The following is a 72089-nucleotide window of genomic DNA, read 5'->3' as shown; positions in this document are numbered from 1 at the left end:
ACCGTGCCTTGCGTTGGCCTTGCCGTGCCTTTACCTATATAATTGTTCAAGAATAATAGTAACCACAAGAAGCTAGTGCTCAAGAATAAACTTCAAAGTATCAAGATGCAAAAGAATGACACAATTCCACAGTATCTGAGCAAGTTCACAAAATTTCATGATTAACTTGGAGGGCTTAGTGTTAATGTCCGTGAAGAAGAATTGGTAAGCCTATCCCTTCTGGGCCTTCCCAAGAGTTGGCATAGCTATCAATATTCGGTGAAAGGGAGGGTGAAACTAATTAATTTCGAACACTTATTTTCTTATTTGGTACAAGAGGAGATAAGGCAAAATACCAGAGATGGAACATCATCTAAAGAAGAGGAACTTTTCTCTAGTGAGCGAAGGAATGAAGGCTAAGGGAAAGAAGTACCAAGGTGAGGTTGTATCCAGACAAGAGGGAAAGAAGAAAGACTTATCCAAAATGAAATGCTTCAATTGTCATGAATTGAGTCACTATGCTACTAAGTGTCCACATAAAACCTCTAGCAAGAAGGAGCCTGCACGAGGAGTAGCAGGCAAAAGTTTTGGCTTCATAATTTGAGCTTGAATTCACCCTTATCACATGCATGGAAAACATCGTGATGATGAGTGTGTGGTAATTGGACTATAGTGCCTCGTTCCACATGACATGGTGTAGAGATTTTTTTACTGACCCAGAGGAGAAACAACTCTGAATGAATATTGAGTTTGTAGATGAGGGAAGGTACAAAGCAACTGGGATTGGTACAATCACCTTTCAAAGGGAGTCGAGCTCCCCCCTCAAGCTCCAGGATGTCATTTTCTTTATGTTCATAAAGAAAAATCTCATCTCTGTTTCATTTTTGGAATACAGTGGTTATGGTGTGATCTTCAGCAAATGAAAGGAATTCGTGAGACACATAGCCACAGGATAGGTGAAGTAGATCAAGGTTCGAGTCAAGAACCTATATGCAGTTGAGGTATAATATGCATGCACAACCTTGAGTAGAAAGGCACAAATTAGAGATATGGTGGTTGAGAGGGAGTATGATAGACCTCTCAAAATGGACCCTCAGAAGGAGCCTTAGGAAATTGTGGAGTAGTCATAAATGGAGAGGTAGAGAGGAAGAAAAGTGGAGACATCCACTCAAGTAGAAACCTCCACTAAGAGAAGAGTTTGAGCTAAGTTGGAAGAGGAAGCACATGAACCCATATCTCCAGGTGTGAGGTGGGCGATGTAGATCCCAAGTCCCAGGAATATAAAAATTTGAGCTAGGGTCCATTGAGGTGTTCTCCTCACAGATCATTACCTTGCTATGAGGGCCCATAATATCCTATAGTAGGAGGATTAGTGTTATTCAGATACTAAGGAGTGTGGAGGAGTGTTAATAGTAGAGTAGGAGGCTTAGTAGTAGAGTCAGCAACAACAAAGTTTTCCTAATAGATAGTTGCAGACACAGTTGATTCATTTTTTTTTTATGCTTCTTGGTTGTAGTAGTTGCAATAGCAGCAACAAAAGTGAGAAGTGTTGCTACAATACATTCCAATAGAGGAACACAATGCTAGAATTTTGAAAAAGGCCTTGTCAAGAGGGAAGTGCAAGTTCCACAAGTGTAGGATAGGGGTGCTTGATAATCCCTTTGCTGAGAAGAAGTGTTGAAAAATGCAAGAAGAAATTCTCAATCTTATTTTACCTTGATTAAATTGAAAAAAATCGAATTTCCACATCAATAGACAACTTGGATGCAGTTACTTGTGTGACATGGCCTTTGTCACCCAGTTTACTTAGTAAATTCGAGTTGGAGGTGTTAGAATTCAATTAAGCATGTGTGATTGCTAATTTGTAATAACCAAGGTCAGTTATCTAATGTTGTTTTTAGTTAAACTAGTTCCAACTATTTGTGGAACTAGTGGAAGGTCAGTTATACAGTGGGACTTTAGTCTAACTTAGTGATCATCCATTTAACTAATCAATCAACCCAAAATACCTAGTGCATGCAGTGAATTCAAGTTCCCTAAATGTGGTGGCTATTCCAAGGCAATGTAACATCAATTGTAGACTAGTCTTGAGTCTACAGGTGTTGCATGCAACCTAATGATAAACCATGGGAATTGTGTAATCAATTGGACGAAAATTACTAAAAAAATAGGGGATAATTCTCCAGAAATTACGCAAGGAAGTAGGGGCTCAAGAAAAGGAAGAAATTGACCAAGTGTGCGTCAGAGCTTCTCATTGAGCATAGCGATAGGTTATTCACTTGCAGGATGAGCTCAAACTGAGCTAGAAATTTTAATACGTCTCTATTCATTTTATTAATGCAAAGAGGCTTGAGGGGTTTTCCTAGTTGGGTCCCCATAGAGAAAAAATATGTGCATGTGTTTTATTTCTTGTTGCATGTTTGAGATTTTTGTTCTAAATTGTGAATCGAATTCCACATATTAATAGATTACAATTGTATCTATTGATTTAGATTAAAATTTCTTGAGCAGTTGCGATTCTATCACCAAATATCTACAAAGGATGCCAATATCAAGGAAGAAGTAATAATTTGAGTTTTTGGCCTCTTTACTTCTTACACTTGCAAGATTAAGATTTTTGGGATGGTTCTCTAGGGACCGAACCTTTCAAAATTACTATAAGTCTGAAATTTTTTTATTGGGGGCCGAAAATTTGAGTTTGAAGTAGATTTGAAGGGTTGTACTTAACCTCACTTTGACTCATTGTAGAAGCATTTCTTGAAGGGATGAATTGGTGCTTAGTGGAGGTCTTAACTTTTATCTTTGGGTCTTGGATTTCACATTTTATTTGATTCCATAATAAGATAATATATTCTTTTTGGGTTTTCCTCTTGGATGGGCTTTCCCTTGCTTGAAGCCTATATTTTGTGTCCATTCTCTTGAATTATCTTCTTGGTTTATTCTCTTTATAATTTTTTTATGAAAATAATTTAACTAATAATCTCATAAGCTAACATCAGTTCACAATATTTTATCAACGATAAGGAGAATTGTTTAAATAGTTTCCTTACTAGATTCTCAACAATGTTGGACGTATTTCTCTCAATGTTTATGGGCTATACAAGTCTTTCTCTCTGCACCTCTCAGAACTATGCTTATTATATCTCTTCTCAGGCATTACTCTGCCACTCTACTCTCTCTACATAATACGCTCTATTCTACTTATCCATATCACTAGAATTTATAAACTTATCACTATAATTTCAATCCTAGGAGAAATTATTCACTTTCCTACCATCTTCAAGTACCAATACTATCGATGCTATACTCATTTTCGAAAAACTTGAAGAATTGTTTTGAAGGGAGTATTAGATATCGAAACTATTCATTTTGGGAGGTCGTGTGTGTGCTGAAATATTCCATATTTGGTAGCCATTAATATTCTCCAATGCATGAAATTAAATATTTTTGCTGCTTGCCATCTCAAATAAGGATTTGAAGTGTCAATTCATATTCTCACATACAAAGGGTTGAAAAGCTAGTGCATCTATCATAATGAAAGTGTTGTTAAGTCTATTCTAGTGCATTGGAGGTTGGAAGTTCATTCTTGTGTTGAATCATCATTGAAGGTTAGTGTATTATATTTGTGTTTTATTTAGAGTCATGTAAATTCCCTGCAAATAAACTTGTGGCCAAGGAAGGACATGAAGAGTGGCAAGTTCACATCATAAATCATTTTTACGCTCCAAAAGTTTGTTCACCATTTGGAAATGATACATTGAGTTAGTATTACAACTGACATAGCTTACATAGCCAATGTAGAATATTTACATTTCCGCACTACACATTACTAGCTTGCCCTTGTCCTATTCTCTGTCAATCTTAAAAATTTCAATCCCATGTGCGAAAATAATCTCTTCCTTATTACATTTATTTTGATTCATAAGAGCGTGAGTGGATGACCATAAGGATTCCTTTTAGTTTTTACGATTGGAAGGTAGCTTCTTGTTTCCAAACTTTGAATTCAGCAACCTTGGTTCAAGCCACATAGTTGACTCTATCACCATTATGTTTGTCCTTTTAGAATGGAACATAAATTATTTATTTGTTGAAAGAAGAATTGACACAAATGAAATTTGTGGTGCATGCACTAAGCATGACAACTAGAATGTTTATTTGTTCATTTATTTCCTATGGTTTGGATGAATGCAAAGACACTGTTAAACTGAGCCTAAGTTGAGCCCTCCAAATATTTCCACTGACCAACACGTAACCTAAGTCGACAAGGAGGTTTGGAATTAGTTGAAGTACCTCACTTTTATTTCACAAGTTGGGTCATTTCCCCTTAGGGTAAAGATGTTTGGAAAAAAAAAAACATGAGACAAAGAACCAAGATATTTATTTCTCAGGCAAAAGTCTGAATTCTCATGTTGGGTCAAAACACTATGGGTTCCCTAAAATGTTGTAAATGTGAAGTAGAACATGTGGTATATCACTCCTTGGATAACGTTTTTGTTGTGGTGATATTATATTGTGGATGGGTGTTATTTCTTCTTCATTGGTTCATATTTGTGATCAATTTTTAAAGTGTAAGTTTCACAATGAAGAAAATAACCAAAGTTGATGAAGTATTAGAATTACTTAACACTCTCATACTCTCTACAATGGATGATACAATAAACATTATCCAGGACACTCTTTTCGACATTAGAATTTGTTTGCAAAATGCACATGACAAGATACATTTTTTGAAGCTAGAATCTCAGTTCCAATGAGATTAGCTTCATCATAAGAGTTTCATTATGAAATAGTTTTTGTTTAGAAGAATCTTCCATTTGAGTTTGATCTAGACTCCTGTAAACAATAAGAAACTAATCAAATCAATGAGGTTGAGGTGGACTCAGTGCCTAGTGCAAAATAAATATTGCATAAAGATGAAGAAGTTCTAGTTGCACTTCACAAGCCCATCATCAGACCTTGGGAAGAGCTTGTCAACAATAGAAACATAACTATTCTTGGATATGACAAGGATGTGTCCTTTCATATTCTAGACTACTCTAATCCCGTCCAATTTCATAGTGCTAGATTTATTGAGCATGATCCATCTTCACATGTTCTCGATTATTCTCCTCTTCCAAAACAATGGCATATTTCGAGATACCAACATTGTGAGAAGATCGACCATGTGAAAGATCTTTTTTTATCTCCACCTCTGTGAGAATTGTGGTAAGCACACTCATCATTAAAACAAATGCTTCAAAAACAAATCTTTTGCAACAACGAAGTTTCACCTTGGATGGATTGCTTCTTGGAAATATGGTTCAATAACCAATTAGAAGATATTCAATTCATACCACATAATGTGTTCTCGAGTATTGACATATCTTGCAGTTGATATTTCTTCATCTTCTCACATTGTATCTGACAGGGGGGAATTGATGGTCATCTACAAGCTTCAATGTTAGGTCAAGTGAGCCTAAGCCATAGCCTGAAAGTACTTCCTGAGCCTAGAGCCAAAGTCAACCATACATATATTCAGAGTTATAACTAGAGATAGAGCGATGCCTCGTGAGCATGCCTTTGGTTGGTGTACTTCCCAAAACCACCACAGGTTGAGACCTCGATGATATACCTTTCCACCACATTAGGGAGCACATCCTCTAAAAGAAGACTTCATTTTCTAGCCACATTTGGAACTGTTCTAGCTCCTGCATCAAGATTTCCAGGTTGACATCTCAATGGTCTCCCTTTTCACAATATTAGGGAGAAATTTCTCTAGCAGAAGATTTTAGTTTCTAGTCAGATTTGGAACTATTCCAAGAACTGCATTGAACATTCCAATGTTGGTGGTTAGCCTTAAACCACCACTAGTTGAGACCTTGAGTTATCCAACCTTATACCATCATTTTAGAGAGTGCATTCAGTCAATTGTCGCCATACATTTTTGCATTTTTGTATTTAAACTCTCTTCTTGAACTGGATTTGGGGGGGGGGGTGTTGTTGGACACCTAATCCGTTAAGGGTTATAGTGTGGAATATGAACAACAATTGGAGTTCAAGATACCATTTGGAATATGAAAACTAAGGGTCATAAGACATTATATAAATATGTATATCAAGGTGAATAAAATGCATACATTTATCTTAATATTGTCTATCATTTTATGAGTATTTAACAATTATAGACATTAAAAAAGTTTTCAGTAAATTTTAGATGTGTATATTAAAATGGAAAATTTAAAATTTATATAGGCTATATGTGTGAAATTTTTTTTTCTAATTCCAAATCATTAATAAATTAAAAATAAATTTCAAATAATAGAAAATAATTATCTCCTATTTCAACAAACCATTGAATTTCACAAATTTTATAAGTTGGTGATATCTATTATAACCAAAACAAACCATTGTAATCGAATAGATAAAATATAAATATTTTATAAGTTGATTATATCTATTATTTCCAAAATTACCAGAATATTATATGTTTTTTTATTTTTATTTTTATTGTTATTGCATAATTAACCAGAACCATGTGGTGGCAATGTCACCGCTCTTGCTTTTTTTCACATTGCCACTAGATGACTTTGCAAGAATGACATAGACCTATATGTGAAAATACTATTCTCATATATTTTTCCAGTGGAAAAATCGGTAACCTTTTATTTAAAAAATGAAAAGTTACACTAGCAGATGCATTGAAGCATTTCCATAAGTTGCCCCATTGGGCTCGAGTGCTTTCGCACCCCACGCAACGTTACAAAACTAATGTGCAATTAGAAGAAGAAGAAAGGAAAAGAGAGGAAAAAAAGGAGGAGGCAAAAATACTGGGATCCGGAAGTGAGTAAATACTCACACTTCAAGTTTTTCTCCCCTTTTTCTTTTCGACCTTGCGCCACAATACTATTCTCATATATATATATATATATATATATAGAATAACGTTTTGAATTTTTTAATATATATATATATAAATTATATTAATTTTGTATTTAATATAAATATTTAATTTTTCTCTCAAGAGAGAATTTGATTTAGAAGTATTTGTTGTTTATAAGTTAAAATGAACATATAAGAAACACTTAAGACAAGAATAACCAACCATTAAATAGCAATTTACTAAAAAAAATGCCCCATTCCAATGTAAGAGCTCAATGTATTATTCAATAAGACATTACAATACATTTAAATAACTCACTCTCAATGCAAATGATTTGAATCAAGAATTCACCATTGTCATAAAATACATGCACTCAACATATGAGCATAACTCCATGGATCATTTTGAATCAAGAATTCACCATTGTCATAAAATACATGCACTCAACATATGAGCATAACTCCATGGATCAATTGTTTCTCTTGCAATACACATTGTATCCAATGATTATCTACATAATTCCATTGAGAAGGTTGCATGTATGCATACATACATTGAGTAGGCCACATACATGCCCACGTGCATTCATTGAGTGTGTTACATACATGCCTAATTTGAGTAAATATACCAAGTTTCCACAATCATTAAATGAATATGTTGTGTTCATATGCATCCCAACATGCTTGAATCTCATGTTCACGGTGTATGAGAGACCTTTGTTAGGATTAAAATTAATATTCTAGATCATAACTTTAACTCAGAATATCAAAATTATATTTTAGTGGAGACACAATATTGTGCCAATAAAAGAAAATTCTTATAAAATTTATTATAAAAAAAATATATATTTTATATAATATGATGAAGAAATCTTAAAAATACTTAACATATAGATCTTTAAAATCTCATTTAAAAATATTTAAAATATTCATAATGTGTAATGGGATGAAAATTAGTTAAAATTCAAGACTTTTATCCTCATATTTTTTTCATAATATTTCAAATTAAATTAATAAATCATATATTTATTTTCTTCAAACGCTTTATAACGAAAAAGTAATGGAAATGATAGGATCTCATATTATTATCATGAGATGGAAAATCTATCGAAAGAAAAGAGAAAATTTTTAATTGAATTGATATTTTTCTAAAGTATTTGCAAATTTAAATTGGTTATTATCTACTAAAAGTTTTGCTTAGAAAAATAAGTACTTCCCTTACTTTAAAAGAGAAAATATGGACTAATTATTTCATTTTCATTTCTATAGTTAAAACCTCTTTATGGATCTTTTAGAAGAAGTCTTTCTTCTAAGGAAGTATTGATGAGTTTAATAACATGGCAATATCATTTACCTTTTGTTGACTTGATAGTTACTATTGTTCTCAAATATTGTTTAACAATAAAGTTGCATGGATGATTACTAAAGCATTTTTTTTCATCACCCTTTTAAAATTGCCATGACAAACATTCATTCCTTGTTATTTTTAGTAATGGGTTTGTTGTATATGTTTTTCGAAGGAAATTTTTGGCTGTGAAACTTTGTCAAGAAACCAACTCGACTAGTCTTTAGGTTCAAGTTAGCCCTTGAACGAGAGGGGGCTACCTCAATATTACAAGGCTTTTAAACTTTTTTCATAGTCACTGGACAACATCCTATGAAGCATAATGGTCCGATCTATTATTTGTTGTAGGTGGTTGATGATGAGTATTCAATCTCTGCTAAGAAATAAAGCCTTGTCTTGTCGAAACTTGATCAAAGTGCCAACACCTAGCTTTGACAAAATAACATAACTTTAGAGATTTTCGTAGAATAATATAAGAGAATACATGATAATTAAACATTCATATGGAATACTTAATCAACCGGATATAATAGATGTTTGTAGAAGAATTCAACACCCAAATAAATATACATTCAAGAGATGATAGAAGACAACAATTAAATAATGTAGAGGAGCTCATTTAAACATATTGTTCAATTAGTTAATCTCAGTGTAGATGATAAATTTGCGGTGGGCTATCAGGGAAGTTAATACTTAACTTAGCTTCACCCAAACTCCTATGTTACTTTGAATATATTAAGAAATATATTATGAATCACAAGGAAAGACATACATGAGAAACAAATTATATCATGAAACTAAAACCAGAATAATTCAATTAAAAATTCTGTAATAGAAGTCTTTACAAAAATTCTAGGGTATTGACATCAGAAGCCAACCCTTGCTTATTACAAATGAAGTAATATATAGAAAAACAAACCTTACAACTGTTATCTAACCTCTAGGAACCAAATCCTTGAAAATACACAAAAAAAAATAAAATAATCATTAGCTTGTTATAGAAAATTTGGTAAAATCTCATTGAAATTAGGATTTAATTACATTGTTGACTAATCTCACTCCTTCAAATTTGGAGCAGAACTTTAATTTATGATATTGTGCCCAAATCTGCTAAAGTTCCCATCTCATCATTGTGTGCATTTAAATTTGAAATGGATTGCACAATTTATGCCTTGTAATTTAGGGTAATTTTTTATTGCCTCATGTGTTAGTCAACAATGTCATTTATATTTGCAAATCCTATCTTTGTCAAATGTTAATCTTGCTCTTCTTGATCACAATTTCCCTAAAATCTGGAAATTCCCTTTATCCAACAATTCTCTACCTGTAAATGTTGAAAGGGAGTGTCATTGAATACTGGAGTTGTAACTTAAAATACAAAATATTTGGTTGTTGAATTTATGTCATGAAATTACCAGATTACTGTCTTTTAATCTCTAAGAGATTATGAAATATTTCCTTTAAATATGAAGGTAAAACTTTTATTCCATGAAAAATTGGAGAGTTTCTATTTTCTGAAAACCTGTTAACTGCTCAATAGACGTGGTCAATTTTTTCTACGTTTCCTCCAGTTGACCTTGTTGACACCTAATCCTCTGCGATTGGGTGAATGTGGAATGTGAACAGTCATCAAGAAGATGAACTGATCAGTCACATTCATGTATATAACAATAGCTACCTAATGAAATAAACGAATCAGTTTTTCTGCCAAGTCTAGAGTTACTCCTAGTCTGACATGGTATCAGAGCCAGTCCTAAGAATAGTCGTAACTCCCTTCATCTCTGCCACTGCCTCTGTCCAGAAATGATGATGCACTGCACTACTCTGCCTCTGTAGCTGCCCAGAGATGTGTTGGACCCAACGCTCATTGAGGCACAATGTAACATCCTCCCATCGTCGATGCACCAAGTTGAATCGGATTTTGCATCACACAACAATTCATAGCACGACTCGCATGCCGCCCCTTCCTTGAACATAATGCTGCTCACTGCCGTGTTGCTTACCCCATACCCAGCTGCGTAGATATCATCATATCTGCATGCTCCTCCTGCAATATCTTCCAACATGAACCAAATTATTAAAACTAGAAGGACTGTACATGGACGCACCAGCTTGTCTCTATCAACCCAAATCAAGAAAATAATATAGGAGATTCGGCCTTAATCAGATTATGTTGACGTGACACAGCTTACCCATTGTTGATATGCCATTAGTGTCTCCATAACTAGTTGCTTGAACTTTAATTACATTTTTTTTGAGCCGCATTTTCATTTCCATTTGTGGACTCCTCCCTTCGGCTCGGTGCGTGTTACGTTGAGCGTTGGCTTGTGAGACGGTAGCTGGTTGTTGCCTGGACTTTAACGGGATTTAAGGTTTCGTCTGCGTGATTGGAGCTCTTTTTTTCGTGCACAAATGGGCTGCATACTTGCAGCAGACTTTAGCCCTCGACAAGGTAGAGACTCCACATGAAAAGGCTTCGCATTTGTCTTCTGCGAGGAGGTATAATGTGTCCCTTAAGCTTGAGAATGCCGATAAATAACAAGAGCGTTGATTCCAGTGTATATTTATGATGGCGGTTCTGGTATAGTGTTGCGCAGTTGATTTTGATTCCAGTGTGTATTTATGATGGCGGTTCTGGTATAGTGTTGCGCAGTTGATTTTAATTCCAGTGTATATTTATGATGGCGGTTCTGGTATAGTGTTGCGCAGTTGATTTTAATTCCAGTGTATATTTATGATGGCGGTTCTGGTATAGTGTTGCGCAGTTGATTTTAATTCCAGTGTATATTTATGATGGCAGTTTTGGTATAGTGTTGAGCAGTTGAGTCAAAGTGTATATCATTCAAAACATTTGTTGAATTCATATCATTCAAAGCGTTTATATATCATTCAAAGTATTGCGCTGTTTTCAAAGTGGTTTATATATCAAAGCATTTGTGGTATTGCGCGTTCTATATATCATTCAAAACATAGTAGTATTGCACAGTTTTTTTTTTCATTTGAATGGTAAAAAAAAAAGGCATTAAAGTGATATATTGAAGTGATATGTACAATGAAATGCTGATGCTTCTATCAAACATTAGAGGGATTTGAAGAAAATATAGTGCATAAGGCTGTAACGTAAGGAATTTTTTTTCAACAGAAGTATTTTTTACAGAATGCATTCAATCATCTCTATGGTAGGAATAGTTCTCACTGGCAAGGAGAACTATCCTGAATGGTCCCGGATGATAAAACACACCCTCATCTTCAATGAGTTGTGGAAGGGAGTGTGTGTCGGAGAAGGAGACAATGACCCAGTACAACCTACATCAGACAAAGAGCTCGTCATTTGGGATAACAAGAACAACAAAGCATATGCATTAATCGCAGCATCTGTAAATGAAGAAGTAAGTCGCCATATTTCATCATATTCAACTGCCTTTGAAGCTTTACAAAAGCTCAAAGAACTCTATGACTCACATTCTGCACTTGAAGTTGTTCAGCTCATGATTAAACTCTTCACTCTTGAACTGAAAAATAATGATCCTCTTGCTCTTGCATCTGAAGTAAAATCCATAATGCATGATATCAAATCCACTAAGGTTGAGCTGGATATCCCTCTTATTACTTTTCTCAAGGCACTCTATCCTACTTACTCCAATTATCTTGAGTCTTTACAAGCAAATGGAAATCTTAAAGATATAACCTTTGACTCTCTTGTGAAAAAGTTTGCTGAAAGAGAGAAAGCCTTTAGAAAGAAGACAGTCCCTGAATCTTCTTAAGAGACTGTTTGCCTTGCTCATAAAGAAAAGCATCCTGCTCAAGATTCTACAAGAGGAAGAGGTGGACGAAGAGGAAGAGGAAGATACTTCAGAGGCAGGGGGGGCAGACATTCTCAAGGAGAAAAAGCAGATCTGCATTGCATTCGCTGCAAACGAAATGGATCACATGATGCTTCTACATGCAAGCTACCATGGGACAAGATTGAGCAAAAAAGAAACCAGCAGAAAGGTAAAACTGATGATACAGACAAAGGTAAAGCACCTGAATCCGCTCACTATATTGAGGCATAATGTAACATTGGAGTAAATGAAGATTTGTTTAATGCTTCACTTGCTTCTTCGAAAAATGATTGGTTGCTTGATTCAGGAGCAACCTGTCATATGACTCATAGGAAAGATTTTTTTGAAGATTTCACTAACAATGTTGATGGAGCAGTATACTTTGCAGATCAGTCAAAAATCAAGCCATCAGGGCTTGGCACAATCAGGCTTAAACTGCCTGGTCTTCCAGACTTTCTTCTGGATCATGTTCTATATCTCCCACAGCTCAAGAGAAACTTGCTGTCCTTGGTCCACATCAGCCAGCAAGGTCACTCCATTCATATGTTTGATGGCAAGCTTGAGGTAAGAAAAGCATCTGACCACTCACTTGTCATGAGGGGATTAGAAGAAGAAAGGCTTCTCAAACTACAAGGAACCTCTGCTCATGCACATCATTTCTCATATATTTCTCATCATGAAGAAGGTACACTTCCATCAAGTTTATTATGGCATGCTAGATTTGGACATTTAAACTATGACAGTCTCCGCTTATTGAAGAAAAATGGTGTTGCTGGTTTGCCTACAATTCCTAGGAAACATAAGAAATGTGATGCTTGCATTATAGGAAAGCATACCAAACAGTCTTTTCATGATTCACATTCAAAAGCACATAGGAAGCTTGAACTCATTCATTCAGATTTATGTGGTCCAATGCCTGTTCCTTCTGCAAATGGAAATAAACATATCATGACATTTATTGATGATTACACCAGAATGTGTTGGGTTTATTTATTGAAGAACAAATCTGATGCTTTTCAAACATTCAATAATTTTCATAAATGGATTGAAAATGATGCACAATCTCATATTGGGTCTATTCGCACTGATAATGGAAAAGAATATACATCAAATGAATTTGAACACTATCTTCGCCAACATGGGATTAAACATCAAACAACTGTGCCTTATAATCCTCAACAGAATGGTGTAGCTGAAAGAATGAATAGAACAATCTTGAATATGGTACGATCCATGCTCTTTTTCAAAAATCTAAAGATAATGTTTTGGGCTGATGCTGTTCTATGTGCTGCATATATAAAGAATAGAAGTCCATCTAATGCTATAAGAAACAAGACTCCTTATGAATTGTGGTATGGACATGTTCCTTCGGTAAAACATCTCAGGATCTTTGGTTCCACCTGTTATGCTTTGATACCAAAGGTACATAGAAACAAACTTGGTGCTAGAAGTCGTAAGTGTATCTTCCTGGGGTATTCAAACACCTCTAAAGCATACCGCCTCTATGATGAAGTAAATAAAAAGTTTGTTGTATCTAGAGATGTCATTTTTCTGGAATCATCCAAATCTGACAATGTTATTGAGCGGCAACTTGATCGCTTGGATAGATTTGCAAAAACAAAATCATTTCAAGAATTTGTAATCAGATTCCACATCTTGAAGGGGGGATTCCTATACTAGATCAACATGTGGAATCTTCTTCTGAAGAACAATCTCCCCTGCATGAAACTCCAACAACGGATGATGCTTTAAGTGATGTAATTGATAGAATTGGGAGACTCAATCTTGATTCAGTCCCAACTCAATCAACAGAGCAGCCTGGACCATCTCAGAAAGGTCCCCCAAAGTGGCTGACAAAGACACTTGAAAGTGTTCATCCTGATGAAATTGGAAAAACAGGAACCAGAAATTCAAACCGACAAAATGGAGGTGATGTAGATGACTCTAATTCACCTATTGATATGGATGTTACTTATGATTGTGAATTGAACTTGTCTACAGATTTTGAACCAACTTCCTTCAAAGAAGCTGCTTCTCATGATGAATGGAAAGAAGCGATGAAAAAGGAGTATGATGCCCTCATAAAGAATGGCACTTGGAAGCTGGTTGATCCTCCATTTGGAACCAAACCAATTGGCTGCAAGTGGGTCTACAAGAACAAGTACAAAGCTGATGGCTCACTTGACAAGCACAAAGCTAGGCTTGTGGCAAAAGGCTTTGCACAGAAGGAAGGGGTCGATTATGAGGAAACTTTTTCCCCCACAGCAAACTGGGCCACCATCCGGACACTCTTTGCACTAGCTGCTCAGAACGGTTGGAAAGTCCATCAAATGGATGTAAAAGCTGCATTCTTGAATGGAGATCTAAAAGAGAATGTTTTTATGTCCCAGCCTGAAGGATTTGTTGTGAAAGGACATGAACATAAAGTATGCAAACTTGTGAAGTCCTTGTATGGCCTCAAACAAGCACCACGAGCCTGGTATGAAAAACTAACTGAGCATCTTCTGAAACTCAACTTCAATCATTTTGATCTTGATGATGCAACTTTATTTGTCAAGAAAGTTGGCAAAACAGTTGTATATCTTGTGGTATATGTAGATGATCTTTTAATGACAGGGAACAATGAAAGCTATATTGCATCCATAAAGAAAGAATTAGGAAAAAGTTTTGAAATGACTGATTTGGGCTATGTTCATTACTATCTTGGCATTGAAGTAACCCAACATCCAAAATCCATATTTCTTTCTCAAAAGAAATACATTGGAGATTTGTTAAACAGATTTGGCATGACAGAGTGCAATCCTCTTTCTACTCCAATGGAACAAAACTTAAAGCTCACATCTATTGAAGGAAAGGAATTTGAGGATGCAACAAAGTATAGACAGCTTGTAGGAAGTCTCATCTACCTCACTACTAACAGACCAGACATTTCATTTACTGTTGGAATCCTCTCCAGGTTCATGCAAAAGCCTTGTGAGGGACATTGGTCTGCTGCAAAAAGAGTTCTAAGGTACTTGAAGGGAACTCAAGACCTTGGAATCAAGTATACACAGGTGGACGACTTCAGCTTGATTGGATACTCTGATTCAGACTTCGATGGAGACAAAGAAACTGGAGTATCTACTTCAGGATATGCTATGAGTCTTGGATCAGGAGCTGTCTCTTGGAGATCACGCAAACAATCAATTCCAGCAGATTCCACAACAGAAGTAGAATACGTGGCAGCAGCTGAAGCAACGAAAGAAATTGTGTGGCTCAGGAAAATTCTTGAAGATTTGCAGGTAAAACAAGTACAATCAACTCCACTCATGATTGACAACACCTCTCCAATAAAGTTGGCCAAGAACCCAAAGTTCCATGATCGTACAAAGCACATCAATACTAAATATCATCTGATCCGACATCATGTTGAGGCCAAAACAATCCATCTTCGTCATTGTTCCACAAATGAGCAAATTGCAGACATCTTCACCAAAGCGCTTGGAAGAGAAAAGCTTGAAAGATTAAGAACGATGCTTGGACTCACCAACATCCCTTCAGATTAAGGGGGGGAATGTTGACACCTAATCCTCTGCGATTGGGTGAATGTGGAATGTGAACAATCATCAAGAAGATGAACTGATCAGTCACATTCATGTATATAACAATAGCTACCTAATGAAATAAACGAATCAGTTTTTCTGCCAAGTCTAGAGTTACTCCTGGTCTGACAGACCTTTTAATTTCCACTAATTATATGCAGACAAGTGTCTTGTTGATAGAAGTCAGAGGCATGATATTATCATCATAATGTAACAAAATTGTAATATTGTAGGTTCTTTTGGATCCAGAGCACTAGATCCCTGAAACACTTAATCCAAATCAAATACCCATTTCCTTCTCTTAAATTGATCTAGCATACTCTCTCTACGTTTTGTGCAAAGTTATGAGCTCAATCTCTTCTTCCTCATAGTGACATTGATGGGAAATTGTTACCAAATTTTCTCTCTTTTTCTCATTTTCCATATCCTTGACTTGTGTGGAGTTTTTTTGAATGAAATAAAGTATACCTCCTAGTTTTCCCCTTTTACTAAATGAGAAACTTTCTTGACTTGTGTGGAGTTTTTTTGAATGAAATAAAGTATACCTCCTACTTTTCCCCTTTTACTAAATGAGAAACTTTTGTCGATCTTGCCTTTGACGATGCCTTGTCACAGTTGCAATGTGCTATGAGTTCTTTTGGAAAAAGATGCACATAATTCACTAATACATTACCTTTCTTGAGAATATGGGGAAGTTTTAAATGTTTTCTTTCTTTAGTATTATATCTACCATTAACATAATACAAAACCTATTTTGTAACCTTGACCATAATAGATGATGTTGGTGGCATTTTAGCGCCAAACTACTTGAGATTGAAGTAAAGGGCGTTCTGAAGAGCATTACCTCCCAAAAGTAATGGTGTTGTTATTGTTAGCTCTGCTACAGTTTGCAGCATTTGAGGGATTAAATCAGAATTAAACAGTGCTGGTTTGTGTTGCAGTGGGTTGGCAGTTGTTTATTTTATCATTTCCCTTCACGTGCCTTATTCCCCTTACTCCGTTACTTCTGTTTCCTCATTCCTCGTAAATTTCCCTTATTTCCCTTTAAACCCCTTTTACCCCTGTTTTTGCATCAAAACCCTCATAATCTGTTTATAACCCATTTGAAACCCCGCCTGAACCCCTTATTTTATTCACCCCGGGCATTTTGTGTTTTAAAATCATTAAAACCCATAACCCTAAGCTTTAATAAGCCCGAGCCCGCTCCTCGCCTGTCACATCAAACTCCAAACACGCGTTGAGCTCCGGCCGTCCGATGATCCCGCCCGTTGATCCAACATTGTATGCAAACCCTGCTCCGTCAACCTGCACGTTATATAATCCGTGGGAAAGTGGTATTCCGCCAGCCACGTGCCTCAATCTTATTGTATCGCGCTTCCCCTGTACGTAAACCGTCGTTGCACAAAGGTGGTGCGGGAAAACCACTTCCTGCCATCGTACCATTTCCCCAGCTCGTTAAACATCGCCTTCTTCTGCCACCCGATTGCCGTCGACTCTTCCCGACCACGATCCGACGGCCCTCATTCACCCTGTTCATCCGCCTCCCGATAGTTCACTCTAGCATGATCTCCACCATCCATTTCTCTAATCTAACGGCTCATATTCAAATTGCGCCTTTGTGCCTTCCCATTGCCCTCCGTCAGCATATCTTGATCGTCCATGCAATCCATCCGACGGCCAGTGTTTCATCTCGGCCCCTGTTCGATTTCAAAGTATTTTTAGTGTATTCTTCAGTGTTTTTTCAGGCCTGTTCTGCGCGCGCAAAGGAGAAAGCAAGCCATCAACTCCCTGTACTCTGTGCGTTAAATTCTCAGCTACCTGCATTCAACACAGCACGGCCAAGGACGAGGAGAATGATCCTTGAGCAGATCAATGACAGCAGCAGTGATTGAAAATTATAAAGATAATATTTCACCTGTTCAAAAAGTACATCAAAGTACAGAAAGAGCCATTTTGTTCATTAAAACATTCAAATCTTATCAGAAGCCCATAATAGTTTGTAAATGCGGTTGGTGGTCAATTAAGACACCTCCACGCATACCCTAGCAGAGATTTTTGTAAACTGATTCTATATATACCCAGAAAAACGATGTAATAGGTTGATGAGTGTTAGATGAATGTTATTGTGTTGTAAGCTTCAACTTCTGGAGACTGTAACTACTGTGAGACCTGCAGTGTCTGGTCTTCATTTCCAACTAATACAAGCTTCTTTTGTTGTCATTTGCTCACTTTTCACTTCTTCTATGTTCCAGGCTGTGCCTGTTTTGCATTTATTCATGTGTTGTGAATGTTTAGCATCAGAGGGGCTGTCATCCCAACTCTGTGTTAGAATTTAGTTGTTTCATTGAAATTGCTTGCAGGTTTCTGTTGTTTTAATACCAGAAGAGCTGTCATCCTCTCTGAGTATCAGATAACAGATTTACAGACCTCTTTACTAGTTGCAGCTGGCCATCACAGGGTCCTGTGTATCTGCTGGTGTAGTCAGTCTTCTCCATCATCACATTTTGTTTAAACTGTGAGTAATTGGTGGTTAAAAGCCTTGTAGTCTGGGGGTGTTCACCCATGCCTGGGGTCAAGCATAGTAGGAGTGGTCATCTGGCTTGAATATACAACATTTCTTTCATTCATCCATCATTTTATCCAACATTTTTGTTGAGTTTATAATGTTCCCGAGCATCACTGATATACAACCTAGGTGAGTTTCTTGGGGTGATAACAGTTACAATGATATCTATTAAAAAACAAATGGAAATAAGACAAGTTGCGCAGCATCCAATTTTGACTATGACTTTATACAAAACAAGTAACATGATATTCCTAGCAAACTTTCCATCCATCAAGGATTGAGCACGAAATGAGTAATATGGAATGTGTAGTTTTGAACAACACTAAAACTTAGCAATTCATTCAATATCTTTCAATCTCATTTTTTTAATGTCTCCACCAGAAAAGAACAGTACCATGCTTCTATGTTTATGTTTACGAATTTTTGGACATTTTCAACAGTCTTCAAATATATCTCCAAGTATTCCATGAGCTGCAAACCGGCTGTGTTTTATTGATACAAATCAACTTGGTTGAACCATTTTCATATTGAAATTTCACACTAGTCAATTTGTTTCCAAATATTCTAGGTGAAGCCTTAGGATGTTGATTGGAAAAAATACTTATTATACCCATTAGCTCATCTATCATTAATACATAATTCAACAACTTTATATTTTAGAAATATGGCTGATGCAACAACAAACTAAACCCTCCTCTGTGTTGTAAATAAGAAGTGGTTTTCAAAAGCAGAATGTGGGGGGGTCTTTGTGGAGCTAAGCAGTTTCAAGCCCTAGGGGATCCACAATTCTGTACAGAGTGCCACGTTAGCAAAAGTGGTTTGGAGAAACAACCCATTGGGGACCCCCCTCCTTGATAAATCTCTATCACACCTGGGGTCTGCAATCCATTCTAGACTGTTGATTTAATAACATCAACACCATTCGTTGAAAAATGCAAACCTATCCCTATATGCTTCTTTGTCCTGCAATGCTTTTTGCATTGAAAAATATTCCTTTTGTTTGATTTACACTACAAGTCTTCATCTATGAAATATTCATTTAGAATAATATTCACTTTAACATACCGATAGAGTAATGAATACAGAGAAAACGTTCCATCTTTTCTGTTATCATCTTCCCTCATGACCATGAAGACATAATTCAGAAGAGGAATTAGTGTAAAATTATATATGATCAATGAAAAATCCCTCCATTGCATCTTAACGATCATGAACATGATCAAGAAATCCATTGTTTAAAATATATAGAGGGGTTATGTCCAAGTCTCTCAAATGTTCGGCATGTGTGACTTCAATGGGCTGATCTAATTTCTGATTCAAAGACCACATGTTCCATTTGCCACCATGTGTGGAGCGCAACACACAATCTATTAACTTCTCTCTTCATGCACTTGGAGACTTGATGCATTGGCTTGATCTTTCAATTGGTAAGCTTTATGTGTTTTCCATTATAAAGCTTGTGGATTTCTTCCTTCTATGCACACCCCTTTATGCTATGTTCTTTGTCCTCCAGATTCCTTTGACACTTGAACCTTCACAATCGCTACCTCTGCTCTATGGGAATGCACCATTCGCAGAACAAGACATTTAATTATAACCTTTGTTGCTTATTTTTTGACCTTGGCATTCAAGAATATCCCACATTGGTCAATTATATAACATATTGTGTTTATATATGTCAATTATCCCAAAACTTGCCGGTCTGATGTGCTCTATCTAAGCTCGTCTGTAACGTGACCTATTGCTTGTATTCTGTGTTGCCATGGTTTCATTCTTCATGATATTTGGTGTGTTTAATTCGTAGTTGAGGTTTGGTGACATAATTTGGCAGCGAACGAAATTAATGATTTTTTATAAAATTAAAACAAACTTGTAACTTTTTTTGAGACAAGAAATAGAAATTGGAAAATTTCTAAAAGAAAATTGTAACATTTTTTGAGACAAGAAATAGTTACAACAAGGTCTATTTGTAAAAAGGATATTGGTTGCTTAGTAAAGCCATGTTTTTCATGGAAACAAAATTGTAACCTTTTTTGAGACAAGAAATAGTTACAACAAGGTCTATCTGTAAAAAGGACATTGGTTGCTTAGTCAGGCCATGTTTTTCTGGACCTTTGGATCCATGTCAAACATGTTGTTAACATCTTAAAAGAGATTTAAAGATGTTTAAAACATGTGGATTTCATAAGCTTAGCTTGCATGATAAATTTTTAAAGATGTTCAAAACATGTGGGTTTCATAAGCTTAGTTTACATAATAAGACTCTATATTGCACGTCTTTGGACAAATTTCATTCTTAAATACATATATCAAAAACATTAATTTTCACTTTTCAATGTGATAAAAATTAGAATAACATTTAGTGAATCAGTCTGGGATAATTATATTATAAATTTATATATGATAATATTTTTAAGCTAACACATGGACGCTTAATAACCCTAGTAACCTAGAAAAACATAACATTAGGTTGGGAATAGTAATTAAGTGGTAGGACTTCCACATCTTAAATGAAATACTGCGATAAACTCCTCTAAAAATCAATGATGGTGGTTGGATGGGGAAGCATGAAATTCACTTTCTCACAGTTGTGCATGTTGGCTACCAATTAATTTCAATTTGAAACCCTGGATAGCTGCTAGGCTAAGCTAGTTACCTGGCAACCCGGAAGAACAATTTTGGATTTGGTAACAAAAAACCTGAAGTAGTCAAGCTAGGTTCTTAGACTAGGCCCCGCCCAAAACACTCCCGTGTATTACTGAGAAATATAGGGATAAGAAGAACATAGACATAACAACGAATATCCCTACAAAGGTGTAGCTGTAAATTTTATAAGCCTGGGCAGATATTCTTTGAAAATTAATTTAAAGATAAAAACTAAAACATAATGTATGTAGTGTATATATCAATATTAACTTTCCAACCATTTAATAAACTTTGGAAAGAATCACACACAATGAATCCAATACAATACCAATAAGGGGACGTCATTTTTCTTGAGGGTACTCTCATCCAATTTACGACTCTTATAAAAATGTACTTTCAATTCCCCTTTCAATTCCTTTCCTAGAAAATGCAGGCTGCAAGCAAGGTTGAACATGCAGCTGTGATATTGCTGTCACCTGAGCTTAGAATTAGTCTTTAGAGAGCCCAAAAAAAAAAGAAAATACCTAAAATAATTAATGAATCAAAATCACTTAATTTAAGTAATAGATGAAATGATTTTTTTTTAGCATTTTATTTAGTAAATTTTGATAGTCTAGTAAAAGTGTATAAGAACCATAAATAAATGTAAGTTATTTAATTTGAAAAAGTTAATTGCAAGTTTGTAAAAGCGAAGTACATTTTAAACAACAAAAAATCACAATCTCACTAGAAATTGTATTTTCTAATTCCAAAAGAAAAAAATTAAGAAATAAGGTATGATTGCTAGAGGAAAAATAATCTCTTAACTTTAAGAACAATTTAAACAAGTTTAATAAATTAAGAAATAAGTCATGATTTCTAGAGGAAAAAAACCACTTAACATTAAGAACAATTTAAACAAGTGTAATATGCAGTGTTGCTACTTAATATCTGCTTCTTATGTAAAGAGTAATTAATAACAACTTTAGATTAATTTAAATGTTTATATAGTTAAAAACCTCGAAAACGATGTATATATAAAGTATGATACATAGTAATCATAAATCCCAATTTAAGATAGCCTTACATATAATATCTATATTTTTATCTCTTAAAGTTAAATTATTGTTATTATTATGATATAAAAAATTGTACTAAAAAAATATAAATATATAAATTTTGAAATACAACATCAATATTTTTCATAATAAAAACATAAAAAATTAAATAAATTAAAAATTATCTAAATAAATAAACTATATTTAAAAATAAATCTGAATAGTTTATGCAAATAAATAAATTTAATTGAATATTGTAACTAAAAAACATGTTATTTATTTTAGGAGTTGTCTATAATGCGACTTTTTGAGATTCCGGTGACGGAATCCGGCGGAAGAAATTGAGATGAAATCATGATTTTTTGCAGTTAAAATGGTTTTTTAACTGCATATTCGGATTCAGCACCCTGGAAAACCCCTGGGAAGCTTTCATTGTGCAGAAATTAGCTATCAAACTTGGATTCCGATAAATCACTGCCGGATTTTCACCGGAAAAAATCGCCAGAAAGGCTTTCAAAAAGTCGCGTTAAAGACTACGTTTTTATTTTATATTAAATTCATTATCCAATTATTAATTAAAAAAATTAAAAACTGTCAAATTAAAAATAATATAATATAATATATGAATGACTATATTTATTGTCTTGTATATTTTTATTATTAAAACTATATAGTAAAAATAAATATTAAAATAGATTTAATAAGTGTACTCTTTATTAAATGTTATTGACACTTGGTTTGGTACTTCATACAATGACAATGTATTTTCATAAATATTAAGATTTGACAAGTGTACCCGTTATTAAATGTTATGAGACTTAGTTGGATATAAGAATTTTTTTTTTTACTATTTTTTTTCTTCTAAAAATTCAATTTTAAACGCCATGAAATTAGTCATTTCATGTAAATGAACCATTCAAAAAATAGAAATCCTAATTTTAAAAAGTTCAAAATTTATTTTTGATTTGCAAAATATTTACTTTAATATTTATTTTTTTCAAAAGTTTAATGAAATTTATAAAATCTATTTAGAATTTTCAAAACTAATTGAAAGAAATAAAACCAAAAATAATTTAACCTACTTTCAGTCGATATAATAATTCCAACCACATTAATGTATTGAAAGATGATCCTAGTTGGTAAACGGTATACATTCAATCAAAGGCAGTGATGTAAGTCAAGATACATTGAATGTGGTTATGGGTAAAATGAAATACTAACAAAGACCTCCATCCCATAGACATCACCATCCAATGAACGAGTTCTACCCTATATATCTAGCACCCTCCTTTCAATCTACTTATCAATACCAACTTATAATTTTTGTTTCAGGTCAAGCATCTATACATAAATTAAGAGCTTTGGACCTCTATAATCCTCCAACTCGCAGGGATGTGACAAAAAATATTAACGGCAAGGAAAGCAATAATAATTGGAATCACTCGCAAGATAATATTATATTGCAAAGCTAAGAGAGGTGTTGTAACAATATATCTGATTTGGTGTGAAATTGTTGTGCAGATGGGCGATACTTATAGTTGGAAGGAAGAGACACTAGCATGCATTGGTTGCAAGAACCAGAAAAAGAAATGTATAGAAAAATGCATGTTTGCGCTTTATTTCCCTTAGAACGATCCCTAAAAATTCTTCTTTGTACACAAAGTGTTCGGAAAGGGGAATGTGATCAAATTACTAGAGGTTTTTCAATGCACAACTTTGCATATTTGAAATGAAAAAATATTGTTTAGACTAATCTCAATTCCCTAAAGTTAAAAAATCTCCCACCTTGTTGCAAGCTATGAAATAAATTAATATACTCCACCGAAATGATAAACGCATCGAGATCAAGTTAGCAATTTTTACCTTTCTTTTCCTATGATGTTCCATCTTTAAAATCAGACGTACAAAGTGGTGACTTGTTGACTGTGTGAATTTTGGATAGGATCTTTCGGCCGAGAAAAGAGGTGATGCAGTAAGAAGCATGGTATATGAAAGCAGAAGAAAGAATCTGAGATCATGTCCATGGATGTGTAGGAATGATCAAAGATGTGAAAAGTAAATTAGCAGAGTTGAAATTGCAATTGGAGTCCAGACAAGTGCTAACACTAGTTTCGAACACGGAAATCTCTTAACAATGTGTTGATTGTGTTGGACTTGCCAACATTCAAGGGGATCTCCCCGGTAAGAAGTCCCAACTAGACTTCAAACCGTTTGGAGTAGGAGTCCCAATAGTGAATGGTAATGTAGTGCCTTAACCATGGTAGCACGAAGAGATAAGTATGATGAATTTGGTTGGAAGCAAGTGTGTGACCTTGCAGTAAGTCAAGTGAGATGCATGGGAGTTCTAACACATGGAGGGGAAAAGGAAGCGTGCCCCTTAGATTCCTGTAATGGTATGCAACCTGAAAGGAACACACGAGCAGAATGACCTTATAAGTTGGAAAGCAGAATAGTCCACAAACCAAACTAACGGGTCAATCCAACAATACACATTCAATAAGATTCATAGAAATGCATACAAATTGTTTCATAAGAAAATTCATAAGTTAAACAACATACATTGTTAAAGCAACTAGAATAGTTCGACTAGAATAACAACATATGCATGAAAGTGTTCTGGCTTAGTTATTATTTTTATAAGTGAAAGTTCCATCCATACATACACCATTGGCAACCACTAGCCCCAATAGTGGAACATTACAGTCAAGAACAATTGCTCCTCCAAAGAAGTATACTCACTCTACAATGTGGAGAATCCAAGGCTCGTAAAAATACTCTGAAACCTTCTCTAAGCCTAAGCCTCTCCTAAATGCCCATTCTATGAGTTATGAGGTTCTATTTATAACAAAGGGTGGGGTGAACCTGGCATTCCCCTTTGTGACTCTTTGAGTACCCTCATGACTCTTCAACTTCTCTATAAATAACTAATTACATTACATAGTGATTGGTCACATTCCACTAGTGATACTTGGAATTTCACTTACAACATATTTACCATTACTATACATTTTCCACATGTACCCATGTGAGACAAAATAGGCACAGTTTGCATCAAGAAAATACGCGGAAATGTAGAATCTCACTTGCTCATCCTTGGGTGGATTTCGAGCGTTAGTCACATGGATTTTCAACTGAAGAGCCAGTGGATCTAACCAATTCAATGGCCTTCCATCATTCACCAACCTATCCAACACAACCACCCAATTTTCAGGAAAGGTCTTCATGCTCTCTTGACCGTAAAATCAGAATGGAAAGATGATCAAGAATTTGTAGGCCTTCTTGAGTGACTTTGTCTTGTAAACATGGGTGGGTGTCGGCCTCAATTTTTATAGCTCTTTCACCCAAGTCTTTATAATATCTCTGGTGTTCACAAAGCCATGGGTCTCATAAAAAAGTGAATCCATGTGGTTCATCAGCTGAGGTAAATGATACATCTGTTGATACATGTTGTTCTCTGCCCTGAGTTTGGCAAATTGTGTCTCATTATAATTTCTCAATGTCATAGTCTTCAAGATCTGTGTGTGACACAATATAGTGGATGATGTCCGCACATGGGAAAGAGGGGTACCTACATTCAACCTGTTGATCCTTCAGTCTTACTTGAATTCCCCTGCAAATATATCATTGATTTCTTGCCATGTTAACTTCATGCATTGTTTTATCTTTCTTCTCTCTTGGTTTGCTTGAATGTCTTTCTCGTCAATCATGTGGCCACCTACATGGGTCAACCAATGCACCGGTGGTTGCATTGGAAATTTCATTTCACATGAGTTGGCCCATGCTCTTCTTAGCTTAGGAGTAGGAGTAGTGTTTTCTTTCTTGTTTTGTTTTCTTTGTTTTACTTTTGTCTTGCTTCTTTCCTTTGTTTTTTTCTTTTGCACCCATAGGTTAGTTTCTACATGAAATTGTGTTTGAATTCTTAGACAAGCAAGGTGAAATCCAAGAGGAACTTGTACAAATATCAACACTTGGTTATTAGTCTATTCCCTCTCTTTATGAGAATCTAGCATTTATTCTAGTCAATAATACCCTGATGGGAAATACGTTCCTTTAAGAGAGAATCATGGTGAAATCGTGACGCTTGCACTCTTAACTAGTACGACCTACTCTAATCAGTGTTCTATTTTTGGTTGACCCTTGTCAACCCAGTCAAGTAAAGTAAGGAGAGGGGGAAAACCTTAACAAGTATTTCAGAGGTATATATAAACATCCTTCTCTGAAGGGACAACCTCTTCTGCTCTCAATAAGTCGGGATCCCTCTTTCGCCTCATGAAATAAATAAGTGCCTATGCATAATTCTTTGAAAAATGAAATAATAATAATAATAATAAAATAAAGGTGAAAGAAGATAAAGACTTCCTGCGTAGAGAGGTGAACCAAGTAACATCATTGGGGTACTATCCAAGATCACTGGTAGCGGATCAATACTTGTGTTCCTGAAGTGACTCTATCAGGGTACTGTCTAGGCTTGCTCGCAGCAGAGTAACACCAGAGATGAAACTAAAACCCTCACAATCTATATTAATTGTGCATTTATCTACCACTCATCCCCAATTGAAACAACTTAGTTGACTTGGCTTGGTATGTGTGTTGCCAATAAAGAGAATGGTAGGGACTACATCTCTAACTCAAGCTAGTGAAGAAGCCATGACAATCAAAGAATCGAACAATACTTTCAAAAGAGTTAGACTCGCTTTACATGAGACAAGGTCCATACAGAGAGTTGGAGTTCTACCAGTGTGTAGCCAATGTTGTAGTACTACAACCACCCTCAAAAATATTTCCTACACTTTGTTTTGGAGCCTCCCTCCTAAATCTTAGCAGCTCATCTCGCACTGACCCAAGTACTCATGCTTTGATTGAGCCTCATCCTTTGTATCATGGCTTGTGTTTTCTTACTTGGTTTACTGTCTAACCCACAAGTCAATCTCTTCACTTTGTTTTCACCCAGTTCTAGGCTTGCCTTAGTGAATTACGCAATCTTGGAGGGCAACTAACATTGCTCTTGGGAATTGCAGAGTCCAAGATGACAGTGAGCCTTCAGCTCTAAAATTGCGCAAATCTAGTTGACATCCAACCTTCAGCTGGGAAACTGGGCAGAGCATGAGAGGCAACCTAGAGCCACTCAACCCATAAACTACGCAAAAGCTTCTTGCTCAGAAAAGTCCTTCCTATTATTGCACAATCTCTCTGGGAAATGCATGGAAACTTTTCCAGAAAAAAGAAAAAAACAAAAAGTGAAAGAGCATCCCTAGAAAATATGGATCTATTTTTAGCAGCCTGAAGAAGGCACTTGATTTTTTTTGAAAACTACTGCCAAGTGTCACTTTTTCCTTGATTTTTTGCCTTCATGTCATAAACCCCAAATTGACCAAATCTATTTAATCGATGTTGCCATAGTTCATTTGCACATTTGATCTTGGATCTCTGGCATTCCCGAGGAGATGAAGGAATATTTGGTGTGATCGTTGTCGCTTTTCTGCGTAAGTCTTGCTGTTTTTTTCTATTTCTTTTGTTTTTTTAGCTTGTGAGAGTGTTGTTTCACTCGTTTTGTTGAATGAACGTTGGTGTTTTAACTTGTTTTATCTTGTAGAAGTGTTGTTTTAATTTTTGTATTTCCTTTCCCAAGGGTCGCATGAATTACCTAGTTTTTCACTAACAGTTGTCGTTGTGGCGATTCTCTCCACATGCTTTGTTTTCCTTCAGTTTGATTGATTCTTGCACTTGTTTCACTTGCATGCATCATCACTCAGTCATATCTGCACTCAACATCACACCGTCCTTCAGATCTACTCGATTTTATACTCCCCTTGGGCAGATCTTGGCTTCCCTTGCCTGGATCTCATTTTCACTAGCATGTATTGTAAATTCTGGGAGCTCAAGGCCTTGGCTTTGGCTTCTGGAATTGCATAGAGGCTGCCTAGGCCTTGGCTTATCGAATTGCATAAAGGATAGCTGGGCCTAGCTCCAACTACGTAATGTGTAGTTCCAGGAGCCATCTCCAAGCCTTGGCCATTGAGATTGCGCAATGCACAATCTCTCTTGGCCTGTGCCTAGACTGAACTGCACATTGTGAAGTTCCAGTTAGCAAGACCTCCCCACTAACTACTGAGAGTGTGAAATGTGCAGTTCCAATAGATAGTCAGTCACCTCTATGACCAGGATTACGCAATCGCTCCTAGCATTAGCCCATTTTTTTCTTGGTCTGGTCTTGAAGTCACTTTTGGTTTTAAGCTAACATTTGCATGCCTTGAGTGTCCTCTCTGTCTCGAGGTATAGAGGTTGTTGAGCATCTCTCAAGAAATTATAGTTAACATGGTCTCCAAGAGAGCTGCATCAAAGGATACCGGGGAAGAAATTGAGTAGGTGTTAGTTAACTTGCCAGTTTATGAAGACACTCAGTTGTTCATTGAGAAGGGCATGAAGTTGACATGGCAACAAATCAAGGATACTTTGTAGAGGAATTCGAGGAAGACTTAGAGGATTGGAAATTTTATATCAGTATTCACCAGTCAGACTTATAGAAGGTTGCATGTAGGTACCCCGCCTTCCCATGTGCGAACATCATTCGTTGGATTGTCTCACACACAGATCTAGTGACTATGACATTGAGAAGTGCCAACAGGATAAAGCTTGCCACCTTCAGGGCGGAGAACTATCAACAGATGTATAATTTACGTCAAACGGTGAACTGCATGGATACTCTCTTCTATGCCACCCATATCTTTGTGAACACTAGAGATATTGTTAAGTGCTATGTGAAAGAGATGTCAAAGTTCAGGCAGACACCCAATCATGTTTACAAGATGAAGTCTCTCAAGAAGGGATACCAGTTCTTGATAATCTTTGCATGCCGATTATACGGTCAAGAGAGCACAAAGACCTTTCCTGAAGTTTGGGTAGTTGTGTTGGACTAGTTGGTGAGTGATGGAAGGCCGTTCAACTGGTCGGACTTGTTGGATCTTCAGTTGAAAATCCATGTGACTAACGCCTAGAATCCACCCAAGGATGAGTAAGCAAGATTATACATGTCCGCATACTTACTAGATGAAATATGTGCCCAACAACATTTTCCTGGCATGAGATGGACATGGATATTGAAAGTGAATTCCGTCAAAATTTATTGCAAGTTGCTTTCCGACTGCAGCTACCGAGGAGTTATGGCGAGTCTAACTGACCGTTTCATTATCTCGTTGTACAAACTAATCTTTGAGCATGATCCACCTTGCATGTCCTAAGAAGCAATGGAGGCGATACTCAACATTGGAAATTGGTATGCCTCACACAGTGGCACCTTCATCAAAGTGTTTAGTGGAGATAAGCGTCCGCATGTTCTACCAAGGTATGCCATGGAGAAGTTGGTCATGCAAGAGGTCTCATATCACCTCTCCACAGGGTTATCAACATGACTACACATGAAGAAGAAGGCACCATGGCCTGCTCTTCCTTTGCATACCAGATTGTACTAGATTAAGAGCTTGAAAGATGCAAATGCAGAAGCTACGGAGATATTGAAGTTCGAGTTTGACACCAAGGACTTTAATCTGTATGATCCCCACGACATTTGCAAGAACCATTGTGCGAAGGTATATTATCCATGGATCCACGAGACATTTCACTGGCACGAGGAGGACCCTTGGAGATACTGTTACAATGAATCCAAGCTCCATGAGCTGGTTATTATAGCCACAACTTGGAAGGTTGCTCTGCAGGCAACAACATAAACAGATGTAATAAGTAGTAAGCTAGCGCAGGACAAGGGTAAGAGGAAGATTGTGGAGAACCCCAAGACAAAGAAAAGCAATGAGATGGGAGCAAATCCTATCTTGGAGAAAGCAACTTTGGCAGTGGAGGCAAAGAGGGATCAACGACTAAATAGAGCATAGCGATGGAAGAGATAAAGGAAAAGGCTACAGGAAGTAGAACTAAAGTTGCAGGAAACATAGAAGAAGTTGAAGGAAGATCAAGAGATGAGAAGGAGAGAAAGGGAAGAGACGTAGAAAGAGGAGGAAGAAGAAAGGCAATGCACGATGACAGAGCAAACAATGCCCATACAGGTTGAGGATCCAGAACAACCAACAACTGAAGAAGAGGGTGAAAAAATGCAAGATAGAGAGATTTCTCAGCAGATTGAGAAATTGATTGAATTAATAGACATGGATTTGCGGTAGGGGCCACAAAATGAAGACACTAACCTCATGCCGAGAGTACCCGATGTCACCTCTCAATCTCCACCACCTCCAGTGTGAGAACCAGTCTCGTGCGAGCAAGGAGAGGTTGTTCTCCTTGATGATGATCCAGTGATGGGTGTGTACAATCTATCATTTGAACAGTTGCAGAAGAAGATTGTACAAGGGCGGAGGAAGCACTTTATGGATGATCAAGCGTCACCTGCATTCATGAAGGAAAGGGTGATAGTGCCAGATGTCAGAAAGCATCCAATTTCCCTTGTCGATGCCACCTTGGCTTATGCAGGAGCCACGGTCTCAAATGTTAAGCTCCTGTTAGCTGAGAATGAACAAATGGAAAAGAACCCGCAAGCAGTGAGGTAAGAGGCATAATAATACAAAGGGAAGAGCACAATTTCTATAATGGCAGAAATGAGGAAAGCGATACATGCTAAAGAAGCAACACTTGAGAATACCATGCAGAAGCTTTATGACGGATTTTCAATTGTGCGTAAACAAGTTGTTCATGTGCATGGCTTACATCAATGGAGAAAAGAGTTTGTTCGAGCTCTCAGGAACATACATGATGACATCACCCATGTGAAAAAGTCGACAATGTGGTACGAAGGGGCCTCACTTCACTTGACGAAGATGATGAAGCCACAGGCAAAGCTAGACATAGCAAAGGTCAAAATTTTGATCTAGAACTATGAGCAACTTGCCCCGTTTATCACCAGCATACAAGCCACATATGCATGTTTATACAAGAGTTTGGATGTCATGGTGTGTAGATTTTTACTTGTAGATTCAACAGATTATGTGATATGCTAAAACAAAAGACAATAATCTACTCTACTCTGCAGTGGAAACCAAAATTGATCAATAAAAAAAAAAACAGAAAATGAAGAATTTTAATCGCACATAACACAATATTTCTCTGGGGAAAGAAACTGCTAAAAACCCTAACTATCTATATTACATTAACTAGAATATCTGAGAAGAAAATACAATGCTTGTTCAACCCTAACAATTCCTTCACTAATAAAATCTCTCTCTCTCCCTCACAAGCCAACTCAAGCCAACACTTAGCCAATTCTACTTCCTGTCAAGCCCCTACTTCCTTGTGAAATTCCTAAGAAAATTAGCCAGTGTTTAATTGGGAAACCCACACACCATAACTGCACAATACATCCATATGCCCTCAACTGATTGCATGCACCATCTGTACAACTCAGAAAATTATACAACTAATAGTACATTATCCTGAACTCTAATCTCAACTGGGTCTTCCTCTGAACTGACATGCATGAGTTATTTATGATTGAATCTTCAGTTAATTGGTGTGGCACTAAGGATGCACTAGTGCACTACCCCACTACTAGTTCCTCCAATGGTTAGAACTAGTTTAATTGACTATAACTCAATTAGACTAAGTTATCTAATTACAACTCAAAAGAACTCAACATAGGCCCCTAAAATTTAGGGAACATTCTACCTGAATCTAGATAGACTTCCAACTATTACAAGTTGCTATGAGAATAGAATTTCAATTTAATTCATAATTTAATTCAAGGACAAATTAAATTGGAATTTCTTGTTGCTATTTTGAACACTCCCTCTCAAGAAGAAAGGGACTATTTGCTACCCGATCCTGTCACTGTGAAAATCGAATTTGCATATTGACAAAGCCTTTGTCAAAATATCTACATCCTCCTCCTCTATGGGAATGTACTCCAACAACATCATTCTTCTTTGCACATGATCTCGAAGATGATGGTATTGGATATCAATATGCTTGGGTCGATCATGAAAAACTGGATTTTCAGAGAGTTTGATACAACTCAGATTGTCACAGTAAATCACAGTTAGATCCATTTGCTGACCAAATAAACCAACCATAATCTTCCTCATCAGATAACCTCACGAGATGTTTGACTCACAACCATGTACTCTGCTTCTGTTGAACTGAGTGCAGCTGATCTCTGTTTCATGCTATACCAAGAAACAACTGCTGATCCAATACTAAAGATCCTTCCTGATGTTCTCTTCCATTCGGATGGACTCCCTGCCTAATTTGCATTGGTTAAGCCTTGAAGCTTCACTCCTTCTGTCCGTTTGTACCATAAACCGTACTGAGTAGTGCCTCTGATGTATCTCAACACATGTTTGGTTGCCTTCCAATACAATTTGGTTGACTTGACCATTGCTTGAATAAGGTGGTTAACTACATTACACATGTCCAGTCGTGTGTTCACCAAATACATGAGTGAACCCACAAGCTGCCTATAAATAGTAGCTTCCATTACTTCACCGGAAGTAGCATCCTCTTTTCACAAGTTACCTTCTAGAGGAGTCTCCATGGGTTTGCTGCTCTCCATGTGGAACCTTTTGAGTATCTCATTGGCATACTTGCCCTCAGAGACAAATATTTCCTCATCACCTTGCCATACTTCCATACCCAAAAAGTAGTGCACGAGCCCCAAGTCCTTCATTTCGAACTCTCTTGCAAGATCCTCTTTGCAAGACTTGATCAACTTATCATCACCTATCAGAATCCAATCGTTGACATATAAAACAATAATCAACAATTTACCTTCAACCACATTATGGTAAAGGTTTGCATCTGCTTCAATTTTGGTGAAGCCCAACCTGGTGAAATAACTATCGATCCTTTTGTACCAAGCACGGGGTGCTTGTTTCAACCCATATAACGCTCACTTGATTCGACACACATGCGACTCTCTGTTGAAGGTCTCAAAACCTTTAGGGTGCTCAATATACACCTCTTCCTTAATCATTCTATTGAGGAATGTTGTCTTTACATCCATCTAATGTATCTTCCAACCCATCTGCGCTAACAGTGCCAAAATGGATATGATTGATGAGTACCTTCCAATAGGAGAAAAAGTCTCATCGTAATCAATCCCCTCCACCTAAGAAAAACCTTTAGCCACAAACCTAGCCTTGTGTTTCTCCACACTACCATCTGTTGCTTGCTTTACCTTGTAAAGCCATCTGGAACTCACCACTGACTTGTCTGTCGGTCTTGGGACCACATCCCAAACACTGTTCCTGACAATGGAGTCATACTCCTCAACCATGGCATCAACCCAAACTGGTTGCTGCATTGCTTCCTCAAAAGAGGATGGATCAATATCTACACATCTACTCATTAGAGCCATGTAGTCAGTGTACCTCTCCAGTGACCTCCTCTGCCTGCGCTGTGATGTGGGTGATCCCACATTCTCTCTAACATCATGCAATAAACTATCAGCCTCTCTGATGCACTTTCTCCCATCTCTGGAAGACTCTACAAGAGTGGGTGTCTCCATTTCCTGCTCCTCTGCATGTGGGTACTCCACATCATCCTGATGATCCTCCTTAGGAGCTAAGAGCTCCTCAATCACATGTAATTGTAGCTCCCTCTCAAGGGAACATCTCATGGCCTTCTCTTCATCGAATTTTATGTCCCTGTAAACCATTGTCACACAGTTGGTCAACAATTACACCTGATAGTTATGAGGTGTATCAATCTACCCCACAAATATCCCCAACTCTGTTGTTAGCTCAAGCTTCTTCCATGAATCTTTGGTTACATGGAAGTAGATTGTTGAACCAAAAATCCTGAAGTGTCCCACATCTAGTTTCTTCCTTGAAAAAGCCTCTTTTGGTGTACTCATCCCAAGAATTCAATGAGAGCTTCTATTCTGCAAGTAAATAACTATGTTGCATGCCTCAACCCACAAGTGTAGTGGTATGCTCTGATCATGCGACATTACCCGTTCCTCTCCCACAATACTCATGTTCTTCCTCTCAGCCACCCCATTTTGCTGTGGGTTATGAGGTGCTATCAACTCTCATCGAATGCCTTTCTGATGCACAAAAGTTTTTGAACTCATTCGACACATACTCTCCACCGTTATCACTGATGATATTTCCTACTAGTATCTTTCTCGACCAGTGCTTTAAATTCAAAAAACTTTGCAAAATTTTGATCTTTCTTATGCATGAAGAAGATCTAACACTTACGAGAAAAAATAATCAACAAATATACAATAATACATGTGCTTGGCCATCGATGCTGTCGAGAATGGTCCACACACATCCGAGTGAACTTGATCTAGGATCACCTGTGCTTGACTGTCTTTGTGATGAAAGGAAGCCTTGGTGTACTTTCCCAATGTGCACCCTTTGCATGTGTCTACTTGCTCAAGTGTACCCTGGGAAGACCGGTAGAAATTTGCTACATGATCTTCAAAGCACCATGGTGCAAGTGACCCAACCTCCTATGCCAAAACTCACTGATGTATCAGCTCTTCACCTTCTCTGCTTTCATGCTCAAGACATCACAATCTTCTACCCCCAACTTGTAGAGATTCTTCACTCGAACCCCTATCCTCTTCACCTATCCTGTGGCTATGTGAGAAAGGAACACCTTTCCCGTACTAAAGATCACATCAAAGCCTCTATCCTCCAACATGGAAACAAATACCAAGTTCTTCTTCAAACCAGAAACATACATCACATCTCACAAAGTGAAGGGAGAAATCAACTCCCTCTAAAAGGTAAATGTACCGATCCAGGTAGCGCTATACCTCCCATCATCACCCATCTAGATATGCATTTGGAGATCCTTCTCCCTCAATTTACTGAAGAGCTCTTTGTTACCAGTCATGCGAAAAGAAGCTCCACTATCCAGGTACCATACACTAGCCAACATCGATGACACCATAAAAACGATGTGGGTAAAGTCCAGTTTGAATTGTGAGGCAAGAGCCTCACCTGTCGTTCCTCCTGAGGGCTTCTTACCAACCTTCTTGAGCAGACACTTTGTGGAAAAATTTCCAAGCTCGTGACAATGAAAGCACTTGACTTTCAACATGTCCTTCTTCTTGCCGCCTTGACAAGAATTTGATTTGGAATGGGATGACTTCCCCTTCCCTTTCTTTACCTTCCCCACTAAGGCACAATTCTCGTCATCATCAGTCTTTGATGATGATTCATCTTTGGTGTTCTGCCGAATCTCTTCCTGTACCAAATTGGACCACAACCATTCCCAATCTGGTAGCTTCTCCCTCCCATTAACTGAGTCCTGGTAACCATGCCAACTCTTGGGAAGTATTAGAAGATCTAAGCTCACTGTATCGTCTTCGACAACAATAATATCAATACTTCCAAGCTCATCTCGACAATGGGTGAACTTGTTCAAGTACCTCGAGATTGAGTCACCCTTCTCCATCTTGATCTCTCTAAGTTTGTCCTTTAGTGCTAAATTCCTATGGTCACTGTTATTTTGAAACAGGGTTGTCACTGCCTTCCACATTGCATTTGGAGTGTCCTTATCATGGAGACTCGAGACAATGTGATCTCGAACTCCTTCCAGGATAATCCTTCTCGCTTTTTCCACACACTTTCTCCATTCAGCCAGATCTTTAGCATCAGATGTTGGAGGCTTAGGAATGTCATGATATATGAATTCCTTAAGGCCATTATCTTCCAGCAATGCCTCCATCCTATCCTTCCAAGCTCTATAATTCAAGTTTCCCTCCAAGGCATACTCAAGTCTCAAATTGTAGAAAACCATATTGTTGATTTTGAAATATGAATTGCAAATTCGATTTCACTTGCACAAAAAACTCGAATTCTCCTCTTCTATACTGTCTTAAGCTGTGGTACCATGTGGATTTTTACTTGTAGATTCAAAAACTTATGTGATATGCTAAAACACAAGACAAGAATATACTCTACTCTTCAAACGGAAACCAAAATTGATCGATAAAAATAATAAGCAGAAAATGAAGGATTTCAATCGTACATAAGACAATATTTCTCTGGGGAAAGCAACTGCTAAAATCCCTGACTATCTATCTTGCATTAACTAGAAGTTTTGAGAAGAAAATACAATGCTTGTTCAACCTGAACAATTCTGGCACTAGTACAATATATCTCTTTGCCTCACAAGCCAGAGTAAGACAACACTTAGCTAATTCTGCTGCCTGTCAAGCCCCTACTTCCTTGCACAATTCCTAAGAGAATTAGCCTGCATTTAATTGGGAAATCCACTCTCCATAACTACGCAATCCATCCATAGGCCCTCAACTGATTGCATGCACCATATGTACAACTCGGAAAATTAGACAACTGATAGTACACTGCCCTTGAACTCTAATCTCAACTGGGTCTTCCTTTGAATGGACATGCATGAATTATTTATGAGTGAATCTTTAGTTAACTGGTGTGACTTTGAGGATGCACTAGTGCACTACCCCACTACTAGATCTCCTACTAGTTCCTCCAACAACTAGAACTAGTTTAACTGTCTATAACTCAATGAGACTGAGTTATCTAATTACAACTCAAAATAACTCAACCTGGGCCCCTAAAATTTAGGGATCACTCAACATGACTCTAGATAGACTTACAACTCGAATTTGATAAGTCAGTTAAGTCAATTTAACTTAATTAACTATTACAAGTTGTTATGAGAATAGAATTTCGATTTAATTCACAATTTAATTCAAGGACAAATTAAATTGGAATTTCTTGTTGCTACTTTTAACATGGTGAGAACGCATAGGATCCTGTCAATTGGTTCCCTCACCAAAGTTGAAAACTAGAACTAAGTTTGGCTAGAGATCGACAGGTACATGGAGTAGCTAAGGCGAGAGGCCACCGGGGATGACTTGGAGCTAAGTGCACAAAACATGTACAAGTACATTGGTGGTCCTATTATAGTCAACACCATGCTGCACATGCTTCAGGATGAGTTGGACACAGGTTCTAAGACCATATACCTAGAAGCTATGGAGATAATAGTCCGCTATCAGAAAGACACCATCAAGCAGTTTGGGGACATCATCGCACAATAATAAGCTTGGCATCAGTTTGTGGCTGAGAAGCATCAAGTGGAGGTTGCCAAGTTGATCTTTCCCCAAACTCCAGAGTCATAGTGCTTTGTCTTGTTAGGCTGTCTCTAGCCTATTTTGTCTCACATGGGTACATGTGGAAAATGTAATATTATTTGTAAATATGTCGTAAGTGAAATTCCAAGTGTTATTAGCGAAATGTGAAAGGTCATGAGTTATTTGTAAAGAAGTTGAAGAGTCATGAGGGTAGTCAAAGAGTCACAAAAGGGAATGTCAAGGGTCACTCACACTTTGTTATAAATAGAACCTCATAACTCATAGAACAAACTCTTGGGAACCAAGTTTTTGGCTAGGCTTAGGCTTAGAAAAGGCTTGGGAGTATTGTGACGAGCCTTGGCTTCTCCATAATGTAGAGTGAGTATACTTCTTTGGAGGAGCAGGTGTTCTTGACTGTAATGTTCCACTATTGGGACTAGTGGCTGCCAATGGTGTATGTATGGATGAAACTTTCTCTTATAATAATAATAATAGAGCCAACACACTTTCATGCATATGTTGTTATTGTAGTTGGACTATTTTGGTTGCTTTAAAAATGTATGTTGTTTAACTTACACATTTGTTTATGAACTACTTTGTATGCAATTGTATGAATATTTTGAATGCGCGTTGTTGGATTAACCCGCCACTTTAATTTGTGAACTATTCCGCATTTTAACTTGTGATGTCATTTTGCTCGTGTGTTCCTTTCAGGCTACGTACTATTATAGGCTTATAAGGGGCACACTTCATTTTCCCCTTTGTGTGTTAGAACCCTCATGCATCTCGCTTGACTTGCTACAGGGTCACACACTTGCTTCAATCTAAAGTTATCATGCTTATCTCTATGCGCTACCGCGGTCAAGGCATTACACTACCACCCACTACTGGGACTCCTCCTTCAAACGACCTGAGGTCTAGTTGGAATTTCTTACCGGGGAGATCCCCTTGAATGTTGGTGGATCCAACATCGTCAACAAATTGTAATATAACTTTTTATGTCCTTACATTAGAGTATTTCCACACATATCTTTGATCATATCCTTGAATGGAAATAACGACCTAGGTTCATCAGAGTTGAGATTTTGGATCAAGTCCTAGTGGATTGGATTGTGAAGTCACTATTACCTTGAATTGCCAAGTATGTGACGATGTCAGGGGTTGTAATTGAAGAGCATGTGACTCTACATGCTCAATATTTAGATTTTTACTTTTATTTTCAATTTTGCATGTTATATGATATAATCCTACATGATCCTAGGCTATCAATGGACTCATCTAAACATACCTCACGATCACATGCCAATAGCGTGGTTGGATCCACTTTCCATGCTTCTATTGCTCAATTAACATTTCCAACTTTCAATATGATATGAAATTGTAATATAGCTATTGATGTATTTACATTAGAGTATTTCCACACATATCTTTGATCATATCCATGAATGGAAACAACAACCTAGGTTCATCAAAGTTGAGATTTTGGATCAAGTCCTAGTGGATTGGCTAGTGAAGTCACTATTACCTCCAATTTCCAAGGATATGGCTATGTCAGGGATTGTAATTGAAGATTAGGTGGCTCCGCATGCTCAATATTTAGATTTGTTCTATTTTCAATTTGACATGTTATATGATATAATCCTACATGATCCTAGGCTATCAATGGACTCATCCAAACCTACCTCATGACCACATGCCAATAGCATGGTTGGCTCCACTTTCCATGCTTTTATTGGTTAATTAACATGTCAAATCGGCCAAATGACCATATTCTCTAAGGCACCTTCAACTGCGTTTGTATCACAAAATGCCACAATCCCTACTTAGACCTTTAACATTCCTTTTGTGTATTCCAAAAATTTGAAGAATGATTAACAACTTGGATGAAAAAAGAAAAGCACAAAGAAGAATTCTAATCATAAGCAAGGGGTTGCCTCTAATGAAAATGTTGAGGTGAGAGGCATTAAATAGAAGAATAAATTAAAGTTTCCATGCAAGATTTGCAATTGAGACCATATTACTTATTAATGTCCTCAAATGGAAGATATTAACTGATACTTATCCTAATGGCGAGTCCAACATCAACCTACCATACTGACAAATTATTTTCCTTGTAGCAAAAACAAACCGTCCAACTCCATAAGGGGGCAACATAGGCCAATCCCTCACAAGGGGGGATTGTCATGAATGCCATTATATACATGTCTGACCAAGGAGTCAATAGTTAGATTAGAGCTTGTAATTAAAAGATTTCTAAGAGTGGTCCCGCTAATAGGGATCTATCTTCATCTCAGTGTGGTGTTCCTTTGCAGATAGTTCTTAACTTCTTTGCCCATCCAAGGGTGTTTTATGAAGATTTATGCATAACTTGAATGTTCAAGATACTCACAATTATACTATTGTTGAGGATATAGCTCAAGCACCATGTGTTATGTCTACCCTTGAGGTCTTTCAAAACCATCCGATGTACCATAAAGCATTGTTGACTACAATTGGTGCATTTGATCTCGCAAATATATGTCTACTTACATTTGGCATTGACCAAATTTACCCTAGGCTCCTCCACCTAACAACTCTCCAGATACAAGTATCTTCGTAGGGGACAATGATCTTTAACTTTGTTGTTAATGAATAAGCCTCCACTTGCAATGTGTTTTCGTCATATTGGAGAGCCTTAGGTTCTCTAGAGATTGTCTAATCGAACACCATGTTGAAAATGTTTTACCACTATATTTTTTAGTGCCATGCAATCATTGCCCCCTTTCTTGTTGGGTTAGGTGGAAGTACTATTTCAATTGAAGTAGTTGATATCCCTCTGACTATAATCTTTTGTTAGGGCATAGTTGGTTTTATGTGATGACCACCATTGTGTTCTCGGTCTTTGAATCCCTTTGCTTTCTTCATGAAGGAAAAATCATTAGTATTGATCAATTAGCCTATAATATGCCAAATTCCAGAAGTATCATTGGTATGGGCATTCCATTCAATAGTGGTTCCATGAGTGCTTGCAATAGTATGATGCGGGCATGTTTAAATACTCAACGTTGATGGGTACATTCCCCATACCTCTACCATTCATTGCTTCCAACTCTTTCACCCCTCCATATCTATGTCTCCCTCTCTCTCTCTCTTCCCCTTCGTTCCCTATCTCTATCCTCTCCTTTTCTCTCTCTTCCCTCGTCTCCTCTCTCCCTCATTTTGTGTTCATCTCTTCCTTCTCAATCCCCCTCACTCACCCTCTATTTCTCAATGTCTTTGTTATTCTCCCTCTCTTTCCCCTTCCAAATCCATCTCTCTCTCCCTCCCTCCCCTCTCTCTTCCTTCCTCTCTCTCTTTCTCTCTCCCACCTCTGCCTCTCTCTCCCCCCTCCATCTCACTCTCTCCATGTCTCTTAAATCCTATCCCATTGTACTGTATCTAAGAAAGTATCTAAATTAAAAAAAAAAAATACTTGGTTGTAAAACATTAAACCTATATTTTGGATCAATCATGTAAAAAAATAGAATAATAAAAAACTTAAAAGAATCATGCACTATCTTTTCTCTATCATTGTTAGTCACTTTGCTTTCTCTCTTTGCTTGAATGCTTAGTTAAGATGCATCTATCCTAGTTCTTTATAATATTATTTATATTATATAAATTTCACATATGTATATATAAAAGTATTCTAATTTTTAATTTTATTAAAACCTTGATTTAATCTCTATGGGAATATTTTTAGTAGTCGTGAGGATGGAAGGATGGAGGGTTTAGATATACTCAAAAGTAATTATAACCTTTTTTCTTTTAGATTTAATTAAAAAATATCATAAAATTAAATTAAATTAAAATATTTATAAAATATTTTGATTGTGAAATAAGTTATGGTTTTTGGGCATGTGGTATTGATAAGCCATGGTATTGTAACAGAATAATTAAAAGCTTAGATCCATAACATATAATCAAAAGCCTAGATGACCCATGGTATTGATAAACCATGGTATTGGCCCATGGTATTATGATTTTCTTTTATCTAAAAAATTGTTCGTAATTTTATTAATAAAAACAAAATTAAAATATAACAAATTAAATTTTATTATTTTTATTACTTGGCTCAAACAGAATGACTAAAGAGAACATGGAAGATTGTGTTGTTTTTTTAAGTTATTATTATTATTACTTATAATATAGCCGGCAAATGTTGACATACAATTTTTCTTACATTACATCTAATGCCTACACATATACCTTATATGGGTTGTAGAGGGCCTCTTAGGGCAAAAATGTCATAAAATTAAATTAAAATAAAATATTTATAAAATATTTTGATTGTGAAATAAGTTATGGTTTTTGCGCATGTGGTATTGATAAGCCATAGTATTGGTCCATGGTATTGTAACAAAATAATTAAAAGCTTAGGTCCATAACATATAATCAAAAGCTTAGATTCATAACATGTAACAAAAACTTAGATAATCCATGGTATTGATAAATTATGGTATTATAATTTTCTTTTATCTAAAAAAATGTTCTTAATTTTATTAATAAAAACAAAATTAAAAAATAGCCATTAATATTATTTTCATTTTGTTAATAATTTATTTTTATTTAAAAATAAATAAATAAATAAAAAATTTACACATTAGTTTATAAAATTTGCATCCTAACTCAATAAAATAAGTACTTGTAATATGATAAGCTAATGTTTATCAAAATGTAAAGAAAATTTATTGTGTATCAAAGTATAAATAAAATTCAGTAAATATGATAAGTTTAGATAAAAGGAAATAGATATATATAATTTTTTGAAAATTTTATCACATGAGCGTGAGTATGTATTTTGTAATATTGTACGAGAGGTAAGTTATACTAAATAAATTAAAATTAAATAATGAAAAGTTCCCTTCTGATACTTAAAATCTTCCCCTATCAAAATCTCAACCACCAGTTTTCATCTCAAGCAAACCCTGAAAACTTTGTCTACCAGGATCTCAACCACGACACGTGATCGACAATTCACATTTTCTCTTATAACTCACAAATGAATTTCGAATGTTCAATCCCGATTCATAATTTATTTGTAAAAATAGAAAGGGCAGCTATGGCGACATTTTCTTCTGAATATGGATTCATTGGTAGGCTCTGTTTAGTTTCCATTTGTTACAGACACTGGACTCTGGTGATGATACTTGTGGCGACTCGAACTCTTGCCATAGTCGACCTTCGCAAACATAAGGAGGTCTCCACTTCATCAGCAGTTCAAGCAGGCACATACCAGGCAAGTCAGTCTGGAACTCATGACCATCCATTGCTATATTTCGAGGTTACAAAACCCATTAAGCTTCCGAAGGAGAAGCCCTGCTCTGTGCAAGTCTTACAGCGCGATTTTGGGTTCACATATGGTGAGCCTCCAGTGTTAGTAGAGTTTAGCTCACCCCCAAAATGTCAGAAGAATTGGAGGAAAGTGGTGATGGAATGGAAGGCAACGTGTAGGGGGAGGCAGTTTGATCGAATTGCAGGCGTGTGGTTGAGTGGAGTGGAGATCCTTCGAACGTGCACAGCAGAGCCGACTCCCAGAGGAATTGAATGGATTGTTCTCAAGGATATTACTAGGTATTCTTCATTGTTACATAAGCCTCAAACCCTTGAAATTCAACTTAATAACCTAGTTAATACGATTTATACTGGGGTTTATCATGTGAATATAACATTTCATTTTTATGGGGGTAATGACAAAGAAGGGTTTGATAACCCAGGGTTTGCAGATGTCATTCTGCCTATTTCGTTGCCTAGTTCTCAGATTGGGGGAGCCTGGTTTCAAATAAATTCGTCTGATGTGCATTCAAAGTCGTTGCAAATACCATCTAATGCTTACAAGGCAGTTTTGGAGATTTTTGTTTCTTTCCATTCTAGTGATGAGTTCTGGTACTCCAATCCCCCCAATGAGTATATTGAGTCAAACAATTTGAGTAGTACATCTGGTAATGGGCCTTTTAGAGAGGTAATGGTTTTCATCAATGGGATCCTTGTGGGTGCTGTGTGGCCTTTTCCTGTCGTCTACACAGGAGGGATAAATTCACTGTTTTGGCGCCCTGTTACTGGTATTGGGTCATTTGATCTGCCCAGCTATGATATTGAGTTTACACCCTTTTTGGGTAAACTGTTGGATGGAAAAGAACACACATTCGGTTTTGGCGTGACCAATGCTCTGGATGTCTGGTTTGTAGATGGAAATTTGCACCTGTGGCTTGATGAGAAATCTAGCAGTCCAATCACAGGGCGATTGATTGAGCATAAGGAACCCATTTTGGAGTTGTCTGCTGTGTCAAACTTCAAAGGGTTGGAGGGATCCTTTCACACATCTGCAAATAGGAAGATCTCTTCCTCTGGCTGGGTAGAATCCTCTCATGGAATGCTCATTACTCATACTTGGCAAGAGTTCAAGTTTGATAATTTAATCACTTTTAAAAGAAATGCAGATGTACAGATTGTGCATCAAGCAATAACAACCAACAGGAAGGTTATTGTGGAGACTGCCAAAGGAATAATATTATCTTCTAAAACTGATACCTTTTTCCCCTTGTATATGGATGTTGCTCATGTGGAGAAAGGAAATGGTACATATATGGAGATGGCAAATTTCACAAATGCATTTAATAAATACGTATCCATTGATGGCCCTACTGGTAACTTTTTCAGCTCTCTGAATAATACTCAAAATGCAGAGGGCTATATGGTTGTCAAAAACAATTTAGTTCAGAGTGGGCTGGGAAGTACCCAAGAGTTGTATAATTATCAAAGTACTGAAGGTTGCTATTCCAGGACAGTGAGTGTAAGTAACTATACTTTTCTTTCAGACTCTGAAGACAACCTTTGTGTCAACAGAGACTAATCTGTAAGAGATGGTTGCTTACTTCCAATGTCAGGGCAAGCCATGCTAACCAGGTTATTTTTCTTCTATCTTCTATTATTTCATTCATATGCAAATGGTAATTTATCACATTTTATGAACCGCTCATAGTTTCTTTTGCAATATTAAGTTACATTTCATCCCTCATAATATATATTAACATTATTTCATTTATGTGAGAACTCCAAAGGATAAACATTGTGAAACATTGACTGGACTCTTTAAGTTGTGGTCCTATAAATTATAGCTAGTCTTGTTACAGCTAGTCTCGTGGACGTTAACTTTTTATTCATTTATTTATTTAAATTTTAATGCTTTTGTCTCTAAAATTAGTTAGATAATACTAAAATAATACAGAAATTTTAAATTCCAATTATCTAAAGTTACCTTTATTTAATCCTTTTGTCTCTAAAATTAGTTAGATAATACTAAAATAAATTCCAATTACCTAAAATTACCTTTACCAGCAGGATAAAGAAGGTACATAAATACAAAGGTACAGAAGGTATTTATGAAGAAGGTACATAAATACAAACCCATGGTAAGTTCAACCTGTACATAAGACAGGTTTGTCATTTTTATATCAAAACATAAGAATGTACTTCACATTTAGCGATTTACGGTTTCTGGGATTTGGAAGTCCGATTAATTTTAATTTGCATTTACTGTGGCATTGATGAATTTCACCTGTTTTTATTTTTCAAATATTTTTGAGTATTCAATATTTATTTTTATTGATATGAAGGTAGATAAAAAAATACGTGTTTTTTTTTTTAATTGAAATAAATATTAGTGTAGATTTATTTGAATTTGGATGTATGAAGTGTGAAGGGGATTGAATTTTTGGAAATGTAAATTTTTTTTTTTCTAGTGTAAAATTTGAAAAAAAATTTGCATTTAAGAGATTTAACCCCTTATGACTTAAAAAATCTAGCTTAATATGGATCGGTTTTGATTTTTTTTTATATATCTATCTGTATGTGTGTATATTAGAAAAATTCTTTTTTTTGTTCATTGTAATCTATTCATTATTGATATTAAAATATTTCACTGAACATAAGCATTGAAATATTTTACAGGTACATATTGTCACATTAAGATGTTTTTGTGTTATTAATATATTCTTAAATACATATCTTATATTGTAAAGTATATCTCGCTTTTTATATATTTAATATTTCTTTCTCTATTTATCTATATAGTTAATATTAAAGTATATATATATATATATAAAATCCATCTTAAATTTCTTTTTAAACATTTACTTTGCACTTTTTATTAAAAAATTAATGAAATACACATCCCTGTGAATAATAAGTGATTAATTTTTTTTTTTTTTTTTTTAATTCAAGTTAACATAAAATTATTTTATATAAAATAGGTATTGAATTTCTTTATTTTTTATTGTTAACATTATTTATATGAAATTGATATTGAAATATATCTTTGTATATTTCAATATTTTGTTAAAGGCTTGTATTAAAATATTAAAAAAAATAAAAAACTTACATGGCTCAATGAAATATACCATGATAGTAACAAAAACTGCAAATTCTTCAACTAAAGGAGTTAGAAATTTTGGTAACTATCTAAGTATTCCGGATTCCTCATTAACTCTTAGATAGAATCTTCATCATTACATAGAGTAATTTTAGTAAGGAATAGTGAGTTACATAATCATTAACAACCACTATTGTAGCATATTAATATAAATTTTCTATTATAATCTTGCATCATTTTCATAATTCCTTTAACTAGATTAGTTAATCACATATTTGATATTATAAATATCACATCATGCAAGGAGTTATCATAATCAAACTGACACAATAAGTAATCATATCATTGAACACCGATATACCCTAGAAACTCCGTAGGGTGAAAACCAACAAACATTTAATTTTATTATTAGACGCTCGTGAAGGTGTTCACCCCTCACTCAATAACTCATAAAAGAGTCCATCCTTTAACCACTGTCATAAAATTCTACAAGGAAATATTATTTAAATACAACATATCTAGCTAAAAACTATTACAATCATTGTGATATTATTTACCCACAAATCTTCAATTTTTATATCTTTGTGGCCTAGTGGTCCCATCAGTGGACTATCTTGCAGCTCACGCTCGTTTGCATAGACCATTAGTTCTTTACCTGCCACAATGTTAACCATAATCTATCTTTGCACAAGTCACCATCTTTTCCTACCATTGTTGTCGTCAGCAAACATGATATCATGATTACATAGAGTATTATGAACCAATAATTAATTTTTAATAGTGATTCTTCAACATCTATTCATGTGCATACATGAAACGTAAGTAAAATATCACAACATGCTTCTTCTAACAATACTACTCATGCATTAATTATAAGCAAAACTATGTCAAAATAAATACCACATTACTATGATCCTTCTTGCACAAGCACATGTTATTCTCTAAAGGAAAACCATTGTAACCATCCATTTTCATTTAAAGGATATTGGCAACTTAACTTTGTTTTCCATGCATGTAATTAGATAAAAACTTATTCAAAGAAAGTTAGTGTTGGCACGTAAATGACAACAGGGAAGAGACTCTGGATTTAGGCACAAGGGGCCAACAAGGCTCCATTGTAGTCTATGACAACGCTGAAATTTTCACCTCACCCGGAGGGGCAAGGAGTCTTACTCGAGGTGTGTCACGACCGAAGTTAGATGGGGTCGAAGAGGGTATCAAGGAAGTTGCAAATAACAAACATCAATAGCTCATAACACTCAACCCTCTGTAATATCCAAGCATGTTATTCTACTCATATCATCACAGGAACTACCCGCCTAATGATCATTCATTTAAAATTTTAAATAACCCACAATAAACACAACAATACAATATGGATCCCAAACTGCTTCTTTCACTAACTGAAATATAAGAGAGTACATACTAGATTACAGAAGGCTCGAAGCCTGTTCATCAAATACACAAAGAGCACAACTATAAAAAAATGGTCATAGCCAGAGCAGAGGACAATCCTCGCCTTTTTGCAAATGCGCAGACTCTTTGGATCCTGTCCTCGCTCGTCTGCTTCATCACCAACCACTTCCTCGTGCTATCTTTTGCCTTTTATCTTTTGCTCTGCATTCCCTATGCCAATTCTACTCGACTGATTCTGCCCTTGGTTGCCTTCTATCTTCCCTTGCTTGGTTGCTCTTGCTCTCTTCTGCCACCTTGCAACAACTACTCGTTCACTCTTAGTTCCTGTCCCTTTCCTTGGATGTCAGCTTCGTAACCCTAACCATTGTCCCCGCCACCTGTTCTTGGCCTTCCTTCCCACAAAAACCCAAAATTCAAAACAAAGGCCCCAACAGGTTGTAGGAAAGGTATAGACGTAAGTTCCTAAGATAGAACACCAAAGGATACCACTCACAAATAGATCACATATCAATACACCAGTATTCTTGACGTGGTTAAAACCCTCAAAGAGGGAAACAATCCACGGTTTGAGCCAACGTGACCACTTGAGGCAATTTATTAATAAAAGAATGAAATTTTACATAAGTTTCTTTCATGAACGGCCACCCTACAAATGACCCTCCATGCTCTTTAAATAGAGATCATGGACCAATCGGGTGTTAAGCCATGGATCAAGTGTCGGTAATACCGAGGAGAGAATGAACCGTCAGATCACTTCATGTCTAGAACATATCGTGACCGTCAAATTGTAAGTTACAAAAGTACATAGTAAAGAAACACACTTTACTTAACTCTATACTAGACCAAGTTATACTTAACTATTTCCTATATGTCGGAATATCCTAGCATCCTCCTTTAAGAACAACTTGGGATAGGATTGAAGGACGTACAAATATGACACAATAGGAGAAGGAAGGAGGCATTAGAGCCTATCCCCCCTTAGTGACAACTTCCTGAACTCCAACCATAAAGCGAAGTTTAGTAAACTTCGCCTCTATGAGGGCCTTTGTAAAGATGTCTGCAACTTGATCATCGGTTGAACAATATTTCACTTCAAGAACATGGTCATGAATGAGCTTTCCGATGAAGTGCATGTGTAGTTCAATGTGTTTTCTGCGTTGATGTTGGACTGGATCTTTGCATAGTTGAATGGCACTTTGATTATCACACCAAAGTGTAGTCGGATGCTACTGATGAAAGCCAAACTCTGACAGGATTTGACGAAGCCACATGGCTTCCTTACTAGCTTCTATGGTACCATGATACTCTGCTTCTGCTTAAGAAAGAGAAATGGCACTTTGTTTCTTGCAAGTCCATGTAATAGGTCCAGAACCAAGAGTGAAGACATAACCTGCAGTAGACTTCCTATCATCAGGGTCGCCAACCCAATCAGGATCAGTGAAACCAACCAATAAAGGAGATGCTTTTACACTGTAATGAATCCCAAATTGAACTGTACCTCGAACATAACGAAGTATTCTTTTAGCCGCTTTCCAATGACTTTCATGTGGGTTTTGCATAAACCGAGCAATAAGGCCAACAACAAAGGAAAGGTCAGGACAGGTATGAGTCAGATTTAAAAGTTTTCCTACAATCTGACGGTATAAGGTAGCATCAACTTTAGGGGAAGTACAAGTGACTGAAAGTTTGGCTCCAGATTGAAAGGGAGAAGGGGTTGGCTTACAGTCTTCCATGTTAAAGTGGCATAGAAGATCACATGCATACTTGGACTGGGAAAGTGAAATACCTTCCTTGGATTGCAAGACTTGAAGACCAAGAAAATAATGCAAGTGTCCTAAGTGTGTCATTTCACACTGCTTTTTAAGGCTGGACTTCACATGGAAAATGCGTATGCTCTTTTCCGCCGCGCCTTAGTGTGATACTAAAGATGTAGATGCTGAAACTAAGTGTTTGAATGGAAAGATTTCAAAAAATTAAGTTGATTAAAAAAACGGCTTTGAAAACAGCTTCCAGATGAAGAAGTTACGGCTTTTTGAAGAAAAGTTGTTGAAGATGTTGACAAAGTACGTGAATGTGCGGAAGTGAATGATAATGTTATATCTAAACCCCCACCCGGCCGCCCCCACCACCCCTTCCAAACTTAATCGAATTAGATCACTTTAAAAAAGATTTTATGTGACCCACTTTTATAAATAAGTGAAAGTCACTTTTACAATGGTACTTTATGAGCTACTCACTAAATTGTAACTTAAATAAAAGATAAAGAGACTTTAGAATTATAAGTGACTCACTTTTTAAAATGAATGAGAATACTTTTACATAAAGTAACTTTAAAACATAAGTTACATGTGCTTTTTGAAAAAGTAACTCAACAAAAAGAAAAACTTGAACCCAAACCTCTATTCTCATAAAGTAATTTTGGACCAGGTGAGCTAGTTTAAAAGGTTAGTAATTTTTTGAAAAGAGGAAGACTTTTTTTTTTTTTTAAATCATTGAAGCTTTGGGGTGCGTGCTTACTTGAAAAAACTCTTTTTACCTACAAAACAAAAAACCACATAATCCAACATGGATATGTAAAAAAAACCAAACCTTATGGTTTGATGTTAGCTTTCGCCGGAAACTAAATACTTTCCTCAATGTTTCTGATTTTCCGAGATCACACTAAGGTGCGGCGGAAAAGAGCATACGCGGTTTCTGATTTTTTTTAATTGAAATAAATATTAGTGTAGATTTATTTGAATTTGGATTTATGAAGTGTGAAGGGGATTGAATTTTTGGAAATGTAATTTTTTTTTCCTATTGTAAAATTTGAAAAAAAAATTGCATTTAAGAGATTTAACCCCTTATGACTTAATAAATCTAGCTTAATATGGATCGGTTTTGATATTTTTTATATATCTATCTGTATGTGTGTATATTAGAAAAATTCTTTTTTTTGTTCATTGTAATCTATTCATTATTGATATTAAAATATTTCACTGAACATAATCATTGAAATATTTTACAGGTACATATTGTCACATTAAGATGTTTTTGTGTTATTAATATATTCTTAAATACATATCTTATATTGTAAAGTATATCTCTCTTTTTATATATTTAATATTTCTTTCTCTATTTATCTATATAGTTAATATTAAAGTATATATATATATATATATATATATATCCATCTTAAATTTCTTTTTAAACATTTACTTTGCACTTTTTATTAAAAAATTAATGAAAGACACATCCCTGTGAATAATAAGTGATTAATTTTTTTTTTTATTCAAGTTAACATAAAATTATTTTATATAAAATAGGTATTGAATTTATTTATTGTTAACATTATTTATATGAAATTGATATTCAAATATATCTTTGTATATTACAATTTTGTTAAAGGCTTGTATTAAAATATTAAAAAACATAGAAAACTTACATGGCTCAATGAAATATACCATGATAGTAACAAAAATTGCAAATTCTTCAACTAAAAGAGTTAGAAATTTTGGTAACTATCTAAGTATTCCAGATTCCTCATTAACTCTTAGATAGAATCCTCATCATTACAAAGAGTAATTTTAGTAAGGAATAGTGAGTTACATAATCATTAACAGTCACTGTTGTAGCATATTAATATAAAATTTCTACGATAATCTTGCATCATTTTCATAATTCCTTTAACTAGATTAGTTAATCACATATTTGATATTATAAATATCACATCATGCAAGGAGTTATCATAATCAAACCGACACAATAAGTAATCACATCATTGAACACTGATATACTCTAGAAACTCCGTAGGGTGAAAACCAACAAACATTTAAATTTATTATTAGACGCTCGTGAGGGTGTTCACCCCTCACTCAATGGCTCATAAAAGAGTCCATCCCTTAACCACTGTCATAAAATTCTACAAGGAAATATCATTTAAATACAACATATCTAGCTAAAAACTATTACAATCATCGTGATATAATTTACTCACAAATCTTCAATCTTTATATCTTTGTGGCCTGGTGGTTCCATCAGTGGACTATCTTGCAGCTCACACTCATCTGCATAGACCATTAGTTTTTTACTTGCCACAGTGTTAACCATAATCTATCCTTGCACAAGTCACCATCCTTTCCTACCATTGTTGTCGTCAGCAAACATGATATCATGATTACATAGAGTATTATGAACCAATAATTATTTTTTAATAGTCATTCTTCAACATCTATTATGTGCATACACGAAACATAAGTAAAATATCACAACATGCTTCTTTTAACAATACTACTCATGCATTAATTATAAGAAAAACTATGTCAAAATAAATACCACATTACTATGATCTTTCTTGCACAAGCACATGTTCTTCTCTAAAGGAAAACCATTGTAACCATCCATTTTCATTTAAAGGATATTGGCAACTCAACTTTGTTTTCATGCATGTAATTAGATAAAAACTTATTCAAAGAAAGTTAGTGTTGGCACGTAAATGACAACAGGGAAGAGACCCTGGACTCAGGCACAAGGGGCCAACAAGGCTCCATTGTAGTCTATGACAATGCGGACATTTTCACCTTACCCGGAGGGGCAAGGAGTCTTACTCGAGGTGTGTCACGACCAAAGTTAGATGGGTTCGAAGAGGGTATCAAGGAAGTTGCAAATAACAAACATCAATAGCTCATAACACTCAACCCTCTGTAATATCCAAGCATGTTATTCTACTCATATCATCACAGGAACTACCCACCTAATGATCATTCATTTAAAATTTTAAATAACCCACAAGAAACACAACAATACAATATGGATCCCAAACTGCTTCTTTCATTAACTGAAATATAAGAGAGTGCATACCAGATTACAAAAAGATCGAAGCCTGTTCATCAAATACACAGAGCACAACTATAAAGAATGGTCATAGCCAGAGCAGAGGACAATCCTCGCCTTTTTGCAAATGAGCAGACTCTTTTGATCCTGTCCTCGCTCGTCTGCTTCATCATCAACCTCTTCCTCGTGCTATCTTCTGCCTTTTATCTTTTGATCCGCATTACCTATGCCAATTCTACCCGACTAACTCTGCCCTTGGTTGCCTTATATTTTTCCTTGCTTGGTTGCTCCTGCTCTCTTGTGCCACCTTGCCGCAACTACTCGTTCACTCTTAGTTCCTTTCCCTTTCCTTGGATGTCAACTTCGTAAGCCTAACCATTGTCCCCGCCACCTGTTCTTGGCCTTCCTTCCCACAAAAACCCAAAATTCAAAATGAAGGCCCCAACAAGTTGTAGGAAAGGTATAGACATAAGTTCCTCAGATAGAACACCAAAGGATACCACTCACAAACAGATCACATGTCAATACACCAGTATTCTTAATGTGGTTAAAACCCTCAAAGAGGGAAACAGTCCACGGTCTGAGCCAACGTGGCCACTTCAAGCAATTTATTAATAAAAGAATGAAAATTTACATAAGCTTCTCTCATGAACGGTCACCCTACAAATGACCCTCCATGCTCTTTAAATAGAGATTATGGACCAATCGGATGTTAAGCCATGGATCAAGTGTCGGTAATACTGAGGAGAGAATGAACCGTCAGATCACTTCATGTCCAGAACATATCGTGACCGTCAGATTGTAAGTTACAAAAGTACATAGTAAAGAAACACAATTTACCTAACTCTATACTAGACCAAGTTATACTTAACTATTTCCTATGTGTCGGAATATCCTAGCATCCCCCCTTAAGAACAACTTGGGATAGGATTGAAGGACGTACAAATATGACACAATAGGAGAAGGAAGGAGGCATTAGAGCCTATCCCCCCTTAGTGACAACTTCCTGAACTCCAACCATAAAGAGAAGTTTAGTAAACTTCACCTCTGTGAGGGCCTTTGTAAAGATGTCTGCAACTTGATCATCAGTTGAACAATATTTCACTTCAAGAACATGGTCATGAATGAGCTTTTCGATGAAGTGCATGTGTATTTCAATGTGTTTTCTGCTTTGATGTTGGACTAGATCTTTGCATAGTTGAATGGCACTTTGATTATCACACCAAAGTGTAGTCGAATGCTGCTACTGAAAGCCAAACTCTGACAGGATTTGACGAAGCCACATGGATTCCTTACTAGCTTCTACGGTGCCAAGATACTCTGCTTCTGCTGAAGAAAGAGAAATGGCACTTTGTTTCTTGCAAGCCCATGTAATAGGTCCAGAACTAAGAGTGAAGACATAACCTGTAGTAGACTTCCGATCATCAGGGTCGCCAGCCCAATCAGAATCAGTGAAACCAACCAATAAAGGAGATGCTTCTACAATGTAATGAATCCCAAACTGAACTGTACCTTGAACATAATGAAGTATTTTTTTAGCCGCTTTCCAATGACTTTCATGTGGGTTTTGCATAAACCGAGTAATAAGGCCAACAACAAAGGAAAGGTCATGACGGGTATGGGTCAGATTTAAAAGTTTTCCTACAATATGACAGTATAAGGTAGCATCAACTTCAGGGGAAGTACAAGTGACTGAAAGTTTGGCTTCAGACTGAAAGGGAGAAGGGGCTGGCTTACAGTCTTCCATGTTAAAGTGGCGTAGAAGATCACATGCATACTTGGACTGGGAAAGTGAAATACCTTCCTTGGATTGCAAGACTTGAAGACCAAGAAAATAATGCAAGTGTCCTAAGTGTGTCATTTCAAACTGCTTTTTAAGGCTGGACTTCACATGGTTTATAAGGTTGGGATCACTACCAATAAGGATAAGATCATCAACATAAAGAACAAGAATGATAAGGGACTACCCACTTTATTGGTGTAGATAATGTTGTCAGAATGACACCTAGAAAAACAAGTATCTAAAAGAAAGATATCCATTTTGGCACACCAAGCCTAAGGGGGTTGCTTAAGACCATAAAGGGATTTCTTAAGCCGACATACAAGGCTTGAGTCTGTTTGTATAAAGCCATGAAGTTGTTCCATATAGATTTCTTCATGCAAGTCCCCATGCAAAAAGGCAGATTTAACATCCATATGATGGACTTCCCATTTGAAAGAGGTAGCAAGGGAAAGAACAAGACATATAGAGTTCATTTTGGCAACAGGGGAGAAGGTTTCAGTATAGTCAATGCCTTCAACTTGTGAAAAACCCTTAGCAACAAGACGAACTTTATGTTTATCAACTTTTCCATCTAGTCCATACTTCGTGAATCTGTAAACCCATTTGCATCTAACAAGTTTTCGTGCCTTTGGAAGAGGAACAAGATCCCATGTATCATTTGCCAATAATGAATGATATTCTTCATTCATAGTTGCGTCCTAATCTGGATGGCCTGAAGCTTCTGCAAAGGTGTCAGGATCACAATTTGTTGAAGCTTGAGGCAGTAAAGAAGAGGCTCTATCGAATTGAGAATGTGTATGTTGTTGATCTGTAGGATCACCTGCAAGAGCACTTGCTGCATCCCAAGTAGCACAGACCCATTTTGGAAGCTGAGGAGCTAAGGAGGATCCTGAGAAGGTGGGGGAGGATTGTCATCCTTGCTGTCATCATCTGAAAGAGAAATATTTTTAGAAGTAGAAGGGATAGAGAGAGGTGGCACATCCGTCGAACTAGACTCGTAGGCCGATATATTTTCAACAAACATTACATCTCTTCTAATGATAACATTTTTGGACTGAAGTGGAATAAGTCTATATCCTTTGACATCTTCAGAATATTCAACAAAAATAAAATTTTCACTCTTAGGTTCTAAAGCTTTATGTTTCTCATCTAGAATATGGGCCCATGCTTCACTTCCAAAAACATGAAAGTTACTTACATATGGTTCAATTGAGCTCCATGCTTCTTCTGGAGTGATATTCTTTAAAACCTTAGTAGGAGTGCGATTTACTATGTAATTTGCACAGTTAATTGCTTCTGCCCAAAAATTAAGACTTAAGTGCTTTAGATTGAAGCATACAATTAGCCATTTCCTTTAAGGTGTGATTCTTCCTTTTAGCTACACCATTTTGTTGTGAATTATATGGAACAATATTTTGCATTTGAATTCCATGCTCAGTGAAAAGTTGATGAATTTGTTGTTAACATATTCTCCGCCATTATCAGATCTTAGCTTAAGAATGTGATGTCCAGATTGTTTCTCAACAAAGGCTTTAAAGGCCAAGAATATGTTAAATACTTCACTCTTGAGTTTCAAGAAGTATACCCACGTGCGTCTGGAGAAATCATCAATGAAAGTTAAGAAATACTTGTAGCCAGAGAATGAAACCATTGGAAATGGACCACATAAATCACTATGCAAAAGTTGTAAAGGGGTTGAGGCATGCCAAGAGGCACGTTTTTCAAAACTATCTCGATGATGTTTTTCGAGTACACATCTGAAACAAACACCATCTTTGCAAGATATAATAGGAAGACCTGTCACCATATTTTTTTTACATAGATTTTGAAGGGAGTGATAGTTTAAGTGACCAAATCGCTCATGCCAAAGTTTGCTCACTTCATCATTATTAGCAACAAATACCGAGGGAAGAGTTGATGACCCAAAGTTGTTAAAATCATACAACCTTGTAGAATCATTAGCAATGCCAATAGATACAATCTATTTAGGATCTCTTAGGTCCTTAATTACAACATTGTGAGGTGAAAATTCAACAGTTTTACCTTTGCTTGAATGAGTTATTTGATATACAGATAAAAGGTTGCAGGATAAGGTTGGAACACATAATACAACATTAAATTGACCATTGTCTAGATGAACTGTTCCAGTCCCTACAACACTAAGAGATCTATCATCACCAATATATATAGTTTTGGTGTTATAATCATTTAAAGAAGAAAACATGGCTTTGTTTTTGGCCATGTGATAAGAAACTCCAGAATCAATGAGCCACTCATGAGAATGAGAAGAAGAAGATACATTTAGTGCATAACCAAACCGAGATGCTTGACAACCACATGCAAAAAGTGTTATTCCTGAAGATGAAGATGAAGTTGAAGTTGAAGAGTGCTCCAAATGGATGTTATGCTTCTTCATTGCTGCTTCCAAGGCTTCCATCTTTTTAAAGCATTTGGATTCTAAGTGGCCATCTCGATTACAAAAGTTGCAATTTCTATCAGTGTTCTTCCCTTTGTTTGTATTTGCCTTATCATTTTGTTGAATTGATTTTTCATTTTGAGGCTGAAATTGCTTAGGACCCTTGTTTGGTTTAGGACCATTCTTTTTAGGATACTGCTTCTTAGGATTCTTTGAATTTGGTTGTTGCTGTGCGGCTAAGGCTTTCTTAGAAGAGTTTCCAACATTAAGAAGACCAAGATGTAAGAGTTTTTCTTGTTCTCTTATTAAAGAATCACAAAAGGCATCAAAAGAGAGGGACTTGTAGTCTTGTCCTTGAGAAATGAAGGTTTCTCTAGTAGAATGGAAGGTGGAAACAAACACAGAGTAGGCTAGTCCCAACTTAGTAAGAATGAAATAGATAAGACTACCATCTTCTTTCTTAACCTTAACACCTTCCAAGAGAAGTCTAAGGGTCTTGAACTTGGACAAAAAATCTTTATTGGAAGAAAAATTATTGGGTCGAATGTAAGCAACTCATTTTCGAGTTGATGGGTTCTAATTTTATTTTTAATTCCAAAAACTTTAGTGAACTGTTTCATTGCTTCATTAGGGGTATCAATTTCTGTGATATGGAATCTAAGGTTTGGAGAAATAAACATCCCTATTAATCCACGTGCTTGATCTTGCCTATTTTCCCATTTTCTACCTTATCTTCATCTTTAGGTTTAGTTTCTTGGCCTGAGGCTATTTTGTAAAGGCCTTTACTTCTAAGTAAATCCACAATGTAGGACCACCATTGGAAGTAGTTGGTGCTGTCAGGAATAACTTGGCATGAACTTTCCATTTTAACAAAAACTAAAGATGTAGATGCTGAAACTAAATGTTTCAATGGAAAGATCTTAAAAAATTAGGCTAATTAAAAAAAACTGCTTTGAAAACAGCTTCCGGATGAATAAGTTATGGCTTTTTGAAGAAAAGTTGTTGAAGATGTTGATGAAGTACGTGAATGTGCGGAAGTGAATGATAATGTTATATCTAAACCCGCCCCCTTCCTCCCCCCACCACCCCTTCCAAACTTAATCGAATTAGCTCACTTTAAAAAAGATTTTATGTGACCCACTTTTATAAATAAGTGAAAGTCACTTTTATAATGGTACTTTATGAGCTACTCATTAAATTGTAACTTAAATAAAAGATAAAAGACTTTAGAATTATAAGTGACTCACTTTTTAAAATGAATGAGAATACTTTTACATAAAGTAACTTTAAAACATAAGTTATATGTGTTTTTTGAAAAAGTAACTCAACAAAAAGAAAGACTTGAACCCAAACCTCTATTCTCATAAAGTAATTTTGGACCATGTGAGCTAGTTTAAAAGGTTAGTATTTTTTTGAAAAGAGGAAGGATTTTTTATTTTTTATTTTTAAATCATTGAAGCTTTGAGGTGCGTGCTTACTTGAAAAAACTTTTTTTACCTACAAAACAAAAAACCGCATAACCCAACATGGATATGCAAAAAAAAAACCAAACCTTATGGTTTGATGTTAGCTTTCGCCGGAAACTAAATACTTTCCTTAATGTTTTTAATTTTCCGAGATCACACTAAGGCGCGGCGGAAAAGAGCATATGCATGAGAAAAATCTTTCCTTTCTATTTCTGATTTTCCCAGATCACACACAGTCGCGGGGCAAAGAACATGCACATAATTGAAAGGTATAGATCTGGTAATAAAAAACAGAGAGCTAAATAAACCGAAATAAATAGAGAGATCAATAAATACAACTGCAAATAAAGACTGTATACCTCAAGATCTTAAAAATGATGTAGCTAGGGCTACCAGAAACCTTTTCACATGAAACGAAAGGGGTTCCTCATTGGAACATATGCTCCTAACACAATAGAGCAGTCCTCTCGGCCCGAAAGAAGTTATAAACAATAAATCTGGGAAATGATAGTTGGATGTAGTTGTACCGGCTTCGGATTTGGATCACCAACATTTGGATCACCAACAGATGCGACCCTCAAATAGCTCTGATACCATGTAGGAAAGGTATAGACGTAAGTTCCTCAGATAGAACACCAAAGGACACCACTCACAAACAGATCACAAATCAATACACCAGTATTCTTGATGTGGTTAAAACCCTCAAAGAGGGAAATAGTCCACGACCTGAGCCAATGCGACCACTTCAGGAAATTTATTAATAAAAGAATGAAAATTTACGTAATATTCTCTCATGAATGGTCACCCTACAAATGACCCTCAATGCTCTTTAAATAGAGATCATGGACCAATCAGGTATTAAGCCACGGATCAAGTGTCAGTAATACCAAGGAGAGAATGAACCGTCGAATCACTTCATGTCTAGAACATATCGTGACCGTTGGATTGTAAGTTACAAAAGTACATAGTAAAGAAACACACTTTACCTAACTCTGTACTAGACCAAGTTATACTTAACTATTTCCTATGTGTCGGAATATCCTAACGCAGGCCTCGACCACAGTTCTTTGACTCATCCCCGAGTCAATCTATCTGGAGCATTGTCGACTCTGTTGTTGTTCTTGGTGGTGCCTCTGTCGTTATTGCTTGCCACTGTGTTGGTTCTTCTTCTTGTGGGGCTTCTGCTTCTGCTTCTAGCTGTGTTGGTCCTGCTTCGTGCGGTGCTACTTCTGCTACACTTTGGCCTTCTTTTTCAAATGAAGGCCCCAACTCAGGTACTGCGACAATTGTCTCATGGCGGAAGCGGTTATAGTAATCCAATGCAGTTTTCCAGGTGCCTGTGATGGTGTCGACCTTTTGGAGAAATCCGGCTGCCGTGGTGGAGTTCGGTTGATCAGGCCAGATGTTATGTAGGGTGCTCCAATGTTCTTCTACCTCATCGCATACTTCTTGCAGAGCAATAACATGCCTATGGGCCAATGGCCTAAGATCATGAATTTTCTTTTTAGTCTTGGCCAATTCCTCCTCAATTTGTTGCACCCTAGCCTCGAGGGAGGCAATCTCTTCATCAATCTGCTTTAGCTAGCCCTTGTCCCTACAGTTCTTGCTGTCAGCGAGGCGTTGTTGGAGTTGTTGGCGAAGTGGATACATTGGCTGGTTTTTCAGGGCCAAGCTGACTCACCAATCGTGGGCTTGCTCCATTAGCACACATCTGTTTTCTAGGGAATCAATGAGCGAAGCTTTCAGTGTGGCAGCAATGTCGAGTTTCTGCTCGATATCCGTGATGTAGCCAGTAGAAAAATCAGGCAACGTTGATCTCACAACATCTAAACTCTTCTTCAACTCCTTGGTGGTAGGCACAAGGCTCATGCATGTTGCCTGAATGTGGTTGCAGTAATCGACCAGTGTGCATGCAGAAAAATCCTTAGGGGCTTCAATGACTAAATCAGACACAGTTGGCCAAAGGGCTCGCAGTTTTGATGTCACTTGCTCGACCTGTGATTGCAACTCTTGATTAGCTTGTCGGAGCTGATCTCGCTCCGCCATGTTAATGACAAGTTGTTGCTTCAGCTGCTCGTGTTCGGTAACAAGGTCGTTGTGGATTTTTTAATCCCTTTGTGCTGCCTTTTGGATGAACTTGAACAACTGTATAAAGGACCAGTGCTGAAGGTTCTTAGGCTGCATTGTGGATGGGTCTCGGAAATTGCTTTGCAGGGGTTGGCCGCTAGCAATAGATTTTTTGGAGTGGCCTTGGGGACAGGTTGTAGGTTGCGTGGTTTCAAAAAATTAAGGATTGGGAGGGATAATGATCGGGTTTGGAACAACTAGGAAATTTATCAGAAATGAGGCCTCAAACGGTTCGATCTCGGTGGAGTGTGGTTGTGAGGTGAGTGGCTCCTGGCTCGGGAGTGGGCCTGACGCTAGCAATAGGGATATCATGGATGTTTGGACATTTTTTTGGCCTTCACCCCCAGTGAGCGACATGGTGGACTAGACAACCAAATCGACTTCCATTTCTTCAGTAGCTATGCGGGTGCCTAGGGGGATGGTGTCAGACAGGGTCGCGAAGGTAGAAGCTGTATGAGGGGATGGATCTCGCGACCCACGTGAAACAATAAAGGTGGATGGTGGGGTTGATTCGACAATTGGGGAGGCTGACGTTGGCTAGAGTCCATCGTCGGTGAGGTCAACAACAAGCACGACAAGCATGGTCTTTTTCTTCTTGGCCGTGGATACCTTGGTACCTTTAGGCTACTTGGGCTTGGGTATTGTTGGATGTGACTGTGAATGGGGGTCGCGAGGGGGGATAGCCACAACTATGGGAGTAGTAATGATTGGATTGAACAAGGTAAACCCTTGAAAAGCAACAAACTGGGGAGTTGTACCTGATGAGCCTGTGAAGATTTCAAGGGTCTACTCAAGGGAACTGATCTAATTATGCATTTGACAGACCATCAGCTGAAAGTCCTCCTCCACCCCCCTCTTCCTGTTGCTCCCAACCGCATCTCCTGTTAGAGGTTGCGGTTGCGATTTCATGCCCCCGAACAAATATTTATATTGGCCATCTTTGATTTCACAGGCGACCCCTGGCCACGACCCGACCTCCGTGTGGAATGCCCCTTCTTCTAACGTAAACTTTTGTGGCCTCATTTGAAAAGTCTCTAGGTGGACACATTGTGGCCTGAGGTAAGTTTGGCCATGCGTCACCCCAAACCATATTTCTTGTGAGTATTTATCAAGCAATCCCTTGGGGATTCTTTCTACTGCCCTCACGACTGCGAGCATCTTCTTGTACCAGTCATTAAAGGCTGCCTCGTTTATCTCTTTGATGCTAGGATCCCTGGATGTTCTCCACAGTGTGTATATGAGCGCTAGTGGTTGTTCATTTGTGATTTCTGCCAAGTCCCTCCCTATTGGCGGGCATCATTTCCACATCACCAAGGTCATGATCAAATACCCAAAGATGAAAATTTTGCTTCATCTATAGACATTCTTGCATGCTTCAAATAACTCATTTAGTAGGATCGCAGTCCAATTGAGAAAAACCCCTTCAGAACAATGTTTCACAACTGATATGGTGTCCGAAGTACACTCATTCCTGGAGAAATGCCACATCATTTTCCCGGAAATGATAGAGCAGGTGAATCTCATATGGTCTTTGTTGATTAAATCTAACTTAGTGCCCTTGCCGCTATGCTTGGTGTTATACTTGCTGTAATAGTTGTTGTCTCCTTCTTTCTTGGAACATTGTCGAGACTGCATTTCCTGTTGTTGATAATCCAGTGAGGCACCGAATGTCATCCACATGGATTGGATATTCCTTGTCTAACCAGAGCGAACCACCATGCATCCTGCTCACTAGAAGTTTGGTGCATTGCATTGCAGCAAAAGACGTTCTGAAGACTAGTAGACTCCTCAAATTGATCAACGTTGACTGCTGAAGTCCCCGAAATGATACCTTGATCTTCGTCGCCTTGGTACCATCACCCTTCGTAACTTCTTCTATATATACCTCTCACTTGAGCACTGGGAAATGGAATCAATCTGAGAGGTCATTGTCTACCAATGTCGTCTTGTCGTATTTCCCATATAATGTTTCTAAAACAACAATTCACTCATCTAATTTGTCTTCAGAAACTGATATTGGTGTCTTCGTTATTTTGCAGCGTTGTTGATAAAAAACATATACAAGTGGTTGATATCGAATGCTTGGGCAATGTTGTTGAGATTAAAACCGAGACTTGAACAATTTTGCCACCTGAGTTGGAAATTCTGAAACTTCTTGCATAGCCATGCAAATTAAGTAGACCAACTTCGACACAACGTTTTTGACTAGACTTACTAATTAATTACTACAAAAACTTTCCTTATGCAGACTTAATCGTGTTAATCTGCCGCCGACTGATCTAGACCTGACTTGGATGACATATCATGGAAAAAAATACAAAGTGGAGTAGATGGGTAATAATGTGACCGTAATGGTGGACATTTATTAGTTAATTCTTTCCATAACGGGAAAAGATTCTATGAAAATTTACCTGACAGAGGTATTATTTCCTAATTATTACCTAAAAGACTCTAAGTATGGGGGATAAGACTTGTGAAACATGTGACTTATCTCCATGACCACAGTCAGTTGCGGTGTGGTGGCATTGGTGCTGCAACTAAACTAACATGCAGGTTTTATTGTATTCGAAGTAAAGAAATAAACGGACTGACTGCTTGACTGAATTATTCCTACTGACTCTAAACCTACTTGTGGGCCCTTTTAGGAGACCCCATCAATTAGAAAATGGGGTGTTGAGTTGGTGGAAAGGCTTCAAGCGTGTGCCTGTTGGGTCCCTATAATACTAGTGATTACCCCATTACTATTGTAGTTATACCCCTTATTTATATTGTTGTGCCCCTATTACCCCCATATTGTTATTTCTGTGCCCCATAGAATCCCTCTATTGTTATTTTTGTGGCTTTATATTATTATTGTTAGGTCGGCTGGATTATATTGTGACTCCTTAGACTCCTATATATAGAAAGGAGGTTTTGTCATTTGAATCATCCAAGAATTGTTCATTTATGTAATGTAAAGGAGGTTGCCCCCTCGAAGAGGCTGAATTCTAAGGCGTTGATCTATCTTTTCTATCTTTTCTTGAGCTGGTTTCATAACATTTGGTATCAGAGCTTTGGATTCTAGGGTTTCGCTGCTCCAAACAGGTCATCGTGGAATTTTCGCTATAACTTTTTTTCTGTGACGTTTCAGAAGTCGCAAAAAAAACCCATTTGAGAAGAAATCGCGCTGAACCTTGGGTCCGAATTTCAGAGCTTTTCGCGCGATATTTGCGGAGATATGATCTGAGGAAGTTGGTCTTTTTGCAGACTCCTGAATTACATTCAAAACAGGTGACCTGGGGAAAATCGTCATAACTTTCTCTCTGGGATCGGATTGAAATTTCGTAAGAAGGTACAGAAAGAGGACGGACTGTAGTTTCTTGTATATGTTTTTCAGATCCAAAGGTCGAAACAGTGACTCGTGGCACGTCGTACAAGTTCGCTCTACTGAAAGTCTATAATCAAGTCACTGTGGGAGATTTGCATAACTCTTCCTTGGAGAATCCAATTTGGATCAGACTTGTGGCATTGGAAAGAGGACACAGAGGCTACTACAGGTCACAAATTCAGAACTAGATGATTGGAAAGTACAGAGATACATCAGAGGCAATATCGAGCTCCTACAAAGTGAAAAAAGGTGTGTAGATTTTTTTAAATTTTTGCTTAAGCTTGGTTTGAAAATTTATTTTGAAGGAATTCAAAGGGCATAGTAAAGCATTATTATCGGTAACTGATGCCCCGAGGAAAGAAAATGCAAACACCTAGTAAGGAACCTGAAAGCTCTAGCATGACTCATGAAGAAGAGGAAGAAATGCTACATGATATATCAAAATTACAAGAACAAGTGCAACAAATGTCACGCTCACAAAAGCTAACAGAAGCTAAGATAAATGGCGTGGAATCTAAGATAATGGGCATGGAAGCTAAGATGGACAATTTGAAGATAGATTTGAACACAAATTTGAAGACAGACATGGCAGATTTGAAGACAGATTTGACAAATTTTCTACAAGAAATACTTACTAATGGTGAAAAGGTAGTAAAGGAAACTCATGATGAGAACAAAAGAAATGTTAATCATGATTCCATAGACTCTAATGTTGGATCGAAGACTCACCATATTCCAAAAATCGATATGAGGAAGTTTGATGGCAAGGATCCCGCCACATGGATATTACAGATGGAGCAATTCTTCGATCTCAATAATGTGCAAAACACACAAAAGGTACGTATGGCAACTTTATATTTGGAACCAAATCAGTTTGTATGGTATCAATGGCTTTGTTCTCGTAAACAATTTATCACTTGGGCAATTTTTACGGAAGAATTGATAGCACATTATGAGGATACAAAAAGCAACACTTTTTTTAGCCAATTGATAAGTCTCAAACAAAAGGGTTCAATAATGGAGCACATTGAGGAGTTCCAAAAATTGAACATAAGGGTAAAAGATATTCCAGAGGAGCATAGGATTGATGTGTTCATAGGGTCTTTAAAGGATAATATCCAACATGATGTTCGCCTTTGGGAACCTGATTCATTAGAGAAGGCATTCAGGTTAGCAAGAAAAATGGAAAGCAAAATTATGGCAACCAGGAAGCATACCACTCACAACTATAAAGACGGAAGTGTTGTTGCCCCTAGTCTTCCACAACCTATAAGGTTGACACCACAACAATTGGAAGAAAAAAGAGCAAAAGGGCTTTGTTACAGTTGTGATAGCAAATACACAAAAGGTCATAAGTGTGCTGAGAAGAAATTATTCTACATAGATTGTGAAGAGGAAGAAGAAAAGGAGCAAGAAAGGTCAAAAGAAGAGGATATACTCCAGGAACAAAGCCTAGATGAAGAACAAATAAATCCGACCATATCTTGTAATGCATTGGCGGGAATTACCACTCCTCAAACCATCAAGATAGAAGGACAAATCAAGAAGAAAAAGGTAATAGTGTTGATTGATTCAGGAAGCACCCACAATTTTATTCATTGTAGGGTAGCAAAAGAATTGAATTGCTTCCTATATCCAGCACCAGAGTGTCAAGTGATGATTGCAAATGGAGGAACAATAAATTGCTCTGGAAAGTGCCATAATATCAAGCTATCCATGGGAGAATATGTATTGACTAGCCCAATGCTTTCCATTCCAATGGGAGGTGCTGATGTTGTACTAGGAGTCCAATGGCTACAATCCTTGGGTACAATAGCTTTTAATTTTCAAGAACTTTTCATCAAATTTTCTACGGAAGGAAAGGAAGTTGAATTAAGGGGTATTGCAGGGAAACCAGGAAAGATAATCAGCTCTAATGGCATGACAAAGCTTCTAAAAAAGGAGCAAAGAGGTGTAATTGCACAATTATGTTCGCTAGATGTTTCCACATTGGAATCATCTATTTCTCCAGATCTCCAAAAAGTCCTGGACAATCATTCCAAGGTATTTGAGACTCCCAAAGGTCTCCCACCTATGCGTGATCATGATCATGCTATTCATCTGATTCCAGGAAGTGTTCCTCCAAACATCAGGCCGTACAGATATCCCTATGTCCAAAAAAGTGAAATTGAACGTATGGTTGCAGAAATGCTAGAGGCTGGTATAATTCAACCGAGTCAAAGTTCTTTCTCAGCTCCAGTAGTATTGGTGCACAAGAAGGATGGATCATGGCGCATGTGTCCGGATTATAGGGAGCTCAACAAGCTCACTATTAAAGATAAGTTCCCCATTCCTGTCATTGATGAATTACTGGATGAATTGCATGGATCAATTTACTTCACCAAGTTGGATCTTCGTTCGGGATATCATCAAATCAGAATGAAGATTGAAGACATTCCGAAAACGGCATTTAGAACTCATGAGGGTCATTATGAATTTTTGGTCATGCCTTTTGGCCTTACCAATGCACCTTCAACATTTCAAGGTTTGATGAATTCAATTTTCAAACCATTCCTTAGAAAATTTGTGTTAGTATTTTTTGATGATATACTAATCTACAGCAAGTCTTGGAAGGATCATGTTGAACATGTTGACAGGGTGCTACAACTATTGGAGGAGAAACAATTATATGCAAAAAGATCCAAATGTTTCTTTGGAGTCCAGGAGGTGGAATATTTGGGTCATATTGTATCTCATGAAGGAGTTAAGGTAGACCCTAGCAAAATTAAAGCCATTAAGGAATGGAAAATCCCCACATCCATAAAGCATCTGCGAGGATTTCTTGGGTTGACAGGGTATTATCGCAAGTTTGTTAAGAATTATGGGAGAATAGCAGCACCTCTAACAACATTATTGAAGAAAGATTCATTTTCATGGACTCCGGAAGCAACAAAGGCCTTTGAACATCTTAAAGAGGCAATGTGCCAAGCACCGGTCTTAGCTACACCGGACTTCACAAAAACCTTTATTGTGGAATGTGATGCTTCAGGAAATGGAATTGGTGCTGTTCTAATGCAAGATGAAAGACCCATTGCTTTTGAAAGTCGTCCAATCAAGGGAAAGTTTTTAAGCAAAGCTATTTATGAGAAGGAAATGTTGGCAATACTCCATGCACTTAAGAAATGGCGACCCTACCTAATGGGAAGACACTTCAAGGTAAAAACGGATCATGATAGCCTTAAATACTTTTTAGAACAAAGATTATCCTCTGAAGAGCAACAAAAGTGGGTCACAAAGATGTTGGGTTATGACTTTGAAATCATCTACAAAAAAGGGAAGCAAAATGTGGTGGCAGATGCACTCTCAAGAAAGGATGAGGATGTGGAAGCATTGTTGTGTGCCATTTCTATTATCCAACCAGATTGGATAAACGAAGCAAGGGAGGAATGGAAGAATGACGAAGAAGTGTGGGCACTTATTCGAAAGCTACAACAAGATTCCAGTACTTCTGATACATTTAGCTGGAAAAATGATTCGTTATGGTACAAAGATCGCTTATACCTCTGTAAGAATTCCCAGCTAAAACAAAAGATTCTTATGGAATTGCACACTTCTCCCTTAGGAGGGCACTCAGGATTTTTAAAAACTTACCACAGGGTTAAGAAGGAATTTTTTTGGGATGGCCTTAAATCAGATATTCAAAAGTTTGTGGCGGAATGTTTGGTTTGCCAACAAAATAAAGTTGAAACAATTAAGACACCGGGTCTATTACAACCTTTATCCATTCCAAGCCAACGTTGGGAGGAGGTTTCAATGGATTTTATCACAGGTTTACCCAAGTCTGAGGGAAAGAGTGTCATCATGGTGGTAGTTGACAGACTTACCAAGTATGCACACTTTTGTGCATTATCACATCCATTTAAAGCCAGTACAGTTTCTACTGCATTTATGGAAACAATTCAAAAGCTACATGGAAACCCAAAGATTATTGTAAGTGACAGAGATCCCATTTTCACTGGAAATTTTTGGACAGAATTATTTTCTTGTCTTGGTACTCAGTTAGCTCATAGCTCATCTTATCATCCTCAATCTGATGGGCAAACTGAGATAGTAAACAAATGTTTGGAAGGATATCTTCGTTGCTTTGTATCTGATAAACAGACACAATGGGTCAAATGGTTGCCTCTGGCTGAATGGTGGTATAACACTTCCTTCCATACAGCAACAAAAATGACCCCATTTATGGCACTTTATGGGTATCAACCACCATCCATCACATCATATTTAAGAGAAAATTCTAAGGTTCAGGCAGTGGAACATCACATCGAACATCAACAACAAGTCCTCCAACTCTTAAAGGATAACCTCGTGTTGGCACAAAATAGAATGAAACAACAGGCAGATCAACATCGCAGTGAAAGAAGTTTTGATGTAGGTGATTGGGTATTCCTACGGCTACAACCATATAAGCAAATGTCCCTAAAGCAAGCTAAGAAGGATAATAAATTATCACCAAAGTATTATGGTCCGTACAAGGTGTTGCAAAAGATTGGTACTATGGCATACAAATTGGAGCTTCCTGCAGCTTCTCGATTGCACCCAGTTTTCCATGTTTCATGTTTAAAGAAGGTTATAGGCGACAAGCTCCCAGTTCAAACAATATTGCCAGAACTTGACGAGGAAGGAAAAATTATATTGGAACCGGAAGCAGTCACAGAAACAAGAACTCGACAGCTACGAAATCGATCAATTTCAGAGTATCTTATCAAGTGGAAGAACTTATCCGCTGAAGATTCCACATGGGAGGATGAGAATTTTATGCAGAAGTATCCAGAACTACTCAAGCGTTGAGGACAACACTTTTTTGAAGGAGAGGGGCATGTTGGGTCCCTATAATACTAGTGATTACCCCATTACTATTGTAGTTATACCCCTTATTTATATTGTTGTGCCCCTATTACCCCCATATTGTTATTTATGTGCCCCATAGAATCCCTCTATTGTTATTTTTGTGGCTTTATATTATTATTGTTAGGTCGGCTAGATTATATTGTGACTCCTTAGACTCCTATATATAGAAAGGAGGTTTTGTCATTTGAATCATCCAAGAATTGTTCATTTATGTAATGTAAAGGAGGTTGCCCCCTCGAAGAGGCTGAATTCTAAGGCGTTGATCTATCTTTTCTATCTTTTCTTGAGCTGGTTTCATAACAGTGGCATTCACCCATCCTAGTATCAATATTTTGTCTAGTTGCGCGAGCTTCACTGCTCCGGACTCCCTAATTTTTCTGCGACTATGAACATACCTTGCTAATGCATCTGCAACTTGCCCGGGAACTTTTAGAACTTGCTTTCATACAATAAAAATTGCCCTCCGACTATGAAATATTTTTTCTTAATGTTCCTGTCAGGCCATGCCTTATGTTTTCTTTGCTCAATGGACTGGTGGAATTCGGTTAGAAATCTGGCTTCATCTAATTCAATCAACTCCTCCAAGCACTTCTGAGCAATGCATCGTCTGTCATCTTTGTAGCTTGAGAAATGAAGATGCTCGGCATTGCAAATTCAGTCGGTATGTTAAATTGGCAACTAGGGCCAAACTCCATGTGGGTCAACTTATTTATGGCAGCTGATATTTTTATTGGATCCCTCTCGTCAAGAGGTGTAGGATTGATCCAAATATCATCTGATTCTGATAAGTATTTATGGAGATATGAATTTATTTTGTTTATGTAATTATTATCAAGCCGACCAGCTCTTACATAGGCTCTAGAAGCCCAACCGACGTGTCTATTCAACCTCTACGTTTTTAGTATAAATAAGAGAGGATTTGGAGTCATTATAGGACACACTCTTTAGGTGATCTCCTCTCCACGTCTTGGGTTTTTGGAGAAGAGATACTAAAGAGTATGATGCCCTAGCTACAAGTACGATGCCCTAATCCAACAACTATACGCACAGTTAAGTGTGGAAGTGAAACGGTGTTTATACGCTGGACATATTACGCTGTTTATGGTTCATGATATATACGCTCTCTACACAGTCAACGTAATGCTGGACATTGATACGCAGTCAACGTAATAGAATAATATACGCTGGCCTAATAAGCCCTAGCCGCAGTCAACTAAGGTCACTTAGCCGCAGTTGAAGGGAGAGACACCTGTACGCAGTTGAAGAAGATCTGGCCGCAGTAAAGGAGGCCTCATATGCAGCTAAAGGGAAGGCCCTATCCGCAACAAAGGAAGGCTTGGGTAAGGCTAGATCCACAGCCATTGAGGAGACCCTAATACGCAGCAAAAGAAGCCCTAGCCGCAATTCTAGAATAGCCCTAAAGACATAGCTAAGAAAACATCAAAAGAAGACCTACCCGCAGATCTAAGAGGCTCTAATCCATAGCCAGAGGGAGGCTCTACTTCCGCAGCAAATAGACCCTAATACGCACAACAAGCAAAGGATAGGACAGCGAGGAATGGAACGTTGTTTCAGGCAGGCCGATGTGTTGTCTTGCGGGTTGTAGTCTTGATCTTGAAGGCCGAGAATGAAAGGACTGTCTCAGAGCATTGTTGAAGGGTGAACAGTTCTGTTAAGAGAATGCCGCAGTCATTTTTGGGGTGAAAGGTTTGTGCGTTGGGCTTGAAACTGCCCTTAAAGAGTAGCATGGAAGGCAGCACCCTATTGGAGGACAGCCGCAGTAAGAAGAAGCAATTCTGGGTTAGTTTAAGGGTTGTTAGGGACTATGGTTGGGTGCCCTAACCAGTCCAGAATTGCGGCAGCCTAATTACCCTCTAATAGTGAGCTAATGCACATATTCTGAAGTGCATCTTGTATGTGTTGAGGCAGCTTGATGGGCAACTTATAGGAGTCCTTAGGACAACTAATTTTCTGTGATAAAAGAAGGTACTTATCATATGCCTTAAGGATTGTTTGATAAGCCTCAGTTATACAGTAAAAGAAAGCATTGAAGTCTGCTCCTAAATGTTGTTGCATTAATGATATTTATGTAACTAGTAAAGCATAGACAATAGTAAGTACAGTGCAACAAGGACATTGGGACAGCAGTAAGCATGGTGCAGCAGTGGCACCATGTACATCAGTGATGAACACTGGGACAGCAGCTGCATGAAGACCAGCATTGTGATGATGGGTGCATCACAGTGTAACACGGTGAGCTACAACACATGGACAAGATACAACAGAATGATAGGTGAAGGAGTCACCTTGAGAATCAGTTGAAGCAGAATGTCTTCAACTGATCTCATCGCTATACGAAATGATCTATGCTAGATCTAGATAAGTCAAAGTGTTGACTTCTGTTGTAAATGTACTCTCTCTCTCTCTCTCTCTGCTGAACTTTGAAGATAAAAGAAGATTTGATCAAAGGGTTTCCCCACACATTGTGGGGTTTGTCCCTGGCTCGCGCCATATCTTGTGTCCTCTTGCCTTGGCTTGTCTTCTGCGTTTTATATTTATGTTCTATCTGCAGTTTATCATAATGCTGATGTGATTGCTAACTGTGAAAATTTAAATAAATTGCTCTAGCATAGAACATACCTAATCTTAACACGGTACCATGACTTCCCGTCCATATACCAACTGGAAATTTGTTTTCTTGTGTCATCTCTTTATTGTCGTTCTGTACGCCCATAGCGTGGTTGGTACATGCTCATCCCAATCATCTCAATTCACCGAAGATATCTTTGTTAGTCCCTTTTCAAGTATCTTGTTAAAGGCTTCGACCGTCCCATTAGCTTGAAGATGGTATGGGCTGCTATTATGATGTTGGACTAGGAAATTCTGCATGAGAGATGCAACTATTTCATTTATAAAATGAGTTCCTTGGTCATTCATCAGGCTTTTTGGGTACCCAAACCTCGATATGATGTTTTCAAAAATTAACCTCACAGCTATGTCTATTGTACAATCTTTCACTGGTGCCATCTCTGCACATCGTGTGAGATACTCGGTAGATGTGATAATATATCATGCTTGAGAATGTCACATTGGCGGATTGATCGAACCGATGAAATCAATTTTCCACTTCTCAAAGATCTGTACTGCGCATACATGATGTAATGGTAACTCATCGTGATGCAACGATTCTCCAACTCTCTGACATACATCACACCCTTTCACATACTCTTGGCATCCTTGTAGAGTGTAGGCCACCGTATCCTTGCTTGCAAAACCTTCCATGTCATTGCTTTTCCTCCAACATGTCCTCCCACAACTCCAGAGTGGCACTCTTGCCTTTCATTTTGGAGGAGACACCGTTGCAAGACTTGATTGAGGCCGAGATTATATAAATGTCCTGCGATCAACTGATTGTTAGCCACTCACACCACCATGTGTCTCTTCTGCATTGCCTTATATCCCTATGGACATTGCCCTGTGGCTAGGAAAGCTGCGATTCCTTCCAAGTAATCTAGTATTGATCTAGCTGATCGAAGGGCTCTTATGCATCGACACTTCACTTCTTCATTCTTCCCTTTACTTTGTTTTTATGTCGTTTCTTTAGTGTTCTTATGTGGGTTCAGGTTTCTTCTAGGTTTTTGGTCTTTTGATGTCATGCATCACAACTTCCTCTTGAGCTTAATTCCACATGCTCTTAAAACAATCACTCCTGAATATCGACTGTGATCCTTCGAATGGATTCAAGCGATCCATTATGATCCTTCATATCACTTCTTCTCTATGTTATGCTCGAACTCCACATGCAACCTCTGTTACACAGAACTTACTCTAGTTCACACACAAATTATAAATAAATTACTCCATACACACAAATAAACTCAGAATCGAGTTGTTTGTATTTATAACCAGGTATTTACACATGAACTCTCTCCTTGGCTTGATCGTCTGTATCAGTGGCCTCTATTTTGCTAACTACCGTAGGCTTACAATCAAACCTCTAATTCACAACCTCTAACTATCTAACTTGACTAACTTTTTCTCTGTCTTTTTGGCTTACATTTATACAAAAGTATTCTATAACCCATTCCTGGTTTAGATCCATAAACTTCTCAATAAAATCCTAAAATCTCATCTTTATCCCTAAGGATCCTCTTTAATCCACAAATCACGAAACCAACTCCTAATCTAATATGTACAACTGATTCTCAAATCTCTCAACTATCCTAAATCTCTCATGTTCTCCAACATTCGAGAACATTTACAAATATGCCTCACTATACTTAATTAATCCCTAATTCTCATTAAAATCACTCAAAACGTTAATAATTACATTAATTCAACACTTAGGAACCAACTTCCTTAAAGCATAAGACCCCCCTTTGTCTACTAAAATACAATGATTCTTCTGAGCTGAATGCTCCTGCATTAGACTCCCAAAGTAGAAAATATTCATGATCTCCTGATCATGTGTCTTCATATGTTGATAGAAAACCTCCAGGGTCCCAAACTTTAGTTTG

At 37.0% G+C, this 72089-nt stretch overlaps 1 protein-coding gene across 1 annotated transcript; it reads left to right on the top strand.

Moving 5' to 3' along the window:
- The first annotated feature begins 41816 nt into the window (after window positions 1-41816).
- On the top strand, window positions 41817-43967 carry LOC149224190 (peptide-N4-(N-acetyl-beta-glucosaminyl)asparagine amidase A-like). The gene has a single exon (XM_089386026.1). The coding sequence runs from the start codon at window positions 41927-41929 to the stop codon at window positions 43775-43777; it is 1851 nt and encodes a 616-aa protein (XP_089242152.1). The 5' UTR covers window positions 41817-41926; the 3' UTR covers window positions 43778-43967.
- The last annotated feature ends 28122 nt before the right edge of the window (window positions 43968-72089 follow it).

The sequence above is a fragment of the Pinus tabuliformis genome, chromosome Q (genome assembly GCF_031772625.1).
Source record: "Pinus tabuliformis cultivar Carrire ecotype Pingquan chromosome Q, CPIR1, whole genome shotgun sequence".
Taxonomy (NCBI): Eukaryota; Viridiplantae; Streptophyta; class Pinopsida; order Pinales; family Pinaceae; genus Pinus; species Pinus tabuliformis.
The sequence above is the reverse complement of the archived record's forward strand: the minus strand, read 5'-3'. Positions and strand labels throughout refer to the sequence as shown.

Bases quoted from the DNA above. Each gene is read 5' to 3' on its own strand.
- LOC149224190 (XM_089386026.1), top strand. From the start codon at position 41,927: ATGAATTTCGAATGTTCAATCCCGATTCATAATTTATTTGTAAAAATA.